Consider the following 71,720-nt stretch of genomic DNA (forward strand, 5'->3'; position numbering starts at 1 on the left):
CCCATCTCCTGCTCCTCTGCAGAAAAGAGCCCTGTTCAGGGGGGACTGGGGAGACGGCTCGGTGGCTGAAAGCCCTTGTTGCGCAGGTGTGATGACCCGGGTTGGGGTCCCCCAGGATCCGTGTACACCAGACACAGCAGCATGCGTCTGTCATTCTAACGTCCTCATGGCGAGACGGCAGGTGGAGGCAGGAGAATTCTTGGAAGCTCACAGCTAGCTAGCCAGGCATATGCAGCAGTGACATGAGACCCTGCCTTGACCAAGGCAGAAGATAAGAGCTCACACTCAGGTTTGTTCTTACACACACACACACACACACACACACACACACACACACACAGATTTTTAAAAAAATGCTGATCCAAGGCTGACTATAGAGGAAAGGAAAAAGCCTGGAGGTAAAAGCTGAGAACTTTGTCCCCTTTCTAGTGAGGTGATTTTTAGGCACCTGGACATCTTATTGCTATGGGACCCTGTGGTGATTTGATTCAGGTGTCTCCCATAAACTTAGGTGTTCCCAGCTGATGGAGATTTGGGAGTTAACACCTCCAGGAGGCAGTGTATTGTTGGGGGCAGGCTTATGGGTATTCTAGCCAGTGTCCCCTTGTCAGTGTTTGGCACACTCTCCTGTGGCTGTTGTCTACCTGATGTTGGCCAGGAGATAATGTCCACCTTCTGCTCATGCCGTTGTTTTCGCTGCCATCATGGAGCTTTCCCTCGAGCCTATTAGCCTAATTAAATGCTTCCCCCACCACCAACCTGAAATAGTTGGATGATTTCTGTCAGCAATGTGAACCTGACTGCACCAGACCCCAAAGAGCACCAGATGCCCTTCTAGATACCACCAGATCCTTCAAGAATAGCAGAGACCACCTGAGAAGCTTATATCTAAAGGATCATTGGGGTCACGTTTGAGTTCTGTCTCATATGGATCCAGTGGGCCAAAGTGGGGAGGATCAGGTTCCTATTAAAAGTAGATCAAGGGCTGGAGAGATGGCTTAGTGGTTAAGCGCTTGCCTGTGAAGCCTAAGGACCCTAGTTTGAGGCTCGATTCCCCAGGACCCACGTTAGTCAGATGCACAAGGGGGCACATGTGTCTGGAGTTCATCTGCAGTGGCTGGAGGCCCTGGTGCACTCATTGTCTCTCTCTCTCTATCTGCCTCTTTCTCTGTCAGTCTCAAATAAATAAATAAATAAATAAACAAAAAATTTTTTTAAAAAAGTAGACCAAAACCTTGGGCTCCCAGCAAAGACTTGACTCCTATTAGCCCCTCCACTTTAGGTATCTGCTGGTTCCTTTTACCCGGCCTGTCTGGGCTCTGGACCCTGGGATGGAATCAAGTATGACTCAGTCTGAGATGCAGGCTCTCAGCTGCCCTTGGCCAAATGGCTGAAGAGTGAGCCAGGTCTGTCTTAAGGCTGAAATCTTTATATGTCTCTGCTGTTGTGAAGCCATTTAGGAGGGTGAAACTTGTCACAAAGGGTCTATGTCCTTCTTCTGCTCCATGTGGCAGAAGCTGGGACCGACTCCAGATACCTGCCATTTTCAAGCAGCCTCTGTGGACTTGGGTCACTCTGGCCTTTCCGGTTGTCTGAGATCATGGGGGTGGGATGGAAGAGAGGCTTGGGATGTTGTCATCTCCCTTGGGCTGTATTGATCTTTGATGCATTTGCATTGGATATGGGGACAGAAGGATAGGTCATGCTTACTTCCATGAGGCCTCATGTATACCAGGCAAGTGTTCCACCACTTAGCTATATCCCTGACATAGAACCTTCTTGCCATATGTCATAGAGAGGAAAAACAGGAGAGAGAATGTCGTAAGCCAGCCACGTGCCTTAAAATAAAAACAAGCCTCTTGTGGTTGCTTCAACCTCCTGAACATGCAGGAATGACTAGCCTGTCACCTTCCACACGGCCGCCAGCCCTGAAGTGGCCTACCTCCTCCAGTGCTTACCCTGCGGCCAAGTGTGTTCACCAACCTGTGGGTGACTCCCAACCTCCTGTGTTGTATAATAACTTAACCCCTTGACTAACTGGAAAATAACTAAATCAGATTTTCCATGGCTTCCCCAAACATTTTGTCATAATGTCTTCTTGGAATGCCCTTCTTTGGTGTGACAGCTGATTATTATTTTCCGAGGACACTAATGACAAGTCAGAAGGGATGTCTACTCAGCCCCACATTAAGGCAGCTTGCGTGGCAAACCTGCCATTCGGGTAATGACCCCCGCCCGCTGGAAAAACAAGCCAAGTCTTGCTCTAGCCCGGTGGCGAAGCTTGGGTGCTTGAGAAGGGGGTTGGTGGTGAGGCTGGTCACAGCAGCTGGCATGGTGGAACTGGGCCTAGGGTCCCAGCTGGCAGAAGGCAGTTTCTGCTGAATGTGGGAGAGAAGTGCCAGAGTTTTATTGAACAGACATGCTATCTGTTTTTCCTTCTAGCTCAAATCAATTTCCTTATCATCATGACAAGTGAAGGCAGTAATTATCAGGATTAAGCTCTGTGATGATGGGTGACCTGGGACTGCCAAGGGACTGCTTTGTGTGCTTTAATTTCCTTCTCTTAAACTTTAAGAGTCTCCTTCTTGTGTCTTCTTAATGATGGCTGACTCCGCAGTAGGCCCAAGGTGGGGGTTTAATAATGGCTTCTCGCCTCTGCTGCTTCCATATGAACTTGCAAACAAAGCGACACCGGTGACAGCCATGAATGCAGCCAGCCCAGGCTGACACACCTTAATGTGGACTGCGACACGAGTCACAGCCTCTTCACGTCTTACTTTTTAAGTTGTTTTGTGTGTGTGTTGGCCAAAGGATGGCTTCATGTATAATTCCTCATCAATTCCATTAAATTATAAGCATATGTCACCATTTCAGCATTTTCATTTCTTCTTTTTTAAGTTAAAGTTTTATTTTATTTTTTAATTATTTTATTTATTTATTTGAGAGAGACAGAGGATGAGGAAGAGGAAGAGAGAAAGAGAGAGTGAGAGAATGGGTGTACCAGGGCTTCCAGCCACTGCAAACAAACTCCAGACACATGCGCCCCCTTGGGCATCAGGCTTATGTGAGTTATGGGGAATCAAACCGGGGTCCTTAGGCCTCACAGGCAAACACTTTAACTGCTAAGCCACTTTCCCCAGCCCCTTACTTTATTTTTCAAATTTCATTTATTTATTTGCAGGGATGGTGGGGGGGGGGAGAAAATAAGCATGAGACAGAGGAAGTGCCCATGCCAGGGCATCGTGCCATTGAAAATAAACTGATGCATGAACCTCTTTGTGCCTCCAGCTTTACATGGGCATTGGGGAATTGAAACCGGGTCTTTAGGCTTTGCTAGCAAGTGCCTTTATCCACTGAGCCATCTCTCCAGCCAAGCTTTTCTTTTAAAAATATTTTATTTATTGATTTATTTCTGTATGTGGGGCACATCACAGCTTCTAGCTGCTGCAAACAAACTCTACATATAACACACCACTTTGTGCATCTGGCTTTATGTGAGTACTGGGGAATCAAACTTGACTTATCAAGCCTTGTAAGCAAGCAACGTAACCACTGAGCCAAGTCTCCAGCCCCTTTCTTTTCATTTTTGTGTGTGGCATGGGGTGTGTGTGTATCATGCGTGCGTGTGGAGGGCAGAACAAAGTGTCCCCCTCGATCAATCTTATTCCCTTGAGTTTCTAAGTAAACCTGGGGTTTGGCATTTTTCAGTCAGAGTGGCTAACTAGCGATCCCCATCAATCATCTTGTCTCTCCCCACCTCAGGACTGGAGTTATAGGCATGCATGACCAAACAGAGCTTTTTATTTTTTCTCAAGGTATGACCTAGCCTCAAATTCACAGCGATCCTCCTACCTCTGTCTCTTGAGTACTGGGATTAAAGGTGTGTGCCACCACATCCGGCCAAACCCAGATTTTTACTTGGATGATGGGGATCTAATTCAGACCCTCAACCTTACGCAGTAAGTGCTCTTCCCTGCTTGATCATCTCCCGAGCACCCATGCTCAATGGTTTTACATGGGGGCTCGAACTTGGGTCCTCATGTTTGTAAGGCAAACACTTAATTGAGCTATCTTCTCCGCCTAATTTTACAGTTAAAAATAAAAAGAGTCCCCTTAAAAAACTTCAGCTGGGGACTGGAGAAATGGCTTAGTGGTTTAGTGCTTGCCTGTGAAGCCTAAGGATCCCAGTTTGATTCTCCAGGACCCACATAAGCCAGATGCACAAGGGGACGCATGCATCTGGAGTTTGTTTGCAGTGGCTGGAGGCCTTGGTGCACCCGTTCTCCCTCCCACTCTCTGCCTCTTTCTCTCTCTCTGTCTCTTGCTCTCAACTAAATAAATAAAAATAAACAACCAAAAAATTAAAGTAAAAAAAAGCTTCAGCTATTATTTGGCTCTGTGGATAAAGAACTTCTTCTTAAAGAGAACGTGGGATTCTTTTTTGTGAGTGAGCACTCCCCTGGATGACCATAGAGGCATACTATTTTGTACTGGACGTACTGGCCAATGCAGTAGACAACCACTGACAGATGTTTCTCATCATCTGTACTAGATCTAAGTGTGGCTTGTGCTATGCACCAAGTCCATGAGTAAATGGAGCAGGTTGATTGATCTTACAAGGCCATTCTGCCTTCTACTCTTGGTTAGGATCTCAGAAGTCATGTCCTTCGAGGCCTCCCTTAACCAGAGCACTTGTAGGTCTAGCCAGCCTTGAGCAAGACCATGTTAATGGCATTCTAATGATGCCACCTTTCCTGCCATGCTGTGGGCCCAGCCCAATCTAGACTGGCTCAGAGATATGTGGAGGTGACCTGTGCAATGTCTGATGGATCCAAATCATCAATAACCATCACTTTGTTTCTCCACGTGTGGTCTGTGGTCAGCAACATCAGCCTCTTCTGGGAGTTCGTTAGAAATGCAGACTATCAGGCCCCAAGCCGGAGCGAGAGGTCCTAACCTGTGTTTGAACAAGTTTTCCAGGTTGTAGGAATGTCCACGAGGTTTTGAGACACGCTGGTTTACAAGACTTGTGACTGGGTGGTGACTCGAAACCATCACGTACTAAGGTGTTAAGATGATGGATGGAGATTTTTGAAATAAAGTTTTATGATGATAAGACTGAGTTAAGAGCTAGTGAAAAATATTTGGAACAAAAGTGCTGTGTGCATTATTACTTCCTTCTTTTGGTCCTCCTTGCCCCTTCATGTTCTTTTAAAAAAATTATATATATATATATATATATATATATGTATGTATATATGTATGCAATTTTTATTTATCTATTTATGAGGGAAAGAGAGAAAGAGAGAGAATGGGCAGGCCAGGGCCTCCTGCCATTGTAAACAAACTCCAGAGGCATGCACCTCTTTGTGCATCTGGCTTTGTGTGGGTACTGGGGAATCAAACCTGGACCATCAGGCTTTGCAAACAAACTCCTTTAGTCTCTGGGCCATCTCTCCAGCCCTTAAAATATTTTTATTTATTTGTGATGAGAAAGAGAGAGAGAGAAGAGAGAATAGGTGCATCAGGGCCTCCTGCCTCCGGAACAAACTCTAGATGTATGTGTCACTTTGTGCGTCTGACTTTATGAGGGTACTGGGGAATTGAACCCTGGGCTGGCAGGCTTCTCAAGCAAGCATCTTTAACCACTGAGCAATCTTCCCAGGCCCCTTCATGTTCTTTTGAGTGTGTGGGAGAGAGAAACTAGGAGGGAGTGTATGGTTCCCCTGGGCAGGCATTCAAGGTGACATCCTCTGGACTTGAAACATGCCATGCTCTCATGGAAGGACTGTTTCCTTTGTTCAAACTAGAACAGTTTTAGAGCTATGGTGAGTTAAGAGAGTATGTTTGTTTACAGAGCACAGAAGGCCTGTTTTGAGTTTTTTGTGATGAGGTCATAGGATCCTATTCCTCTCTGGTCCTGAGTGTCTGTTTCTGACTCATATGTATCATTCTGGTACCATATAAATTAAGTCAAATCTAATTACCTCACCATCTCTGAAAAATACAAGTTCTGCTTTCAAAATGAAGACTCAGATTTCTCATCCCTGGGTTTATACCTTACATTAAAAATTCAGTAAGTGTTCATTGAAATGTACATGATTTGATTTTCCATAAGTCTTTGGGAGCCATTTTTTACTCATGTGACATTAGGCACAAATATATTGGGTACAAATTCTGGTCCCATCGTTTATAGCTATAAGATCACAAGCAAGTCGATGCACTCCATTTGTGTCTGAGTTTTCCTCAGTTGTAAAATGAAGATAATACTGCTTGCAGGGCGATGACAAATGCTAAATGAGATCATGCATGTAAAGCTCAGACAAAAGTAGTTATTATAAAATTTTCTTCTAGCACGTGTGTGCATGTATGCCATGTGCATGAGTGTTGTGTACAAGGACCTTGAAATTATCAGATGGCTCATGCTTCTGCCAGGTAACTCCTCATTTAAATTTCGAAGTGAAATTTTGTTGAGTGGTCCATGTACTAAGGTGAACACACACACACACACACACACACAGAGTTTTTTTTTATTTGGGGGAAAAAAGAGAGAGAGAAAGAGGGAGAGAGAGACAGACAGACAGAGAGAGAGAGAGACAGACAGACAGAGAGAGACAGAGAGAGAAAGAGAGAGAGAGATAGAGACAGAGAGAGAGAGAGAGACAGAGAGAGAATGGGCACACCGGGGCCTTCAGCTGCTGTGAACAAATTCCAGATGCCTGCAACCCCTTGTGCGACATTGTGTGCTTGCGTCATTGTGCATCTGGCTTACGTGGGACCTGGAGATTTAAAATGAGTCCTTAGGCTTTGCAGGCAAGTGCCTTAACTGTTAAGCCATCTCTCCAGACCCGCGCACCGACTTTTAAAGTAAAACTCGCGAGCATTAGGTCATTGCCTTTTGTCAGAGGTACTGTCTTCTATTTGCATGACTTCACTGGAAAGTTCTACCAACTTCCTCCTCCTCCTCAGAACGATTGTGACAGGTGGATGTTGTGAGACAACAAACAAGATGGGGATGAGTCACCCTCCGGGATGCACGCACGCATGTAGTTAAGTCAGAAAGCCAACATGGTTGGAATATACAAATACTTCAGAGGATATGCCAACACCAAAGATCTTAACAGCATATATTGATTAAAGACCAAATAAGAATAACATAACATTTGAAGTATAAAATTGTATAAAATCATGCCTGAATGAATGGCTTTTTTTTTTTTTTTTTAACCCAAGGTCTTAACTTACTAAGTGTTATAACTGGGAACTCTTTTTTTTTTTTTTTTTTTGTAAAAAAGATTTGTTTTTATTTTTATTTATTTATTTATTAGAGACAGAGAGAGGGACAGAGAGTGAGAATGGGCACGCTGGGGCCTCTAGCCACTGCAAATGAACCCTAGACGCATGTGCCACCATGTGCATTTAGCTTACGTGGGACCTGGAGAACTGAACCAGGGTTCTTAGACTTCGCAGGCATGTGCCTTAACTGCTAAGCCACCTCTCCAGCCCTGTAACTGGGAACTCTTGATGATCATGATTATCTTAACCTTGAAAGGTCTTACTCTCTTGGTGAAGGAGGACCTATGCTGAAACCAGATCATGTCTCAGTGAAACCCAATCTCTGCTATATTGTAAGCAGAAATATTTATAAGGGAAATTGCTAATGGCTCTGGAATGAGGAAGTTAAAGACAGTCAGTAGGAATTGAAACTCATAGATAAGAATTGACTTTGTCATCCCAGGAGAGGAGTGGGTGGGGGGAGGACAGTGTCCTGCCTGTTCAGGAAGGAGCCGGCACTGCTTAATCCCCTCTTGTGGCCAAGCAGAAAGGGGAGTTGGTAGCCCACACAGGCAATGGCTTATTATTATTGCATCAGGACTTTCTGGCAAGTTCTATTTGAGTGTTGAAATGATTAAAATTCCTGGTCGGTTGGATGGAGATGCAAATGAATCTTTTAGTTTTTAAGTCAGCCATTGGCAATGGGCAAATAATACTCTAGTATTTAAAATACTCTCTCTTACCAACTTCTACCTACAAAATGACCTTTAAACAACCACCATTTTATTTGTGCACATTTAAATTTCAGACTCAGAATTGTACGAATGGCTTGTCTCTGCTTTATGGTGACTGGGGACCCAGCTGGTTGGCTTAGATGGCTGAGAGCTAGTTGGAAGGGGCGGGGAGGGGGCAGGCCATGACTCATGTCATGTGTCCCAAGCTCCAAGGCTTCCCGATGACTGTAGGCTGGCTTTTCAGCATCCTCTGTGCCATCTCTCTAAGAGGCCAGCTTAGCTCTCTTCATGGTCTGGTGATCTCAAGGCCACTGCACTTCTTGCGTGGTTGGTAGCGGGCTTTGAACTGGGAGCTTTCTAGGAGGAGAACCTGTAGCTCATAATTTTTACCAGACCTCTGCTCATGTTGTGCTTGTTGAAGTTTCATTGCCCAAATGCACAGAAAATATAAGAGGGGCTATGGAGAGGCACGAGAACCTTAATCTCTATATTATATTCTGAAAAATAATTCCTTTATGCCCTTTTGCACATACGAAAGGCTAGCCATATTGTAATTATGGTACAACACTGGTTAATGACACAATGGGTATTGTTGAAATTATGCTATTTTTGTCCCAAAGAAATTAGACATGCTGCATTATTTAACATGAAATAGGTTTCTTAAGTCTTTATGCAAAACATAGTATGTACCAAATAGTTTGTTCATCTGTAAAGAAAATAAAAAAATCCATTTTTAGTATCTACCCCAGGCTTTTCTTGCAACTATTGTTGTTTTTACATACTGGTTTCAGATTAAAAGTACAAACCTTATTTTGACTTTTCAATAGGGTCATACATTTAGAATATTTAATTTGCTATGAATTTTTAAGAGTATAGGCTGCATTCTTTAATTTATTGGGGATGCTAGAATAGAGGAGGACTTAGGATTTAGTTTCCCAATCTCTTAAACAGTAGGTTCAATCCATTGATTTCCATATTTTTTTCTAATGCTTTTTTAAAAAATTGAATTTAATATTCAGTGTTTTAACTATTACAGAAATATAAGATCTGCATTAGGAAAACACTAAAACAATAATGCTTTTCTAAAGAAAGAAATGTTTATATGTTCCCTGAATTAAATTTTTTACTTACTTAGCCTAAAGCTGTTTACTCTTGAGTCTTTTATCTGCATCTGTCATATTTCACTTTATTATGAAAAAAATCTAAGCTATATGGAATGAGAAGGATAAAATAACAGCAGATTTTCATCATAGAAACTCAAAGCCTAAGGCCTTGGCAAAATATGCACTTTGCGACATTTTTACTAGAAGCAGGTGGAAGGGTGTTTGCAGACTTTTGTGAAGTACTTTTTGAAAAAAGTATTTGCCACACTTCTAAGTTTTTACTTGTTCTATTTCCTGGAGACACTTCTCTAGAAATCTGAAGCTCTACTCACAATCTTTCCTTTAAAAAGCTATTTATTTTCAAGAAGAGAGAGAGAGAGAGACAGAGAGAGAAAAGAGGCAGACAGAATGGGCACACCAGGGTCTCTTCCATGATGTGAAGGAACTCCAGGTGTATGCACCACCTCAATCACAAGCTTTTGAAAGTGACATGAAGGAGTGTTTTCTTAAAAATTATATTTATTTATTTATTTATTGAGAGAGAGACAGAGCCAGTGAGAGCGAGAATGGGTGCGCCAGAGCCTCCAGCCACTGCAAACGAATTCCAGACACATGCACCACCTTGTGCGTCTGGCTTACGTGGGTCCTGGGGAATTGAACCTACGTCCTTCGGCTTTGCAAGCACCTTAACCGCTAAGACATCCCCCCAGACCAAGGAGGTCTTTTTTAAAAAAATTTTTCTGTTAGTTGCTATTTAGTCCTATGGGAGTATTAAAAATTCATTGTATGGGAAGCATACAAATACACAACAAAGCACTTACCTGAAGTTACTAAGGTAGAAGGTTCTAAGTACATTGTAATTACTTGGGAATTTAAACAATATATTGATGCCTGGTCCCAGCCATTGATAATCTTGGTTTAGTTGAGATAGACTGTTAGCATCAGAATTTTCAAATTTTCTCAGGTGATCCCTGTTTGAGAACCCCTGAGTTAAAGAAATTTCCCTGGACTTGTCTCTTATCTACTTTTTGTGACCATAACTTGGGTTCTCACTTCCCTCTTGACTTTATGACTTCTTCCTGGAAAACATAGCCACTATATCTCTTCATAATGAATTTGTATAAAGTTTTTTTAAAAATAATATGGTCTCACTATGTAGCCCAGGCTGGCCCTGAACTTATGGTCGTCTTGCGTCAGCTCCGAGTGCTGAGATTCTAGGCATGTGCTACCATACCCTACTTAAGTTTTGTAAGATTAATTTCCAGTTTCACACATCAACAGGGTATAAATAGAAGTGGAAAATGAACCTACAAAGGCATCTATTTTATTGGTTTGAACAATACCAGATCCATCTATGTCCTCATTTTATGATACTGTAGGCAAAATATGTTGCCATAAATCTTGAATTCCAAAATAATACTGCATGCTTCTCGGGATTCGCCAGCTCTCTGTCTAGTTGGGCTTGGGGCTCTAGCATGGCCAGAGCTGTTTGTTCAAAGTGTTTCCAGCATGAATACAGGAGAGTTGAGTGCCTCCTCCTTTCTGTGGGTTGGGTGTCTGTTTGTCAAAACCAAATGTAAATAGAAACTCCTTTAGCTGGTAACTCTTCTGAATACACAAGTATTAATTGATTTGTAATGGGTATTTTGAAAGACTTTGGGGGCTGATTTAAATGCAGGAAGATTTTTCTATTGGTTTAGAGACAAAACTCACACAGTTGCCTGTTTGTTCAAATAATTTAATTTCTCCTTATTTGCCTCGCATTGAAAGAGAAGCAATTCTTTTTTTTTTTTTTTTTTTTTTTCGAGGTAGGGTCTTACTCTGGCTCAGGCTGACCTGGAATTCACTATGTAGTCTCAGGGTGGCCTCGAACTCTCGGCGATCTTCCTACCTCTGCCTCCCGAGTGCTGGGATTAAAGGTGTGTGTCACCACGCCCAGCTCCAAAGAAGCAATTCTTTATGATAGAGTGACCATCACTTCTGTTTGCTTGGACCTGACAAGTTTTCTGGGAAAATTGTGATGCCCTGGTCATCTTAATTGATACAGTGAAAATTAATAAGTCATTAAGGGTATTTCAGATCATTATATAAACATTTTTTACAATGACCAAGTCATATAAATGGTATGATTGTAAGGTTAGAACTTATCTTTTGTTTGGTTACTTTTTAAATCATATTTATTTAAAACACATACACACACACACACACACAAACATACAGAGAGAGAGAGAGAGAGAGAGAGAGAGAGAGAGAGAGAGAGAGAGAGAGCGCCAGAGAGAGCCAGACAGAAGGGGAGAGAGAGATTGAGTATGGGCATGCCAGGCCTCCTGCCACTGCAAATGAACTCCAGATGCATGCTTCATTTTGTGCATTTGGCTTTACATTGGCCTTGGGAAATTGAACCGGGAAGTCAGGCTTTGCAAACAAGTACCTTTAACTATTGAGTCATTTCTACAGTTCTTTTTTTTTTAAAATAAAACCTTTTCTTTTAGCTTGATAATATTCTTATTTACTGATTTATTTATTTGCAAGCAGAGAGCAATAGAGAGAAGATAGATAGAGTGACAGAGAGGATGGATGTGCCAAGGCCTCCAGCCACTGCAAATGAACTCCGATGCATATGCCACTTTGAGCATCTGGCTTTATGTAGGTGCTGGGGAATCAAACCTGGGTTGTTAGGCTTTGAAGGCAAGAGCCTTAACTGCTGAGCCATCTCAAGCCCAATGTAGTCTTTTTAGAATATTCTTTCAGCGACTTTCCCCCCTTTGGTAAAGGAAGGGCTTTATAAGAGAAGCATTCTATTACTTAGCTATATCTCCAATTCCTTCCAGGAATTTTTCTAGCAACGCTCTGACTTATTCTTGAGAAGGATGTGCATAGTCGTTGTGGTGGTTTGATTCAGGTGTCCCCCATAAACTTAGGTGTTCTGAATGCTAGGTTCCCAGCTGATGGATATTTGGGAATTAATGCCTCCTGTTGTTGGGGGCGGGCTTATGGGCTTTATAGCCAGTTTTCCATTGCCAGTGTTTGGCACACCCTCCTGTTGCTATGGTCCACCTTATGTTGGCCAGGGGGTGATGTCCACCCTCTGCTCATGCCATCATTTTCCCCTGCCATCGTGAAGCTTCCCCTTGAGCCTGTAAGCCAAAATAAATCTCTTTTTCCCAGAAGCAGCTCTTTGTTGGGTGATTTCTACCAGCAATGCGAACCGGACTGCAACAGTCGTGCATTGGTGTTTGAAGGGATTAGTTCCAGGAAGAAAATAGAAATCTGTGGCTGCTCAGATCCCATATATAAATTGTCATAGTATTTGCATGTAACCTACACACTTTAAGTTATCATATTACAGTGTAAGCTTTTGTTATGGCATGTTGTTCAAGGAATTATGACAAAAATTTAAAAGTCTATACATGTTCACTTTAGATCTAGTTTCTTTCCAAATAGTTTTGATATGTGGTTGGTTGGATTTGTGGATGCAGATTCCAATGGAATAAGGAGGGGTGACTATATGTTTTATAAACATTTTATAGATTGCAGAATGAAATGTCTAAAATAGCAGAATGGGTGGATGCTCAAATAGACAGAAAAAAATTCTTAGATCTCCTTGGAGATCTGCGCCCTAGTGGCATAAAATGATTCTCTTAGCAGAATGAAGTGGAAAAATAGAAGTAATGCACTCTAATTTAGATTCATTCTTACCCCAAGTAATGTCAAATTCCCTATAGACAAGCACAGCACAAAGTCATTGAAGAGGTATGTGTATTTGTTATCCTTGAACCTCTTTGAAAATAGTCACACACTATAGAAAAACTTCTGTTATAAAATTTAAATCAATGAAACAATTTTGCAGTGATGTAGCTATCCTATCCTGGGTTCTTTTTGTTTAGAGTATTAAGGGTTGGTTTTCTATGATTTGTGCATTAAGGTTCAGAAACCACACTTGTTGACTTCAAGGGATGGGAAGTCAGGTTTACTAGGTGCACATTTCAGAAAATATCAAAAGGAATTTTTGGGCTAGAGAGATGGCTTAGTGGGTAAGGTGCTTGCTTGTGAAGCACAAGGACCCATGTTCAACGCTCCAGGTCCCACATAAACCAGATGCACAAAGGTGAGGCAAGCACAAGGTCGCACATGCCCACTTGGTGGCGCACGTGTCTGGAGTTTGATTGTAGTAGCTGAGACCCTGGGGCACCAGTTCTTTCTCTCACCCTCATAAAAAAATTACAAAAAGTAATTCTTTCTAAAAGAGTATTAAGACAATGATAAAAAAATATGGGGCATTGTACAGGGCATTGTATATGACAGGTGATCAACTCCATTTTATTCACATTTCGCTTTGTTTTTATTAGAGAAGCCATGATCCCTGGATCTGTATGTGACCTGGGCCATGGATTCAGTGAATATTTGGGTAAATGTCTCCACTGTTCTAGCATAAGTTTACTTATTTGTCAAATGGACATTTGTAAAATGCCTGTTTTACTATCCCATATGGGTGGTCTGTTAAACTGTTAATGTCCTGTAATTCCATGTACCATATTCGGATGCTTTCTTAGTGGGTTTCTGCCTTCTTCTAACAGTGGTACTCTGAATCTGCCCCAGAATGATGACATTGTCTCAGAGACCAAAGGTCATTGTCCCCAATGCTCTAGCCACTGACCACAGCTCAGTGTAATTCTCTAGATCCTAATATTTGCAATTTGGGTCTTGAATGAGTCACTTTCCCTTTAGAGTCCTAGTATCTCTGTGTAATGAAGACCCCCCCACTCCCCTCAGTTTCCATTCTAAGCTTTAACTTTCACTTAGGCCCATCAGTGACCCTTCCTTCCTTTCTTCTTTTTGAGAAAGAATCTCATGTATCTCAGTGTTGGGCCCTGAAAGGCCCAGGCGTGAGGCCTAGTGGAACTTCCTGAGCCTAGCTAAAGTTTGGCGACCTGTCTCTGGCCAGCTAGGACTCAGCAAGACGCCTAATGGCTTCTTGCCTGCCACCTCTGCATGGGAGTTGGAATTATCATTTCAATAGTCACAGTTTACTATTGGCCCTTACCTCTTCCCCCACCCTCCCGTCCTAAAATCCCCGCCTTCGCCCCCAACATTTTATAGACAACTGCTTGTAACAATAAAGCGAGTTCCTGCTTTGACAAGACTCCCGACTCAATGTGGTTTTTCTCCGGTGGCTAGGAGAGGGTCTGGGTAGTCCGATGCTTCACCCTGTTCCTCAACCTCTTGGGAGGAACCAGCAGGTCTGGTCCTTCCTCAGCACTACCTGCCTGCCAGCATCCCAGGTTAGCCTTGAACTCCATATGTATCTGAAGATGACCCTGAACTTCTGATTCTCCTGCGTCCATCTCCTCCTCAGTGAAGTGCCGTGATCACAGGTACTACCACACCTAGCAGGGCTGGGGACTGAACCCAGGGCTTCCTTCCGTGCTAGGTAATTCCTCTACCAACCGAGTTCCATCCACAGCCCTCAGCTACTTCTCTTTCTAAGAAAGTGAGCTAGGGTAATGTTTGGTGGTCTCCAATTCTCAGCGAAGCTTCCAGAGAGTCCCAATCTGTATTTCTCCCACACTCCTTTCTGCGGACAGACAGGGTGCAGAGTCCCATGAACCTCACCTCATCCCTGGACTGCCTAGTTTCTGGGTTAGGCTTCTGGAGACACATTTGAAGAAGATCCCTCTGGATCTTTCCTGGAAATACTGTCCTTAGAAAGACCCAAGGCCCCTTATGATAGAAGAAGAGAACATGATGTAGAACGTGTGTTTTATTGGTTGCAAACCAGATGTGCATTGGTGGGAAAGTTGATTGAAACAGGAAAGCAGTGGTTCAAGTTCAAAACCTTCTACTTTGACTCAAAAAAAAAAAAAAAAAGAAAGAAAGAAAGCTCAGCAATATATTAACAGCATTATGAGAGGTCTGGTGAGATCATTACACAGGAGAAAAAAAAAGTTTTAGAATTTGATAATTCCAAGGTACCTTTAGGACTCACCCATTAGTGTCTAGGAAAGGGCTTTCCATTGGGGGAAATAGTTTTTACAACAGATGGAGACTTTCACTGGCTTCCTGCATGCTTTTGAATCTCATTCACTTGAGACAGAACTATTCTTCCATTGACGCTCTCCTGGGTGATAGTCTTGATCTTGGCAGCTTCAGGTGCTGAAGGAAAGAGAACGGAAGTGGTCACTACCAGACCCCCTGCCCTACAGGTTCTCTGCACCTTTCAAAATGCACACTAAGCAGTGGGACTGGCTCTGGGCCAGGCAGCCAGGATGTCACCATGGAGGAGAGCCCCTTCCTTCCAGAAGACCAGCGTCTTGGAACAGTGTCACCTTTGGAGATCTGACCCTTGTCTTTTTTTTTTTTTTCCTTTTTGTTTTCTCAAAGTAAGGTCTTGCTCTAGTTCAGGCTGAACCTGAAATTCACTATGTAGTCTCAGGGTGGCCTCAAACTCATGATGATCCTCTCACCTCTGCCTCCTGGGTGCTGGGATTAAAGGCATGCACCACCACATCTGGCTATACGCTTATCTTACAAAAGCTGATCTTTGACCACCAGTCCTTGAGGAATACTCTCTGCTCATAAAGACTCTCTGACTCTTACATCATGGGTTCTGTGGGTTTGCAGAGCACTTGATGCCATTTGGGGCATCTTTTAAGATACAGAAAGAATGTTTTATGGTGGATGGCATTGAAGCCAGGGGTGTTTATTATGGTCACTGTTTCCCCAGGTATTCCTTATTTGAGCAAGTGCCTCTCACATATCAGTAAACTGGCTCTAGACCATTAGGAAGAGTTGAAACCTTCAGTAAAGATGGAAGGGAGAACCATACAACCAAGCACACAGGAGTGGGCCATCTCTGTAAGTAATGGCTTTGTATCCCCAGACATGGCTAAGGAGAGGCTTGAAGGGTCATCTGACCCATCTTGCAGAAAGGGGGCTGTTACTCCAGCTCTTCTGAAATGGCTTGCCCCACTCAGATTCTCAGAATCTCTAATGCCTCAGAAGAGTTTTATCAGAAAACCAATCAGAAATTGAGGTTTGATCCAGACTTGACTGTCCTAGAATTTTTCGGTGAGATATCAGTGGTAATCTGTTGAAATATGGTTCTCAGGGCAAAGGTGTTTGGGAATGCTGGGTTAAACAAAGTGTGGCTGTTGTTTCTTTCTCTTTCCTTCCACACAGCAGTACTTGTTCCATTTTTTTAGCATGTGACATGACTGCTCAGGAGAAGGATAATGGTGTATAACATCCCTAACCTTATCTGGTCAAAGAACATATCTTCCATAATGTTCATCAGAATCAGGTTTGGGAAATGATGTGATTTAATTTCCTAAAAGTTTAATTAACAGACTCCATTATTTGTTTATTTCTGAGGCAAGCCCAACAGACTGGCCTTTCTCTATGAGAGAGAGAGAGAGAGAGGGAGAGAATTGGCACACTAGGGCTTCCAGCCATTGCAGTTGAACTCCAGACATGTACGCCCCCTTGTGTACATGTGCAGCCTTGTGTGTTTGTGTTACTTTGTGTGTCCGGCTTTTGTGGGACCTGGAGAGACAAACATGAGTCCTTAGGCTTCATAGGCAAGTGCCTTAACCACTAAGCCATCTCTCCAGCCTCAGACTCCATTATTTTAAAGAGACACAATATAATCTGCTACCACTTTAATCTACTTTACTGATTGCAAACAGCTTTCATGTACAGGTTGAGTATTCCTTATCCAAAATTCCAAACTCAAAATAGCTCCAAAATCTGAAACCTTTGAACACTGACATGATGCTCTAAGTGGAATAATCCATACTTTAAAACTCTATTTCATGTAAGGAAATTATTCAAAAATTATCCCAGGCCATGTGCAATATAGTACATATGAAACCTAACTGAGTTTTGTGTATAGTTTCTTGTTTCATGTAAGAAATTATTTAAAAATTATCTTCAGGCCACATGTAATAAGGTATAGATAAAACCTAACTGAATTGTGTCTAGTCTTTTTGAGTTTTTATTTATTTGAGAGGGAGGGAGGGAAGAAGGGAGGGAGGGAGAGAGAGAGAGAGAGAGAGAGAGAGAGAGAGAGAGAGAGAGAGAATTGCTGCTTTAGGGCTTCTTGCCACTGCAAAGGAACTCCAGATGCATGTGCTGCTTTGTACATCTGGCTTACATGGGTACTGGGGAGTTAAACCTAGGCCAGCAGGCTTTGCAAGCAATCACCTTTAGCTGCTGAGCCATCTCCCCAGCCCCCTTTTATGTAGTCTTGAGTCCCATCATCAAGATATATACTTCATGACGCATATGCAAATACTTTAAATTAACAAAACTCTGAAACTCAAAGCTCACCTGGTCCCAAGCATTTTGAATAAGGGATATTCAACCAATATGCTGTGGAAAGCAATAGTGAGAGCTCATGTGGTCCTGTCATACCTAATTTGTTTAATTAATTCAAATTCCTGACCACCTTGGAGCAAAATAAAAATTGAATGCAGGGTATTTGAGAACACAATAGGGATGATGATAAGTCCAGAATAGAGGCACATGCAGATTCATTAAAAACAGAGTCAAACAATGAAAGAGAGTCTTTCTTTACCTTTCATACTCGACTTAGATTCTTCCCCGGTCCTAGAAAAGTGAGAAAGGTCAAAGCTTGCTTTAGTGATCACTGTAACTTCTCAGCATGAGTCACCTTCCTTTGTCTGCTTACACATTTTCAGCTCGTTAATGAAGATAATTGTCTGAGTTCCCGCAGAGTCAAGATCTTGAGCTCACAGGGAACCTTCTGGATCCTGAGGCAATAAGGACTGTCTCTCAGAAGTATCCTTAGGGATTGGAGAAATCTCCCAAGCCACTTGCCCTTCCTTGCAGCTTGCTGGAGGCTTGGCCTCCACATGCATCCCTTCCAGGATGGGGCTTTCTAGCATAGAGCCTCTGGGTTTCTCAGTTTGGTTCAATAATAATGTATTTATGTCTTTTAAAAATGCTCTAGGGCTGGAGAGATTGCTCAGTGGTTAAGGCACTTGCCTGCAAAGCCTAATGACCTGGGTTTGATTCCCTAGTACCTATGTAAAGCCACATGCAGATGCTAGAGTCCCTGGAACACCTATTCTCTCCCTCCCTCTCTTTCTCCAACTCTCTCTGCTTGCAAATAAAATAACATAAAATAAATAAAATGTTCTAACTATCTCTCTTGGGTTACAGAATGTGTGGCTAGCCCTTATTTCCTTAGATGGTCAGACATGATGGAAAATCGCGACAACTTTCTTTAGGAATCTTTTTCTGCTGTTGGGCTAAAATATTTCTTTGCCTTTTATTTTTTAAACTCAAATAGTATGCACTCCCACTGAGAAACACTCATTAATACCCACCTCCACTCCCTCCCAACCCATTAATATATCCAGTTTTTTACACAAATAGGCAGAGAAGAGAGAGAGAAAGAGAGAGAGAGAGAGAGAGAGAGAGAGAGAGAGAGAGAGAGAGAGAGAGAGAATGGGCACACCAGGGCCTCCAGCCACTGCAAACCAACTTCAGATGTGTGCGCCCCTTTGTGCATCTGGCTAACAAGGGTTATGAGGAGTCAAACCTGGGTCCTTAGACTTCACAGGCATGTGCCTTAACCGCTAAGCCATCCCTTCAGTCCCAATATATCCATTTTAACTGTTCTGAATGCAAAACTTAGCACCCAGGGAGTATTAGCTGATTAGCTCACACAGCTTTATGAAATAGACCTCATATAAGAATTTTCCAGGACCGGAGAGATGGCTTATTGGATAAGACACATGACTGTGAAGTCTAAGGACCCAGGTTTGATTCTCCAGGTCCCACGTAAGCCAGATGCACATGGTGGCACACGCATCTGGAGTTCGTTTGCAGTGGCTGGAGGCCCTGACATGCCCCTTCTCTCTCTTTCTCTCCCTCCTTCTCCCTCTATCTGTCTCTAATAAATATATTAATAAATAAAACTAAAATCTTAAAATAGGTAAAGAGAAGAATCTTCCAGAGCAAATCAACGTTAGCCTTTCCTTCTCTAGAGCCACTATTGCTAGAGACCCTTGAGGGCGCACACACATCTGTCCAGCAGGGACTGAACTCCTCGCATGTCCTCAGCACCGTTGCCTCACCCTTCGCTGTCTCCCTCCAGGAGCTGGCGGTAGGTGGCGATTTCCTTCTCCAGGTGGGCTTTGATGCCCAGGAGCACCCTGTATTCCTTGTTCTGCCGTTCCAGGTCGCGCCGTAGCCGTGTGAGCTCCTCCTCGTAGCGGGCAATGATGTGCTGCATGTCCCTGAGCTGGCCTGAGTACCTGGACTTGGTTTCTGACAACACATTTTCCAGAACGGATTTCTGAAAGAGGAAACAAGAGTGCTTTCACCCGTTCACCCGAGGCTCGGCTGCTCGGCAGTATGGGCTTGTTCAGTACTTGGGTTTGTACCAACTGTTCTGCTAGGTGTCCTGGCAGCTGCTGGGGAAGTGGCGATAGGCTGACTTAAAGGCCTGGGGTAAGGGCTGGGTCTCCTGTCGCCACGTTCTGGGCCATAAGGCCGTTGTATCAGGGAACCCTTGGGAACACCGCTGAACGCTCTTGGTGTTGCTGGTCTATGCTCTGCGTTGAGAACTGGCCACACACTCTGTTGCTCTGAAGTTGACTGTTATGTTCCTAATTTATTGCTGCCAGATGGACAACTCCTGGAGGGAGACAGCCATGAGGACTGCCACCTCTGTGACCTCACAGAGGGTCCGATGTAAGGACACCCCTATACTGTAGAGGGCGCATAGTTAAACTTGAATTTCAGATGAACAACACATACATTTTTTTAGGACAAATAGGCTCCAAATATTATCTGCGTATTACATTGGACGCGCTTATACTTAAAACAAACTGCGATGTTTATTTCAAGTTCAGGCTAAGCAGAATGTCCTGTCATGTCAGTAAATCTAGAAGTCTTGGTTTCAAGTGATGCCTTTTTTTATGACAACGTAACCAATGGTCATTTTGGGGAGAAATTCTGAAGTTCCTCAGCTAGGGCTGACTTCATGTCCTTGCTCTGCTTTGATTTAATACCCACAGTTCTGTTCCCTAGGACTTTAATCTTAAAGAGATGATTTATTATTGCATTGACTTCACACTTGAATGGCTGATAATTTTTAGGGGGCTTTTAAATATTTCTGGTCATTAAACTACATTTGGGTAGTGTAATCACCCTCTTCATCTCCCAGAGGCTGTTCCATTCCTTTTTTCTAAACATTTTTTTCTCTATTTTTATTTATTTATTTGAGAACAACACACAAAAAGAGAGAGAAAGAAGCAGATAGATAGAGAATGAGCATGCCAGGGCCTCCAGCCACTGCAAATGAACTCCAGAAGCATCTGTCCCCTTGTGCATCTGGCTTACTTGGAACCTGGGGAATTGAGCCTAGAACCAGGGTCCTTAGGCTTCACAGGCAAGCGCTTAACCACTAAGCCATCTCTCCAGCCCCCATTCCTTCTTTTGTCTTCAGACCCTCATCCTCTGTGTCCTTCCTTTCAGCCCATTGTCTTACTTACTTTTCAAGGTTCTTAAGGAACTCACAGCAGTCGGGAGAGAACAGTCACAGGCTTCCACATCTCCTTCCACTCACGAACCTGAATGTGTCTACGTTCTCATGGCCTCCTGTTACAGCGCATTAACTGTCTGTTCCTGCCACCTCAACTAGTGCTTGCCTTCTTCATTGCTGTCCTCTTCTATACTGGATCCCTCCTTCCTTCCTTCCTTCCTTCCTTCCTTCCTTCCTTCCTTCCTTCCTTCCTTCCTTCTTCCCTCCCTCCCTCCCTTCCTTCCTCCCTTCTTTCCTTCTCTCCTACCTTCCTCCCTCCCTCTTTCTCTTCCTCCCTCCTTTCCTTCCTTTCTTACATGAAAAGCAACCATATACTGGAACCAATACAGGAGTAAAAGAAGTATAGAAGAAGTGGGGAGAAAATAAAGTCTGACTTGGATGCCAGTTGTGGAAACATACACTTACTTTTTAAGTACATCTATACTTAAAAGACCACTTATCCTTTAAAGAAATGGTAAATATGTGAATATATTCAACAGACTGTTTTCCCCACATAATTTTTTTTTGAAGCAGGTTCTCACTCTAGCCAAGGCTGACCTGGAACTTTGTGGCCCAGGCTAGCTTTGAACTAGTGATCCTCCTGCCTCTGCTTCCTAAGTTCTAGAATTAAAGATGCCTCCATGTTCCATGGACAGTGAACACTTTAACATCTGTCTGTTAATGATTACTAATTCATCAGACATGCCATCATTCAACATGTGTATTTGCAATACAAATAAACTGAAAATGCCCTCTCAAGACTGATATTTGTGCTAATGAGGCAAGTAGTTTTTTTTTTTTTAATACTGATGCATAACCAGAAAATTTAACAGGCTATGAAAGGATACAAATAATAGATTATATATAATGACTTTCCAAAGCATATGTCACTCCTATAAAGCATTTTTCCAAATCATGATGATGACAGAAATGACTTAGGCCTAAGAACATCCGGTCCTCTGAGTGACGAGACACAAACATGCCTGTGAATGGACCAGTACTGGGAGTGAACCCAGACTTGCCACCTGCCCATATTGGTACCAGCATTTCTCTCTAGTGTTTGGGGAACAGCCTGCTTCTAAGTGGAGTGAACACTGGGAGAGTTTTGGGCGTTTAGAATCCCCCACTCCTCAGTATCACAGGGTCTAGTCTCTGGTGGCTTACTAGTTGCGTGACCTTTGCTAACTTAATTAACTGTCTGGGGAGATGGTTTCCTCATCTCTAAACGGGGGAGATTAAGACCTACCCTGAAGATCATGTGAAGGGTACCAGCATCGAATACACAGAGCTACCCGGCAAATGTCGCTCTACCCACCACGCAGGAAAGGCTCTGTGGAGGAGGCAACACAACATCTGACATTCTTAGTTCCAACTCACCCTGCTGTGCTGCGCCTGCAGGTCAATCTCCAGGGCCTGGAATGTGCGCTTCAGCTCGTGGACGTCACTTTGGCTGTCCTGCACGGCCGCTGGGCTGGCCGCCTCCTGGGACACAGTTGCTGACTGTGAACCAAGCACAGGCGGACACATAAGCACTGGGACCAGATGTCCATGGGCCCTCGAGAGGTGGTCACCTTCCTCTTACCTGCTCTTTAAACCAAGTGTCCAGGTCTCGATGTTTCTTCTTTATGATGGACTCATATTCCTTCCTCATATCCTCCAAGACCTTGATGAGATCTTCCCCTGGAGTTGCGTCCACCTTCACATTGACCTTGAAGTCACCGGGCACATGATGCTCCTTCATTTCCTGTGAGAAATTGAATGGGTTGTGACTGCTGTGTGGACGGGCGCAGGTAAATGGGTCTGAAAAAGCTCAGCTTCTGTGGTTGCTACCCTTTCACTGGTGTGGTGGTTTCCTAGTTATTACTTATTGACCAAACAACATACATATTTTTATCTAAAAATTTTATAAAATAAAGAACAACACAGGGGATGTGTTATGGTTTGATATAAACTGTTATCTCAAAAGGCTTATGTGTTGGGGCTTGATCCCCAGCTGATGGTGTTTGTTGGGGCGGCTCTGGAAACCTCAGGAGGTGGGACTTAGTTGAAGGAAGTGGGTCATTGTGGGCAGGTCCTCGGTGACCTCTTGTCCTTGGCCCCTTCCGTCTGTCTCTCTGTTTCCTGTATACTATGATGTGAAGAAGCTCTTTGGTTACACATGATGAACTACCCAAGTGCTCGGGGCCATGTAATCATGGATGTGAGCCCCTGAGTCTATAAGCTACAGGGCTTGAAATATCTCTAAGGACCCACCCCTAGTGTTCCACGTTTCCCAGGTAAAGTCCCACCCCCCAAAGTCTCCGGCAGCTCCTAAAATAGCCATGGGGAGCACTCATTCAAAACATGAACCTGTGGAGGAGCTTTCATATTCAAACCATGACAGCAGCTAATCACATGGCTTCTATGCATTCTGACCTACTCCTTAGTTGAGAACATTTCAGGAACAACGATGCTTCTAGACAGAATCGATTCCTCTCCAGCACATGCTCACAGGTAAAAGTGGCTACATAATTAAGCAATTGAACATTTCCAGTTTTATGCCAAGGGTTTTGGGAAAGCAGCTCCTTAGCCAAAAACCAAACATTGTACAGGCTTTTTATAATCTCCTGCCTTATGCCTCTGTAGGAAGCCAAGTGGCTACAGGAAAGGTTTAATCAGCCATCACTGTCTAACCAGCTATTCAGAAACTGAGCTCTTTGATGTTCAGAAGCAATTGTGCTTGCCTAAAAAAGGTTTTCTATCATATGTCAGTCTCCAGGACTTAAGATGAATGGTAATGCTTTCAAAGTTAGTCAAATGCTTCTGTAAATTAGAATTTCTTCATTTTTGCCACTAGTGATATTTACCTTGATATTGATAGTGATATTTACCACATTGTCTTTGTTCTATTCTCCTGAGTTTGTTGCATTGGACCAATGATGGAAGTCTGGTCCCATGCATTTTTTCTTATAGTATAATATTAACAAGTCAACCAAGTAAACAGTATGTGTGTGTGTGTGTGTGTGTGTGTGGGTGTGTGTTTTGCCAATTCATTGCTAATTATGGCTGCATTTTGGTGGTTGTGTTTGACATCTGAATAGATTATCTTAAACATGAAAAGTTAGTTACTTGTATGATTCCTTTCTTTTTGTAATTTTTTGTGAGAGAGGGAGGGGGCGCGAGAGAGAACTGGCATGCCAGGGCCTCTAGTCACTGCAGTCAAACTCCAGACACATGTGCCATCTCATGTGCACGTGTGACCTCACGTGCTTGCCTCACCTTGTGCATCTGGTTTATGTGGAATCTGGAGAGTAGAACATAGGTCCTTAGGCTTCACAGGCAAGTGCCTTAACCACTAAGCCAGCTCTCCAACCCTATTTCTATGATTCTTTTGGGAGGCCAGTGGGGCTGGCTTTCAGGAGGTGATTCTCTCTGTAGCTGTTGGAATAGTCTGGACTGAGCTAATTCCTGGTGGTCGCTGGGGTGGCCCCACCTGCTCATGGTGCTTCTTCATGAGGATGAGCTCTTTCCGCATTCCCTCCACCTCCTGTTCCAGGTCTGTTGTGATGATGGTCAGATCATCCAAGGTCTTTCGGAGGCTCTCCACTTCAATTTCCAAGTCTTTCTTAAAGGAATGTTCATTTTCATACCTTTGGTTAGAAGGGAGGGAAGAGCATGCCTGCTGTTGGAAGGTCATGGGTTTTGTTTATGAGGGTTCACCTTACTTTACTTGTCAGGATTTAATTGGATCCAATGATACCTGCAGGACCTTCTTTGTACATCTGTTCCATGCTATGTGTTTCTGTGGTAGTGACCCAATGTAGATTTAACTGAGTCCAGAACAGAAGAATAGACAGCTGCACACCTAGCTTTAGCGCTTGTGGGCATCTTATTATATTTGCACCAGATTCAGGCTGAAGTTTTTTTTAAAGAATTATTTTTATCATCATATAAGGTCTCCCTGTGCATTCATGGGTTGCCTTCAAAATCATGTTTTTCCTACCCCTTCCTCCCAAGAGATGGGATTACATGCATGTATCAACACATATGACTGATTTCTGTAGTTTTTCAAAGCAGATTATAGACCCTATGAAATTTGAACCCTAGACATTTTAAGGTGCAAATTTTAAGAGAGAAGACATGTTTTTCAATATGCCTAACAAAATCACCATACTAAAGTGGAAAATTCCCTAATGCCATCTCATTCTTAATTCGAATTCCCCCATGCTATTACATGTGTTTCATATCTGTTTTTTTTTTTTTTAACTAGGGTCTGTTCAAGTACTGCACGTGGCATTTTGGTTGTACCCTTTAATTATAATTAAGATTCTGGATCTGGGTAATGACAAGGTGAGCTTGCCCTTTGTAGAGCTTTCCTTTGGGATAGCACTCTGAAGAAGGGACTTACTTGAGGTTGAAGTCATCCACTGCCATCCTAGCATTGTCTATAAGAACCACGATCTGAGCATTGGTCATCTTGCTGTCCACTATCTGGAAAACATGTTTCAGGAGTTCTTTCAGTTGGACGGACCCACACATGACAGTTACATTTCTACCTTACAGTCTCTTGGGCAGATGCCCTTCAGCACAGGCATTTTCTGCAGTAGAACAGTGAGAATCAAATCATTGCATGTTTATTGACATACTGTGTGAAATGCATAGTTAGGATATGATTTATAGTCAGTTTTGCTGCTTTTTTAAAAATTTTTTTCGAGGTAGGGTCTTGCTCTAGCTCAGGCTGACCTGGGATTCACTATGTAGTCTCAGGGTGGCCTTGGACCCACAGTGAGCCTCCTACCTCTGCCTCCTGAGTGCTGGGATTAAAAGCATGCGCCACCATGCTCAGCCTAGTTTCACTGCCTTTTGTTTTTGCTTGGGTAGTGGTGTGTGTGTGTGTGTGTGTGTGTGTGTGTGTGTGTGTGTGCATGTGCAGATTCTCTTGTAATTGTGTGGAGGCCACTGAACATTGAATATCCATTCTCTATCACTCATTCCCATGTTTCTTTGAAATGGATCCTCTCTCTGAATGCAGAGCTTTTTAAAAAATTATTATTAACAGCATGTTTAGTATGGGTACATCATGTGTTGATACCCTCTTTTCCCTCATTTCTGCCCCATTCCATTGGGAGCTGCTTTTCTTTTTCTTTTTTTTTTTTTTTTATTAGCTCCAGTGATTCTCCTGTCTCTTTCCCCACAGGACTGTGGTTACAGCCATATTCGTGGGCATGCTCAGCTGACAGCATGGGTCCTGAGGACTTAGAAGTCAAGTGTTCTCAGGCCCTTCTAAGTCCTCATGTTTGTGGTAGGCACTCTTACCCACTGAGCAAGCCCCCCTTTTTTAGAGTTGAGCTTTGGCAGGCTAGGATTGCTGCAACTGTTTAAAGGAATGACGCAGGGAAAGGAAAGAGAGTTCTTGTGGGAAGTACCTTCTACTATTCTAGTACTGTGCATATGTCTGAGTGTTTTGTTTAAGTTCCCAGTCTGACAATGTTAAAAGAAGTTTGGGTTGTGAGCTTTTTCTTACTGTGATTATTAAGTTAGCTTTCCTAAAGTACAGTTGTTATTTTAAATTAACATAGTTCTTGCTTGTGGTACATTCATATTTCTAGTGTTATTGAGCAAAATGGATATCTCATTTGAAGCCTGTAATAGTATTCATCACATAATTCAGTTGTTTTTATTATTATTAATTTTGCCCAAAGTAGCTTGTAGGTATATATATGTATTTGTAATGTACTCATGTATTCTATGATGAGAATGCCCCGATTGTTGCAATTAGAACATGAACTGAGTGAATGCTTTACCATCTAATGAAGCTGCTTTCAACTGTATTAAAGTGTCAGAAGACTAATCAATTTTGTTTACTTTAAAATGAAAAGTGTTGGAAATGTTTACTTGAGTGATTGTGTAAATTGGATGTAATCAGAGAAATAGTGCACATTTGATATACGTTACTGTCTTGGTGGGGATAGGCTAGATTTCTCCTTGTTTAAATGTGTAACACTTGGGGCTAGAGAAATGGCTTAGCAGTTAAGGTCCTTGCCTGCAAAGGCTAAGGATCCAAGTTCGATTCCCTCATACCTACCTAAGCCAGATGCACAAAGTGGTACATGTGTCTATAGTTTGTTTGCAGTGGCTAGAGGCCCTGACATGCCCATTCTTTCTCTCTCTCTCTCTCTCTCTCAAATAAGTAAGTAAATAAATAAATATATTTTAAAAAATTGTAACACTTTTGTACCAATAATTGCACCAATGTAGATTGTGGAGGGTTTCTTTAGTCTGGCTCTCTTCCTGTCCCGTCCTCATGGTGTGCGGCCAGTCAGTCCATCCTGGGCTCCAGTTCCATCATTTGTTAAATAGGAAGTTTGTACTAGAAACAGGTGACCTTAGAGTTCCTCACTGGAAACTCCTATAACTTAGTTGGAGCCAGAGAATCCTATGGCATTCCCATCGTGTTGATACAGCTCGTTTATTTAGAATTTATTTCAGGTTTATCTAGAGAGGACTTTTTTTTATTGTTTTAGGACAAAGCCACTCCATAATACAAAGGTGCCTTTAAAAAATCTAGTCTTACTTAAAGCTTCACTGATTTCTTGGAATTTGGCCTCATGAATGCACAATAGCCTTCAGAAGTGGCAGGAACAGCAGGCCTGGAGCTCAAGAAGCTGGGCCGGGGTCCTGCTCTGGCACCCCTAGCTGTGGGTGCTCAGCTGCAGCTTGTCCCCCCCCCATAAAATATCAATAACAATAGTAATAGTAGTACTAAATAATAACCATTTCCCCAATGAGCTATGAGAATGAAGACATTAAACTAAGTAACGCTGCCAATAGTATGTTCTTGACATGCTGGAGACACTCTGAAAACTTACTTGAAATGGAATTAGTTCAGGACAATGACAATTGTACAGTGACTTTTGTAATGAGAACCAATTCTTGCGTTAGATAAAAGACCCAAGTTTTATATGTTGAGCTGCCTCCTCCAACTCTTACTGTTTGTGGTGGGAGATAGCCACCAGCTCCCCCCTTCCAATGTCTTTCTTCTTTTTTTGTGGGATTCCAAATGAGCCTAAAACTTCTGCCTTTACCCCAAAGGGGAAACTACAGGTATTTCCTTGCCTCTTGTCTACAGTGCAGCTTCAGGACATTCTTACCAGTGCTTTTCCTTCCGGGCACCTTATTCTTTGTATTATTTGCGCAACAAAATTTAAAAGCAACTCCATTCCCAAAGCTCGGGATGCGGAGGAAAGTCTTACTTCCTGGTGCATTGAGTTACTGTATTTCCATGTACCATGTGGCTGATTGACACCCACCCCATGGTAGCCTTACGCTGTACACACCAAAATCAGCAAAGCAGAAATACCGTCAGTAGCTTATTCAGCTTTTCCAAGTTAAACCAATCATTTATCCTTTGTGATGCCACATCAAGTGTCTCATTTCTTCAGTTAGTATTCCTGTGGCTGTCAAGTGGGAGGCCTGGCATGTACTTGACACAAAGCACATTTGGAGACTGAGATGAAGCTCCACTGATAGGTTGATTATCTAATATTTACCAGGCCCTGGGTTTGATTCCCCAACACCACATAAACCAGGTATGGTGGCACATGCCTACAATCTTAGCACCCTACAGGCAGTGGCAGGAGGATCAGGAGGTCACTCTTGGCTATATAGTGAGCTCAAAGCCAGCCTGGATGCTCTCTTTCTCATTCTCTTAAAACTTTTTTCCCACGATTTGTGTTTGGTTGGTAACCTATTATGATGTGGCTGCAATTTCTGAGACATCCTTCATGGTTCTAAATGGATGGAGATAGATTGAGAAATATATGAGGCAGAAGTTTCTATATTATATGTTGTAATAATCACCTAGATTTTCCCCAAGGCCCTGAGTTAATTTTGAACATTTAGTTGGTGTGTTAACACAGCATTGTTGCTCCAGGGCATGTGATCTCTTACCTTTGAAAGGAAAATGGTTCCTTTTACCACAATCCAGAGTGACACATATATTATTATTGAGAACCATTCAAGAAATTTGATGTGTGATATTCCTATTATTATGTCTAATTCTATGTTTCAAAAGAACTAGATTCATTTTTAATTCAATTTTATAGAGCATTTGAGTAACATTTAACATTCCTAAAGTGAGGGTGCAATGTTGCATCTACCCAGGCTGTGCCATCAAGATCCAGCACGAGGCCAGCTCCAGGTAATGTCTGCAAATAGATGAGTTAAGGAAAGACAGACAGACTCAGTCTCAGACTTTCTTTCTTCTAAGCCATAGAAAATACACCATCGGCAGTAAAGGTCTGGAAAAAGATTGGACCTCTGAGTGCAGAAGCTTTCTTTCGTCAGAGCCCTGGTCATCAACGTGGCGGGGGGGTGGTGGCTACTTGTTCCTCCTCATAAGTACACTCACTCCATTTTTCTCCATTCTGCTCTAAAGAATTTAGACAATTCTTCTGTCTCAGTCTCCTCACCAGCAAGTTAGGAATCGAAATCCTTGCTTCACAGAGCTGTGAGAGTCAAATGGTATGCACATGGAATATGCCTTTTGTAAACAGCCTTGTAAACTTGGTGCATATGCATTATCCTTATGAATAATGCATGACCTTATGAATAATGTATCACCTGCCTGGGAGGTGGATTAATGGGCCCAGGGCTGAAGTAGAAATCAGGAGGCCGTTGGAAGCACATCCGAACAGGAATCTCCCCTTTTGCGGGTGACTTTGGTTCTTATTTCACTTTTTCAGAACTTTTCTTAACAGAGATGTCATGAGAATGAAATCAGATGATACAAAACATTTCATCACTGCCCAGAACCCTTAGCACTGACACGGAGGTTAAAGAAGTGTTCAGTGACAGTTTCTGTCCCTTTACTCCCTCCTCCGTCCCTCTTCTGTTAGTGACCACGAGCCGGGCCCTCTGCCCTCCATCGGCAGTGTCTTCTTTTCCCTCCGTTCTCAAACCAAAGCAACTTCGTAAAGTGAAAAACATGGGGAGGGTGTTGAGTCACCTTGTTGTTTTCACAAAGACGAGCGTGCACTGTGTAGTTAAGGCAATTACACTCTGCTATTAGGCTGATTATTCAATAATTAGGGTTCATTACAAGGACAGATTTATACTATCTTGATTGGTTCTTCCTACACTCAAGCAAGGATGACTGGGTGTTGTGAAAGAATACGGTAAAAAATATTGGAAGCCTATGATGGTCTTTCTAGGGTAAGTTAATCCCTCACAAGGATTTCCTTTCTTTTGGGCAACTGTTCTATGTAACAGGGAAATTATTTAGTTTTTTTTTTATAAAAAAATAACTGTGAAATGGCTGTGTTCTCTCTACTTGCAGCAAAGTATCCTACAAGGTTTGAATTTAGGTTTTTAGATGCTTGGTTGCCAAAAAAATTTACTTTTTTCAAAGCGTGACTCCATAACGCCTCCCAACTATCAGATTTTAAACCAATGTTCATTTTAAAATTTTTTATTAATTTTGTTTTTTAAATATATTTTATTTGTGTGTGTGGGGGGGGGGAATGGGCAGCACGCCAGGGCCTCTAGCCACTGCAAACGAACTCCAGATGCATGTGCCCCCTTGTGCATCTGGCTTACATGAAAACTGAACCAGGGTCCCTAGGCCTACACAAGCAAATGCCTTAACTGCTAAGCCATTTCCCCAGCCTCAGCCTATGTTCATTTTATTATTTCTCTAGCAATGTTCCAGCCCCAGAACCGTGAGCAACTTTCTCTTTTAGCAGCCCCCAGCCCCCGCCCTGAAAAATATCTAAAGATATCATAATGACATATTTGCTTGTGGAGTGACAGCTTTTAGGCGTGATTTCCACAATAGTATAACTTGGCCTTTTGTTTCTGGAGAACCACCCTGTCGCCAAGACGTTGAGGTGGAGCAGAACTGATATTAATAAGAGAGTAAATACTCTCTCCACCTTGTGTACCAAGTTTGCAACCTGCACACCAGCCCTTATCATTCTGGTGACACTGTTGGATCGTAAGTGATATTGCACAGTGACTGGCTGCCTTCCTTATATTTTTACATGTATTTATTCAGCTTGTGGAACATCAATTTCACTTTAAAAATAGTCTATAATACTTCTAAAATTTTTGCTCCCTTCATTTTCTACATCATTTATGCCTAGCAGATGAATTAGCCAAAACACAGGCACATCCAAATCCATCTTTAAGGTAAAATAATAATATATCCTCAAATATCTGTGGGCAATACTTTAAGCTCTTTGACTGTTTTCTTGGGAATTGTCCTTTGTACTGTTTTTTCCTCCCCAGGGCCTCCTGGCAAGGCCACACCAGGCCATCTCCAGCTGAGTTTCAGGGTCACCACATCATGCAGCCGTCTTACCTGCTCTTGCAGGTGGCTGATATTTTCCTCATATTGAGAATAATCTTTCTTGCTGCTGGGATTTCTCTCCTGATGCCACTGGAGGATGCGACTTTCCAGCTTCATGTTGGCCTCCTCCAGGGCGCGCACCTTCTCCAGGTAGACGGCCAGTCGGTCGTTGAGGTTCTGCATGGTGGCCTTTCCATTTCCGCCTAGAAGGGGCCTGCCTCTGTCAGACCCCCAAGACCCCCCAGAGGGCCAGCAGCTTGGCCTGGTGAAGGACAGAGAGATGCGGAGGCCCCCTGCTCCTCCGTGGACGCTGGGGGGTCTGGGGAAGCTCCTGGGTTGACCCCAGCTGCCATGGTGGGAGGTCGAGTGGCTCTGGCTGAAGCTGTGGCTGGAGCTCATGGTGCCATCGGTGTCTGGAGCAGGGCTGGACTGGGCTCTGCTCCGCTCCCTGGCACCACAGCAGTGACCCACCCCAGCCTGCCCGGGATGGTTTTATGCCCTTTGCTGTGGGAGTTGCCTTCTCTGACAACTGTACCGACAAGATTCTATCATTGAGCAACGTGTGTTTCCTCTTGGTCAATCCTGAAGCGCCGCTGGGCCAACAAGCTCTGTTGTTGTTTAAAACCACAGCAAGATGCCAGCTTGCTTCCTCCCTTCCAGTGGCAATCTGGAGGTGTAGCCCGCCACGTCAGGTGGGCAGCAGTCTCAGGTGTTTGTTTAATCTTTCTGTGGAATTTTTCCATTGTCCATTTATGTGGAGAAAGGTCAGATTAAAACCTCACACTAAGGCTATTTGGTATAACACAGGGTTTCTTTTTTAAAAACAGACATGAAACACACACACACACACACACACACACACACACACACACACACACCCATAAATAAATCCAATTTAGGCCAAGGGTGGGAGAGACTTCTCAGGGTAAGCTAGATCAGCACAGAACCTGGTCCTGACGAACACTGGGGTGGACAGGCAGGAATAGAGAGTAAACTCAGACTGTGTGCTGCCTCGATAGCAGTCCCTGCTTAATGGAAAGTAATTTCAAAGGAATCGCTCTTCAGAACAAACCCTCAATTACAGTTGCAATTAATTAATGAATGACAGGCCTTCCATTTCCAGGGTGCCTTTCATCCCAGCACAGCACCTCCAAACCAAACAACCCAGCCTGAGCTCAGGACTTCCCTCTGCCCTGGGGAGAACTGCAGCTTTGTTAACTGCCCAGCAGCTCTGAGCCTGGCTGAGCCTTGGACCACTGGCGTCTGCGTGTCCTGTGGGACCTGCCGCAGGGACACAGCAGAAGACAGGAAGCACGTCACACGGGCGGTTTAACATGCGTGATGAGTCCTATACTCCATCTGCCAGGGTAAGGTTAGGAATACATAAAGATGCATGTGGGCCAGGGGGCACGTGCTGGGTACTGGTGACTTGGATTGAAGGGGATGGAGAATTAGAACGTCACTATGGTGTTCTAATTTGGGGTTCCTAGCACAACTAATTTTACAGATTAAGAAAAACAGAAGCCGGAGCATGGGTGGGGTGGGGAGGAGGGGAGGATGACCTATGAGTTGGGGAAGCCATAGCAGGATTCTCTCCACCATGTTGCAGATCTCAGTGAGCTGGGTGGCGGGTGTGGGTGTGGGTGTGGGTGTGGAGTGGGGTCCTGTGCATTACATCTCTCCTAACGGCAATGGCGTGTCCCAGTTTATTAGTCTTTAATACTCACAACTCTTGGTTGTTCCCAGGCAAAGGTTATTGTCTCTTGTCTCCCTGTCGGTACGTGTGCGGAGCTGGGGATGGAACCCAGGGCCTCTGCATGGCAGACACGTACTTTGTCACTGATCTGCGGCCACAGCTCAGGGCTTGACTTTACCCACTCTGCAGATAAAGGGGCCGGGGTTCATTGAGTTGGAAGACCCAGAGCTGATTTGCATGTGTGGTATAACTGAGTGTGTGGTCTTAGAAGTGTGACTGTCATGATCGGGATTGCACTTCAAGTTTGGAAAATCACTCATCCTTTCTTTCCCTTGTAGTTCAAGGATTAACTTAAAAAAAAAGTTATCGGGCTGGAGAGATGGCATAGTGGTTAAGCGCTTGCCTGTGAAGCCTAAGGACCCTGGTTCGAGGCTCGATTCCCCAGGACCCACGTAGGCCAGATGTACAAGGGAGCGCACGCATCTGGAATTTGTCTGCATGGCTGGAGGCCCTGGAACGCCCATTCTCTCTCTTTCTGCCTCTTTCTCTGTCACTCTTAAATAAATAAATAAAAATAAACCAACAAAATTAAAAAAATAGATGAGTACAATTCTATTAAAAAAAAAAAAGTTATCGACAATCTCCATGCACATTCTCAGTGCACTCTGATCATAATTCCCCCACACCATATTCCTTTTCCCCCTTCCCTATCCACCATCTACTGAACCCCTTCTTTCCAAATAGCCCTTCTTCTCTTTTGATGTCATCATTTTTTTTTTTTGCCTTTATATTAAGTATGTCTCGTGTAGGTAGTGTGAGCCACTGTGAGGTCATGAACGTAACGATCACTGTGTGTGTCTGGAAGAAAGCATTCCAAAGCATTCCTCGCATCCTCTGGCTCTAACATGCTTTCCACAACGTGTTCTGCAATGGTTCCCAGTCCTTGGAACGTTTGATAGAGATGGTCTCTCAGTGCTGACCACTCCACTGTCCCTTCTCTTCAGCCTATTTAATGAGTTTGTGTCTTCCCAGTAGTTAGCACCATCTGAAAAGAGAAGCTCCTGTAACCAAAAGCAAGAGTAGCATTAACATATGGGCATAAACAAAAATATTTAGAGGGCAATTTAGTGGGCATGATTAAATCCATTTAGGTGAACTCTCAGGGTAATCTTCTTCCACAATCATTTTTCTGAATTCACATTCATGAATTGGACACTGTTACCAAGAACATATTGTATCACCTGGGTCCTAGAGGAACAAACCGCTTGGCATTCCTACCTGTCCATGGGAGCTGGGAGCCCTCACTAGTCCCTGTTGTCTCCTGTGATGATGGGACCTGTCCCTAGTCTTTATTAACTATATTGCACACCACGTTTGCTACACGCCTCTGAGACAGCAGTCTTCTGGAACATAAGCGTGATACCTTCCACCTTCCAAGTACCACAGCCTGGTTTCCTGTAGTCTTTTCATCAGTGGGTGTTATTCAGTAATGAACATTCTGGAATTCAGATTTTAATTCAGGTCATCTGATTCCATCACTTCCCAGTCCTATGAGGAGAGGGATTCATAGGACCAGAGAGTCAGGCAAAAGGCCATACTGAAAGGGGACTGTGGATTAACAGAGGCTAATGCATTTCCGATTTCAGATACGACTATCAGAGCGTGCCAGCTTTGCTCCTCCTGCCCCTTCAACAAAACCTGAGCATGGCAAGACCCTGGTGTTCCTCAGTTCACTCTGAAAAATTTAGCCATGACTAAAGGAACTTTGGCAGTGTTTAGAAGGAGTGTCTGTGGTCACTTACGCCTTTAATATGAACAAAAGAGCAAAGGGAGGTTTCGGTTTGAATGTCTCTTCCAAAACTCAAGCTGACATTTAATCCCCACTGTGAACTATGGGGAGGTGAGACTAGACTATGATTAGGTAATGAGGGCTCTGCACGAATGGATTAATCCATGAATTAATGGATTGGTTGATTGGCAGGTTGTCCAGTCTAATTCTGTCTCTTGTATGAGACCCTCCCCCCCACTCATCATGAGATACCCAGTGTCGTGTCTGGCTCTGTCTCTTGTATGAACCCCCCCCCACTTATTGTGAGATACCCCATGTCCCGTCTGGCTCAGTCTTTTGTATGAAGCCTTCACTCATCAGGAGATGCCCTTGTCCAGCCTGTGTCTGCATCTCCTATGTGCCCAGCATTCACCACGTCATACCCTGTGCTATACTGGGACTCTGCAGACAGGCCCCATGGACAAGAAGGTCCTTATCAATGTGTTCTCTCACACTTGGACTTCTCATCCTTAGAACTGTAAGAAGTCAACTTCTCATTATTATGCTATAGCAACAGAAAAAGGACTAAGAGAAGGAGAGGTGTTCAAAGTAAGCTGTTATGGTATGAACCTGAAACACCCCTCACAGGCTCATGTTTTGAATGTTTGCCAACAGGAGGCACTAGTTTGGGAGGCTGGGGAATGTTTACGTGCCAGGATCCAGGTGATGGAAATAGGACATGTGAGGAGGCTTTTTTTTTTTTTAAATTATTTATTTATTTGAGAGCAACAGACACAGAGAGAAAGACAGATAGAGGGAGAGAGAGAGAATGGGCGCGCCAGGGCTTCCAGCCTCTGCAAACAAACTCCAGACGCGTGCGCCCCCTTGTGCATCTGGCTAATGTGGGACCTGGGGAACCGAGCCTTGAACCGGGGTCCTTAGGCTTCACAGGCAAGCGCTTAACTGCTAAGCCATCTCTCCAGCCCGTGAGGAGGCTTTTGAAGGCTGTTATACTCAGTCCCTAATTCTGGGGTTGCATTATTTGTTTGCTGGTCCACAATCATGTAAGGAGTCTGTAATGAGTTCCTGACACAATGAACTCCTCTATACTCTCCCCACCATGATAGCTCCTTTAACTACTACACCATCTCTCCAGCCCTATTTATCCCTTTAAAAAATCAAATTGAGGGCTGGAGAGATGGCTTAGTGGTTAAGCACTTGGCCTGTGAAGCCTAAGGACCCTGGTTTGAGGCTCGATTCCCCAGAACCCACATTAGCCAGATGCACAAGGGGGCACATGCATCTGGAGTTCGTTTGCAGTGGCTGGAGGCCCTGGTGTGCCCATTCTCTCCCTCTCTCTCTATCTGCCTTTTTCTCTCTCTGTCTGTCATTCTCAAATTAATAAATAAAAATAAGCAAAAAAATTTTAAAAAATTTCAAATTGAGATGGGCGGGTGGTACTTGGGAGGCAGAGGTAGGAGGATCACTGAAAGTTCAAGCCCACCATGAGAGTACAGCGTGAATTCCAGGTCGACCTGAACTAGAGTGAGACCCTACCTTGAAAAACCAAAATAAAATAAAATACAGTGAAATAAAATAAACATTGTTCAGAATGAAAATCACCTTTCTTGGCATGACTTTCTAGCTAAAATTACTTGTAATTTTCATATTTTGTTCACCGAGATACTGTTATGAAAAGGAACTGGGTCTTTTTGCAGGAGAGGTTAGCTGTTGAGAAAATGAATGGGGTGTATGGTCCTTTGAATGTGGACTGTCCCTGTGGTAGTCTGAATCTGTTGTCCCCCAGATTCATGTGTTTTGAATGCTTGGTCCCCAGCTGGTGGCAAGTTGGGAGGAGGAGCCTTGCTGGAGGGGTGTTGTTGGGCAGCGGGCTTAGGGATGAGATAGCCAGTACCCCCTTGCCAGAGCTCAGCTCACTCTCTCCCTGCTTTCTGCCAGCTGCTGAGACAAGATGCGAGTCCCAGCTTCTGCTCCACCATCCCTTTCCAGCCATGCTGACATTGCCTCTTGAGACTGTGATGAAATAAACCTGTTCCTCTCATCAGCTGCTTTCAGTTGGGTGTTTTGTCTCAGCAGCGAGACGCTAATCACAGCACAGCGTCTCCGGAGCCCTGTTGACAGTTAGCTGTCTTAACCTGGAGCACAGCTTGTTTGTGCCTTTTAAAGACAATTGCTCAAACCCTGAAGAATTTTATGGGCACCCTCCTCTTTATAGTGACAGAAGAATGTCTACAATGACTCTCCAAGTATATATATTTTTTACCATGCATAACGTTTTAGAGCAGAGGAGTAGTAGATGGCTAGGTTACAAAAAAGATAAAATAGTTATAGAAATAAAACACAAAACCTGCACTGATTGTGTTTATTGAACTTTGACCAAATGTAAAAAAATAATAACCCATTTCCTTTTATGTTCATCTACCTAAAAGGGGACAACAGGTAGAAGATTTAAATGTTCAGTCTAATATTTTGGAGTAGGAGGAAAAATGAAAGTTAATTTAAAGTTACTTCTGGACAGTATTGTTATAGAGTTTTGATCATGTGAGGAAAAAGCATCAGAAGAGACCTCACGCAGCCGCAAACACTTCTTTAAAGATCACAACAAGAAATTTTCTTGAATGTAAAAGTAATGTGACAACTATGGTAGAGTTTTCTTTTTTATTTTCTTTACGTGCATGTGGCCATGCGTGAGCAGTATGTGTGGTGTGGTGTGCATGCGCAGCGTGGGCAGATGTGTGTGCAAGTGCAAGAGTCCTGAGTGCACGCAGGTAGGGTTAGCAGAGAGCATCTTCCTCTATGACTTTTCCATGGTATTTCCTTGAGACAGAATCTCTCACTCAACCGGGAGCTGCCACTTTTTTTTTTTAAATTTTTTGGTTTTTCGAGGTAGGGTCTCACTCTAGCCCAGGCTGACCTGGAATTCACTATGGAGTCTCAGGGTGGCCTCGAACTCAAGGCAATCCTCCCACCTCTGCCTCCCAAGTGCTGGGAATAAAGGCGTGCACCACCACGCCTGGCGGAGCTGTCACTTTTTCGGTCAGATTTGATGATCACTGGGGTCCTGGCTCCCCACAGGACCACGGTCATTGGCATGTGTGTGGACATCCTGCCTTTAAAAATTCGTGAGTGCTGGGGTTGAGTTTACGTCCTTTCAGAGGCCCTTGTGTGCAGTGCTCTCCTCTGCTGAGCCATCCCCCTAGCCCTCTTAATTTGAGGTTTTTTTTTTCTTTGAGGTAAGTTCTCACTCTAGCTCAGGTTGACCTGAAACTCACTATGTAGTCTCAGGGTGGCCTCGAACTCATGGTGATCCTCCTACCTCTGCCTCCTGAGTGCTGGGATTAAACTCATGCACCACCATGCCTAGCTTAATTTGATTTTTTAATGTGAGAAGTAGGGTTGGAGAGATGGCTTAGTAGTTAAAGGTGCTTACTTGCAAAGCCTGCTTGAGCTCAGTTTGAGTCCCCAGTACCTAGACAAAGCCAGATCAAAGTGGCTTATGTACATCTGGAGTTACTTTGCAGCATCAAGAGACCCTGGCATGCCTGCACTCCCTTTCTCTGATTGTAAATGACTATAAGAATAAAAGCGAGAAGTGATTTTTTTTAACTTTTTTTTTCATTTTTATTTATTTACTTATTTGAGAGTGTCAGACACAGAGAGAAAGACAGATAGAGGGAGAGAGAGAGAATGGGCACGCCAGGGCTTCCAGCCTCTGCAAACGAACTCCAGACGTGTGCGCCCCCTTGTGCATCTGGCTAACGTGGGACCTGGGGAACTGAGCCTCGAACCGGGGTCCTTAGGCTTCACAGGCAAGCGCTTAACCGCTAAGCCATCTCTCCAGACCACAGAAGTGATTTTAAAAAGATGCAGAGGTGGTCTGACAAATGACCACGTACAAAGAGCAACTGGGATCTTGAGAGAAGAGTAAGGAAACTGGAAGAGGCAAAGATATTGGAATGAAGATTGGAATGAAGAAAGGAAACATAGATCTCAATCTGATGGCATCTGTGTACAGAATCCCGGTCAACAAGTATTAAGGCTCAAATCTATGTCAGTAGAGTTCTAGGTGACTTGGACATGTGACCATGCGTACAACACTGCAAAACTGTCTGGTGACCCTGGTACTTAGTTGGCATGAAAGCAAAGGTGCTGCCTGATTTGCCTTTTAATTCTGCAATATTTCCAGCTCGTGGCAAGAATGTCTGCTGAGACTGGTCTTGGGAAGAGTGTAAAACAATACTGGAATGTGTGGGGCAGTCTTCATGAGATGACCATCAGCAGAAAAGGAAGCTCATTTGTGGGCAGGCGTGTGAAAGGGAAAAGCTCTCCAATGGCGTCGAGAGCCGATGGCTGCGATGTAGCTGTGGAGGAGCAACAGTGCCAGAAAGAGTAGCTGGAAAGGAAAGACAAATTCTGTAGCATCACCCAAACTCTGGAATTTGCAAATTATATCCCCAGGTTATTGTCAGAAGCATGTTTCTCTGACCTCCATGTTTCTTGCTTCCTCCCTCCTCTCTTTCTTTCTTCCTTTTCTTTCCTTTGTTGAAGCAAGGTCTCATTCTAGCCAAGGCTTGCCTTGAAATCATGGCGATCCTCAGCCTACTGAGTTCTGGGATATAGGCAAGACCCTCCATGCATGGCTTGACTCCTGTATTTCCTGTAAGCTAGTAAGCAGATCTCAAGGCTGTATGAGATCTAGGTTTGACTTTTCTGGCAAGAAAGCCTCAGGGAGAGTACTGCATCTTTCCTGTTGTGCATGCTGGGACAAAATGCCTTATATCACTTCTATGTGATCATTGATCCTTTGCTTCTTGTAGTAGCATCCTATCTTCTGGGGCAAAAGCTTCCCAATTGCAAAATACAGTCCTGTCACTTTAGCTGAGGTTTTAACTTGTATTGTAGTAAATCGACTATGAGATAGGCTAGAAAATCTCTAAAATTGTGTAGGTTTTTTTCTTCCCATGTTTATAAGCTCTTTTTTCTTTTCCCTAAGGAAGAGTGTTCTTTGGCTTCTATTTATTTTTTCTTTTTGAGACAGAGTCTCACTATGTAGTCAAAGATGTCCATGAAATCATAGCCTTCCTGCCTCAGCCTTCCAAGTGTTGGGGTCACAGACATGGCCATGTAAAGCTTTGAAGCTGCCTTCCCTCTGCAAATCTTTGGTTGACAATTAAGCATTTAGAATCTTTTAGGATTCTCATGTTTATATAAACATGACATTAGGCTTTGAAATAAATTGTATTCATCATTTATTAGTGATAAGTAGCAGGGCTGGGACACTTGCCATTAAGTTGCTATTGAATTCCTAATGCCCTGTACCTATTTTTGTGTGTGTGCATTTGTGATGTTTGCATGTGAGTTCCCCATGTCCCCATGCGTGTGCCAGAGGAAGACATCAGTGTATCCCTTTATTGCTCATCTGTCTTATTGCCCTGAGACAGTCTTTAATTGAACCTCGAGTTCCCTGGTTTTTTTTTTTTTTTGGTAGACTCGCTGTCCAGGGAGTTTCTGTCCTCAGTGCTGGAGTTACATGCATATTCAGCCATGCCTGGCTTTTTATGTGGGTGCTGAGGATTGAGCTCAGGTCCTCATGCTTGTGCAACAAGTGCTCTTACCCTCTGAGTCATTGCCCTCACCCTACACCTATCATTTTTTAAAAAAAATAGCACAGTGTTCTACTAATCTGTGATGTGAGGATCTGTAATGTCTGGAGTGCTTAGCAGGAGTCCACAGATCTTTATTAGTTTACATACCTCCCTTTTGGGACTGTCAGCTTGCAGTAACACACATTAATTTAGTATCACCATCAACAGAAAAAAAAAAAAAGCATCCTTTTCCTGGTTGTCAAGGTCTTTTCAGCTGATGGGGATGAGGTCACTATCATCATAGTGACATAGCTTCCTGGAAAGAATGCTGCAGCCTATCCCACGATACTGGGAGCTGTACCTCATTCGTCATTGTCACCATCACTAAAGAACAGTCTCTTTCCTGCTCCAGCTTCCTCCCCAGCTGACACCTAAGCTTTCTGAGGAGGCAGGAGAAGTTGTGGCTTGTGTACCTTCTTTGAAAGGAGTGCCAGGGCACTCTGCCTTAAGCCTGGCTTTAGAAAAATCCTTTGGGTCTTTTGATGCTACTTTGGCACGCCAGCAGGACCATTGGGATGATGGTATTCATTTGAGGCCACAGGGGAAAAAAAAACAGATCCCTACTGGTGAGTGTGGAATGCTTAAGCAAGACTGAAGTGATTTCAGTCATCTCTTTTCCCCTTATTATCTTCCTAATCCAATGAACATGATTGGTGATTCAACAAATCCCTTCTACAAATGCTGTTGTCATTAATAATCCTTCAATTATCCCGTATGTTAGCTTTCCACTGGGCATTCCTTTCTTTTGCTATGCCAACTCAGGAGACGTTCTGAGCATCGGTGATGGTGCTGGCTTGCTGAAGAATCATCTCATCCAATTTGCTGAAAATCTTGTTCTACCTTTAGTCTAGTGGCTCATATTGTAGCAGGGCCAGTGTGAGCTGGGGGGGGGCCCTTGCTCCCTCCCTATACCAGAATTCTCCCCCCAGCTGAGAGTTGTTTCTGCCTGGAATGCAACAGTTCAATTGTTTGGCTGACCAAAATATAGACCTTATTACATCATTCTGTCATTCTTCATTTATTCATTCGTTCATCCGTCCTACAAATATTCATTGAATTCCCATTCTGAGTTACTGGAGTAGAACAAGGAAGAAAACAGATGAAACTGGTGGTGCATATCAATGCTGGGTGGTTCCAGGCTATCTTAGCTGATCATCAGCATAAGAGTCATGGAAAATCACAGAAAGCTTTCAGGAAGGAGTGCTGAACCATGGTCACATTGACAAGCGTGCTGCATTGTGGAAGATGAATGAAAGTGGGAGTAATAGCAGTAACCATTCAGGTAGGAGGGTCGTTGGTGGTTTACTTATGATCTTTGGTAGAGGAATGATTTAGGGAAATATGCAGAGATGTCAGGGTAGTAGCAAAACATCAACTACTTTCCTACTCTGAAAAAAATTGAAAACATTATAATAATATAACATAGTTCAACTTATTACTTGTTTTTAGGGCACCCATAAACTGTGCATGATGAATTTTCTAATTCAGCAATGTCATATGGTAAACAGAAATTTATTATGCTGTCTTAAATTATGCAGTTGGATATATATCCCAGTCAGCATGTTTTTTGATGGCAAATAACCATGTATTTAGCTAAAGTGTTCTTTTGTTCAAGGTTCTGAACCTGCTTTATAGATCAGTAACTACTAACATGGACTCTTTTTTTTTTTTAATAGATGAAAGAATTAAAACAGTGAAAGGAGAAAGACTTGCCCCGGATTGACCCTTGAGTCAGTGGTAGAGGTCTTATGGAGCCCACATGACCTTTGTACTCCATCCATGTGTTTGCTGAGGCCTCAAGTGTATTTACAGAGTCTTTACACACTTGTTTCTAGGCATCTCCCTTCTCTGTTTGTGGTGATGTTCTCACTGAATACAGCTTATAAGTTGTTAACTACAATGCGACTTTTAAGTTTATTCTTCTCCTTTTGTCTTCTTTTGGTTAAGAATGTTTACCTTTCTGTTCTTCCATTCTCGGTTTCTTCTCTTTTACAAAAGATCACTTTGATAACAACCTTTCCTACACCTTGTTTTCATACAGACTACAGGGAATGAATAATAGAGTTAAAATTTCTGTTCTTCTGTTAGTCTACCTGGTTACCATGACCTCTCTGGTCTTAATTTTCTTTCATGAAAATAGGACTATTAATAATATTCACTATAATTTATGGGATTGTTGTGGGGAGTGAGTCAATTATTGTCTGTACAGGAGCTTTGCCATCCACATGTAAGAGACATGCAGGAACTATGTAATAGGCATGTAATGTACATATACAAGCTTTGTAGACTGCTGTGTACAGATTTAGGCAGAGGATGATGGTAGTGATGGTGATGTGAAGGTGATGGTTGTAAATACCTCTGCTCTACCCTGCAGTCATGATTGTACAGATCACAGCAGAAAGGAGAATAATGACTGTGGTGGTTTGATTCAGGTGTCCCTCATAAACTTAGGTGTTCTAAATGCTAGTTTCCCAGCTGATGGAGATTTGGGAATTAATGCCTCCTGGAGGGAGTGTATTGTTGGGGGCGGGCTTATGGGTCTTATAGCAAGTATCCCCTTGTCAGTGTTTGGCACACTCTCCTGTTGCTATTGTCCACCTTATGTTGGCCAGGGGGTGATGTCCACCCTCTGCTCATGCCATTGTTTTCCCCTGCAATCGTGGAGCTTCCTCTCGAGTCTGTAAGCCAAAATAAGCCTTTTTTCCACAAGCTGCTCTTGGGCGGATATTTTCTGGCAACAATGCGAACCTGACTGCAACAGTAATGTTGGTACCAAGGAGTGGTGTCATTTGCTGCTAGACACCTGACTGTGTGGCTTTGGCTTTTTGGAGCTTATTTTCAAGAGGAATGTGGATGAATTTGAAACCTTTGCCTAAGAGACACCTTGTAGTGCTGTAAGTACAGCTTGATGGATTATTCTTTTTTTAATTTATTTTTTATTGACAGTTTCCATAATTGTAAACAATATCCCATGGTAATTCCCTCCCACCCCCACTTTCCCCTTTGAAACTCCATTTTCCATCACATCCCCTCCCCCTCTCAATCAGTCTCTCATTTAAAAAGATTTTTTATTTATTTATTTGAGAGCAACAGACAGAGAGAGAAAGAGGCAGATATAGAGAGAATGGGCATGCTATGGCCTCCAGCCACTGCAAACGAACTCCAGATGAATGTGCCCCTTGTGCATCTGACTAACATGGGTCCCGGGGAATCCAGCCTTGAACTGGGGTCCTTAGGCTTCACAGGCAAGAGCTTAACCACTAAGCCATCTCTTGATGGATTATTCTGGTCAGAGTTGCAAGACCTGAGTGCAGTAAGAACTATGGACTGTGAGGTTTGGCTTATGAGGATGAGAATGAGCTTTGCCTGGACTGGGCTTGAAGCAGTTTGTTATGCTTGTGTCCTGAGAACTTGTGCAGGGTTGCTCTGTGTAGAAACATACAGGTTTGTGCAGAGGGATATGGCACAAAAAGTGAAATCTTTGGGCTGAAACCTATGCCATTCAGCTGCAATTGAGAGATTATAACCGTTGAGATTGGGCCAGCTGACCTGCACTGGGCAATAGGAAGAATGTACTCTTTTGATTTTTTTAGATTTATTTATTTTAGAGTGACAGACACAGAGAGAAAGACAGATAGAGGAAGAGAGAGAGAATGGGCGTGCCAGGGCTTCCAGCCTCTGCAAATGAACTCCAGACACGTGCACCCCCTTGTGCATCTGGCTAACGTGGGACCTGGGGAACTGGAGCCTTGAACTGGGGTCCTTAGACTTCACAGGCAAGCGCTTAACCACTAAGCCATCTCTCCGGCCGAATGTACTCTTTTGAAGGGGCCTGAGTGCTCAGAGAGTGTCCTGTTTTTCAAAGTCTGCTTTATTCCCCCCTGGATGAACAAATTGGCACCCCAACTGGTATTGTGGAGTAAAAGAAATGCAGGAAAGAGAGGGTCATTGAAGTTGCAACATGGTCTTATGGTTTGGAAACGGCCATGGGCAATGTGAAGCACATTTGCTGGATGCCTGAATGAAGACCCAATGGAGGTGTGAGGATGAACCATGGACTGCAGTGGAGACCCAATGGAGATATCAGGACCACGAGATGGCTGCTAAGGAAAGCTACTGGCCCCAGATGAAGTTTTCCAGGACTGTGAGTAGCATAGCTGGAGGGACAGAATTAGAACTCAGCGCTTGTTGCTGGTTAGAATTATTTGACTTGGAGATTTGTCACTGACTAGAGTTGTTGGTCTTGGAGCTACAGAGTTTGATTTTGCCCTGTTGAAATCTTGTATTGGTTGAATATTTCTTTGCTATGCCCAATGCAATGTGAGTGTTTATTCTGTGCCATTATCAGTATTTTTTTTTGGGGGGATGTTTTTGTAGTATGGCTCTGTTAAAAGATCTTGGATAATGGGAATGCTTTTGAACATTATTAGAATTGAAAGAAACTCTGGGGACTTTTAACATTGGATGAATGCATTGCATTTTGCATCATGGATGATTATCAGTTTATAGGGGCTAGGGGCAGAAAGTTGTGGTTTGATTCAGGTGTCCCCCCAAAACTTAGGTGTTCTGAATGCCAGGTTCCCAGCTAATGAAGATTTTGGAATTAATGCCTCCTGGAGGCAGTGTTTTGTTAGGGCACATGCTCAGGACATCGTTTCCCCCTGACGTCATGGAGCTCCCCCTCAAGTCTGTGAGCCAAAATACACCTTCCTTCCCACAAGCTGCTTTTGGTTGGGTGAATTCTGCCAGCAATGTGATCATGACTGCAACAATGATATTACCAGAAAGTCACTAGAGCTAGGTTAGAAATCCTAACCTAAAGACAAACATTCATTTCAGGAGTTTACATTTTATAAACACAGTCATATCAAGGCCCGCCTAGATCTATACAGATGATCTATACAGATGGCTACCAGCATTAAATTCAGATATTAACTCTGCTGCCTATATTTTAACCCTTAGTGACCAATTTTTACATTTGTCAACTGAACTAAACTCACACCTCTTATGTGGGAGTTAAAGCAAATAATCTTTGCATTATCTACAAAAGTGTACATGGAAGTGTTATAAAACGTCTGTGTGTGTGTTTTAGAGCACTGTGTTTTGGTCAGGTAAAATAGTATATATCTGAAAAAAACTCAAAGACAAGAGCTGTAAGGTTCCAAACATAAAGAAATTATGGGGAGATGAATATGTTAATTACTATTTTGATCATTACTTATTATATACATATACTGAAATATCATATTGTACCTCATAAATCTGCATAATTATTATGTGTTGACTAAGCCAGAGTCAAAACCTATATCTTTGTTCTATGTTGAATACAGTTTAATGCAAAATTGTATATTTTTCATTGACTGCTTTTTTAAACATACAGAATTTATTTTAGTAACCCTGGTTCTCATTTTTATGCAAATAGCCCAATTATAGTACCACATGTCTTTATTTTGGTGTATTTTATTCTCACTCTTATTACATTATCTGTTCAGAGTTATTCGTATTTTGGTATGTCCATCATTTCCCTAGGAAGGCTTGGATTTGTCTTACGTCTTCTGAGCATGTAATGGCCATTCCCACACTCTCTATAGCAGGACCCCCTTCATTCTTTGTCTCTCACCCCTCAGTCCTCATTTCCCCATGGACATGGCCTTCCCTTTTTCTCCCCACATGTTCCTTCTTTCTCCCTCAGGACTGCAGAGTGATCCAGGGAGAGCAGCTAGAATTGACCACGGGGACAGAATCATATCGGCTGCTGTCCTTTTTCTTTTGCTCAGATTGTAGCTAGTCCACTAGGTAATAGCTTCTTGCAAAATGTATGTACTGGGAAAAAATAGAAGGGGTCAGTGCACCAAGTACAAAGCCTAGAGTACTGTAGTTCTGAGTTGATTCCTGGCTCTTCCATTATTCAGATGACCCTGGGAAGTGATAACCTCTACTATGACACATCCCTTGTCTGTCAAGTAAGTAGTATAAAAATGCTGAACCTTTTGGCATATTTAAGTATTCAATCAATGTTACATTTAATCTTTTTTAAATTTGTTTTTTTATTAGTTATGTACACAGTGTGTATACAGTCATGTTGGTACCATCATTAGCCTCCTCCCTGTCCTGCCCGCTCCGCAGGTACCCTCCTCGTTAGTCGATTATGGAGAAGGCTGAAATTAAATAGAATTTGGCTGTTCTTGACAATCGAAGACACCTGGGAGCCATTAGGACCTCCTTGAGTGTCTTTTTGTTAGGACCCACACCCGTCTCCCCCTACCCATTCTTTGTCCACAGGTCCTGAACCCTTCCTCTCAGACAGAGCCCCAGAGCCCCGAGTGTCTTTATCACTAATTGCTGTTTACCACAAGGGCTTCACAACGACGGTGCTGTCACTGGGCCATTGAACATGATCTCTCTGACCTACCACCGCTGGCCATTCTGATCCATTTGGGTGAGCACCAAATGACTTCCTGGCTCTCCTCATGCTGTGACCACAAGACCGCATGGATTTTGCCGTTTCCTCTTCATTAGCCTGTCTGTTTTTCTGAGACCTCACCTGAATCCACACACCACATCTTCTACTATCTAAACTGAAAACATTTCATTTCATTTTGGATAACCGCACCCCTCCTCTGCCCACAATCTGTACCTTTATAAAAGGGCTCATAGGTGTGGGCTTTGGATAGCCTACTCTACCATCTTGTGGCCTGTGAATTGTAAAACAGATTAGGACCAGAAAATTCCCTGCAGTTTTGGCAACCCACGCTTGCTAATGAAACAAGTTGTCTGTTGGAAATAGCGATGTCCGGAAACTGTTGTTTTAACCCTCAGTTCACCATGAATGGGGTTAGAAATGAGACCTGTCTTTTCTTGATGCTTCTCCAGGTAAGATACCCTGGTTTTGCATCTAGTGGAGTAGAGCTAATGGCTACCAACGTTCAAGCAATAAACCCCCTGCGAACCCAGCCACCTGACTCCTTCAGTCAGACCAAGGACAGACGGGTGTTGTCTAATGAGGTCTGCTGGTCTCCAGGACTCAGTTTCATAGCTGACCTCTCTATGTTCTCAGAGAGTTCAGAGTATTATTTTTATTAATGCCCCAGAATGGAAGGGGTTCTCACAAGCTGGTTCACTGTAACCTACCTAAAGGGTTACCTATCTTTGTAACCTACTTAAAAAAAGTGCCAGAGGACTGAGCTAGCACTGAATCTTATTAGCATGGAGAGGTGAGCCCATGCTTCAACTAACTACTCATACACAACTCAGAGCTTCTTCATTATATCTCAGAACTCGAGAAATTGATTAATTGGCAAAAATGGAATGCAAAGAAATGTGGAAGTCTGAGGAAGGGCCTGAAGCACCGTCCTGACTCAACATGTATTTATTTCTTTTTGTTAAAAAATCTTTTTATTAGTGAGGAGAGAGTGTGTGTGCATATGTATGCCAGAGCCTCTTGCTGCTGCAACCAAACTCCAGATGCATGTGCCACTGCACATCTGGATTTATGTGGGTGATAGGGAACCGAACCCCAGGTAGACAGGTTTTGCAAGAAAGCACTTTTAAACACTGTGCCACATCTTCAGACATTCCCATGTATTTCTATATGACTGTGTTCAGCACTGATGAGTTGGGTGCTTATTTTGACAATTTCATATGTGTAAATACTGAACACTGATCATTGTCACCTCCCATTATCATCTCTTATTCAACTCCTATTCCCACCAAATCATTTCTTTCTTCCAGTTAGTCCCCTACTACACTTGTCTTTTTTTAACCCCACGATTCCACTTTCTATTAAAAAGAAGGGTCCATCCCTAATCCAATACTTGTATTGGTTAATAAGATGGCCTTGCAGACTGATATTGTCAATTGGCTTGAATGAAAGAATTCATTAGCTCTAGTGTTATTGTTTGCCAATGGAATGCCAGTTTCTCAAAGCAGCATTATGGCACCTTATGAGCAATGTTACAGGGTGCCAGGCATGCTCTAAGGGCTTGGAATGTATCAATTAATGTCATCATCTCAATACTATGAAATAGAAACTATTAATAGTGACATTTTACAGATGAGGAAGTGGAGCTGGAGAGGTGAAGTAACTTGCCCATGAGCCCACAGAAAGAGTCAGATTTAGCTGGTCTAGGTTCCCGTATTTGCTTTATTATTTTTTTTCAGATTTTTTTTTTATTAACAACTTCCATGATTATAAACAATATCCCATTGTAATACCCTCCCTTTCTCCACTTTCTCCTTTGAAACTCCATTCTCCATCATATCCCCTCCCCATCTCAATCAGTCTCTCTTTTATTTTGATGTCATGATCTTTTCCTCCTCTTATGATGGTCTTGTGTAGGTAGTGTCAAGCACTGTAAGGTCATGGATATCCAGGCCATTTTATGTCTGGAGGGAGCACGTTGTAAGGAGTCCTACCCTTCCTTTGGTTCTTAGATTCTTTCCGCCACCTCTTCTGCAATGGACCCTGAGCCTTGGAAGATGTGATGGAAATATTGCAGTGCTGAGCACTTCTCAGTACCATGGTGCCTTCTGCATCATCCCAAGGTCACTGCCATCTGAAACAAGAAGATTTTCTACCAAAAGTGAGAGTAGCATTAATATAAGGATATGAACATTAAGAACTGCTCACTGGGCAGTTTGATAAGCATAGTATATACATTTAGCCAGACAGTAGTAGATGTTACACCCCTAGGGCTCATGACTACCCTGTTTTAAGTTTTCAGTATCAAGAATGTATTCTCTCCCATGGAGCATGCCTCTAGTCCAATTAGAGGGCAGTTGGTTTCCACCATGACAGACGTGCCACTATTGCACCCATTGGCTCATTTGGCCTGGGTGGCCAAATATAAGGCTTGCAGTGTCCACTGTTGAATATCTTCACTGCTGATTTCTCTCTCTCCCATTGAACTGCATGCTGGATTCTTCTAGCTGTCAGCTGGTCTACATGGAGAAGGTTATCAGCTCAGTTCTAGCAGGATTTCTCAGTGGCCTTGTAGCCCAAGTATGTGAAATCTTCAGCAATAAGGCCTTACCATCTATACTTGGTGGGAAACCAAGGGCCTTGGAAATGGCCTATAATGTTTTGGGGCATCAGGGACTTCCCTGGCCAACAACTCACTGGAAGGTATCCCATCCCTGGTACTGAAAATTTTCTATCAACAATCTATGGCTCCTGAGTGTTCCATTGTCCAAAAAAGAAGGTTTCCATATGATTTATTTATATCTTCTTAGATTTTGATTAGCCCTCCCTCCACCTTTCCTTTACTCAATCTCTTCTCCTGACTTCACTTGGGCCTTTTCAACCCCATTAATCTATTCTTCTACTTACATATATACAATAGCATCTTATTAACTCCCCCTCCATTCCTTTCTCTTCCCTTTATTTCTCTTTTCTAGTTTACTGGTCTTTGCCACTGTATTTTCTTCCTACTCACACAGAAGTCCATTCATCTGTAGCTAGGATCCACATATGAGAGAGAACATGCAATGTTTGGCTTTCTGGGCCTGAGTTACCTCACTTAGTATAATCCTTCCCAGATCCATCTATTTTTCCTGCAAATTTCATAACTTCGTTTTTCTTTACTGCTAAGTAGAACTCCATTGTATAAATGTGCCATATCTTCCTTATCCACTCATCAGTTGAGGGACATCTAGGCTGGTTCCATTTCCCAGCTATTGTGAATTGAGTGGCAATAAACAAGGTTGAGCAAGTATCTCTAAAGTAATGAGATGAGTCCTTAGAATATATGCCTAGGAGTGCTATAGCTGGGTCATATGGGAGATCTATTTTTAGCTGTCTTAGGAATCTCCACACTGATTTCCACAATGGCTGGACCAGATTGTATTCCCACCCACAGTGTAGAAGGGTTCCTCTTTTTCCGCATCCTCACCAGCATTTATGGTCATTTGTTTTCATGATGGTGGCCAATCTGACAGGAGTGAGATGGAATCTCAATGTAGTTTAATTTTGCATTTCCCTGATGACTAGGGATGTAGAACATTTTTTTAGATGCTTATATGCCATTTGTTATTTTTTTGAGAACTTTCTATTTAGTTCCATAGTCCATTTTTAATTGGCTGTTTGAGCTCTTATTATTTAATTTTTTGAGTTTTTTGTATATCCTAGATATTAATCCTCTATCAGATATATAGCTGGCAAAGATTTTTTCCCATTCTGTAGGCTGCGTCTTTGCTTTATTCACAGTGTCCTTTACTGTACAAAATCTTTGTAATTTCATGAGGTCCCAGTGGTTAATCTGTGGTTTTATTGCCTGAACAATTGGGGTTATATTCAGGAAGTCTTTGCCAAGACCAATATGTTGAAGGGTTTCCCCTACTTTTTCCTCTAGCAGTTTCAGAGCTTCAGGTCTGATGTTAAGGTCTTTAATCCATCTGGATTTAATTCTTGTACGTGGAGAGAGAGAAGAAACTATTTTTATCCTTCTACAGATACATATCCAGTTTTCCTAGCACCATTTGATGAAGAGGCTGTCTTTTCTCCAATGAGCATTTTTTTGCATTTTTATCAGATATCAGGTGGCTATAGCTACCCAGACTTACATTTGGGTCCTCTATTCTGTTCCATTGATCTACTTTTGTAGATCTGCTTTTGTGCCAGTACCATGCTGTTTTTGTTACTATGGCTCTGTAGTATAGGTTAAAATCAGGTATGGTGATACCACCAGCCTTATTTTTGTTGCTAAGTATTGTTTTAGATATTTGAGATTTTTTTGTGATTCAAAATGAATTTTTGGATTTTTTTTTTCTATTTTTGAGAAGAATGCCATTGGAATTTTGATAGGAATTGTGTAGAATGTGTAGATTGCTTTTGGTAAGATAGACATTTTCACAATATTGATTCTTCTGATCCAGGAACAAGGATTGTTTTAACATTTCCTAGTGTCTTCTGCAATTTCTCGCTTGAGTGTTTTTAAAATTTTCATTGTAGGGCTGGAGAGATGGCTTAGCGGTTGAGCGCTTGCCTGTGAAGCCTAAGGACCCCAGTTCGAGGCTCGGTTCCCCAGGTCCCACGTTAGCCAGATGCACAAGGGGGCGCACGCGTCTGGAGTTCGTTTGCAGAGGCTGGAAGCCCTGGCGCGCCCATTCTCTCTCTCTCCCTCTATCTGTCTTTCTCTCTGTGTCTGTCGCTCTCAAATAAATAAATAATAAAAAAAAAATTAAAACACAAATTTACCTCTTAAAAAAAAAATTTCATTGTAGAGATCCTTTACTTCCTTGGTTAGAATTATTCCAAGGTACTTTATTATTATTATTATTTGATGTAATTGTGAATGGGAGTGATTCTCTGATTTCATCCTCTGTGTTTGTTTTTTAGCATATAGGAAGGCTACTGATTTCTGTGTATTTATTTTGTATCCTGCTACATGGCTCCAGTATTTGTTATTCATTACTATTTATGTTTGTGTATGGAGGTGTGAATATGTATGAGGTATGTGTGTGTGGATACACCACACTGCATAGGTGGAGGTCAGAGGACAATATTGGGGTGTTTGTTCTCTTTCTTCCACTTTTTTTAAGACAGTGTTTCCCCATCTTTATTGTTCATTTTGCTGCTGCTGTGTGTAACACCAGTCTAGCTGGCCTGTGAGCTTGCAGACTCTCCTGGCTCCTCCTTCTATTGATATAGGCTCATTGGGATCACAGATACATGCGTCACTTTGTGTCCAGCTTTAATGGGAGCTGGAGAGCTGAACTTGAGCTGGCGGACTTGCAAGCAAGCACCTTCTTAATGAGTATGTAGATCTGCTTCTTGGCCAGAGATGACCAAAGTGCTTTCTCTCTAGTCCCTCCCTTCCTCCCTTCTTCTCTTCCTCCCTCCCTTCTTCCCCTCCCTTCTTTTCTTGCATGTGTGCATGTATACCTATCTGTGTGTGGGTACACATGTGCATGTAAATGCAGAAATCTGAAGACAACCTCAGTTGTTATCCTTAGGAACATATTCACCTCTTTTTGAGACAGGTCTCTTATTGGCCATACTAGTTAACCCGTGAGCCCCAAGGATTCATCTCCATCTCCCCAGTGCTGGGATTTCAAGCACTCACTACAATGCTGGACATTTATGTGGATCCTGGGGAACCAAATTCAGGTTCTCATGCTTACAAAACAAACACCTTACCCACTGAGTCATCTCCCTAGCCCCCTCCCCACTTCTAGCATTTTCTAACATCTTAGCTCTGGATGATGTTGGATCTCCGTCCCAGTCTCCTTTTCCCTCACAGGTCACAGAGGAATAGCCTCTAGTTTTATTTGCCTTCCACTCTGAGACTGCTCTTTGCAGCAAGAGACTGTGCTAGTAGGTGCAGGTGGGTGGTTCTTTTACAGTGATGGTGAATAAGAGGGAACAGTTTTTTTTTTTTTTTTTTCAGATGGGTCAGTGACACACATATCCCCACTAACATGCAGAGAGGATCTTTGTATTTGTATGTATTGTTTGTCAATCAAAAGTTCTCCACAGGGCTAGAGAGATGGCTTAGCAGTTAAGTGCTTGCCTGTGAAGCCTAAGGACCCTGGCTCAAGGCTAGATTCCCCAGGACCCACGTTAGCCAGATGCACAAGGGGGGCACATGTGTCTGGGTTTGTTTGCAGTGGCTGGAGGCCCTGGTGTGCCTATTCTCTCTCTTTCTCTCCATCTGCCTCTTTCTCTCTCTACCACTCTCAAATAAATAAATAAATAAATAAACAACAACAACAACAAAAGAGTTCTCTACAGCCAACCACACAGATGAAGAGAAATGCAATCTCTTCTCAGATCTTCAGCTCCAGTAGATTAAGTGGTTTCTCCAAGAGTCACAGATACTGAATGGCTAGTACTCTCTTCTCTGGGCTTACTACCAAGCACCTGCTAGATCCAGTCCCACTGGGCCACTATAAGGAACTGTGATGTGAGAGATTTTTGCTTCTAGCTTAGAAGCAAGACCTTTTTGATTATTTTGTCCTTCTGAGTAGGACACAGAGAAGAAAGCCTGAAATGTACTTTCTCCTTAGGAACTATTTCTTTTTTGCTTTTATTTTGTAGTAGTGTCTCATCCTAGCCCAGGCTGGCCTGGAATTTACTCCGTAATCTCAGGTTGGCTTTGAACTCACAGCAACTCTCCTCCTACCTCTGCCTCCTGAGTGCTAGGAGTAAATGTGTGTGTGCCAGCATGCCCAGCTACCCTAAAAACCATGAAGAGAGCCAATAGTTTTGTATATTTTCTTCAGGTAACACCAGGTTGTGCATCTGATTGTTAGATAAGACAGAAAAGGAGGAGAAGGAGAGGGAGAAGGGAAGATAGAGGGAAAGGAAAAGGGGAAGTGATAAAATGAGAAGGGAAGATTAAAAAAAAAACATATTCAGGGCTAGAAAGATGGTTCAGTAGTTAAGGCAGTTACCTGAAAAGCCTAAGGACCCCAAAACCTCCAGTACCCACAAGGTGGTTCATGAGTTTGGAGTTAATTTGCAGTTGCTAGAGGCCTTGGCTCCCCATTCTCTCTCTCTCTTTTCTATTTTACTTTATTTTAGAGAAAGAGAGAGAGATAAAGAGGGAGAATTGATGTGCTAGGACCTCAGCCACTGAAATCAAACTCCAGGCACTTGTGCCACCTAGTGGGGATGTGTGACCTTGCACTTACCTCACCTTCATGCATCTGGCTTACGTGGGATCTGGAGAGGCGAACATGGGTCCTTAGGCTTTGCAAGCAAGTGCCTTAACTGCTAAGTCATCTCTCCAGCTCTCATTCTCTCTCTCTTTTTATCTGCTTCTTTCTCTCTTAAATAAATAATGTTTTTTAAAGGAAGAAAACATATTCAGACCTGGGGAGAGGGCTCAGTGGCTTGAACGCTTGCTGCAGAAGTATGAGGACCCGAACTAGGCTTGCCAGAACTGATGTCCAGCCAGACGTAACAGTGCGCTAGTGATCCTAGAGTGCCCACAGCGAGCTGGGAAGAGGAGATAGAATTCCTGGAAGCTCGTAGGCCAGTTAGCCCGGTGTCACAGCACTGAGCAGCAAAGGCTCTTTGCCTCAAACAAAATAAAGGCAAGCACTGACGCTGGAGGTTGTCCTCTGACCTCCACACCTACCCCATGACACGTGCACATCACATTATCGAGATGTTTACAAATACTGGCTTTTACATATTCTTATGTGCATTCGAAGTGGTGACATATGGCCTTCAAGCATTGCCTAAGGAAACCCTCCAAACATGATGCCCAGCCTGAAAGGATCATTCCGATTCAAATAAACCTCTCCGATGTTGCTCAACAGGGCTGTTCCCGTTTGAACTGGGTGCGTGGGATGGTTCCGTGAAGCTCGTGAATCATGTGTGAACACCACTGACCAGATATTTCCAGCCAGCCAAACAGCCAAAGGATTCATGTCCTATAAAAGACAGTTGATGACAGTGTTGAGACAAGGAATGCATGCCAGGCTTGCCTGTGCTCTCTGGATGCTGGTGGCCTCAGCCTGTGAATCCTTCCTAGCGTGGATGGTTCTAGTCCTTTCTCCAGGGCAAACTTTCCTTTCCTTATGGATTTTAATTTCTTTCTCCTTCCCTTTCATCTAGAGAAAACATTTGCCTTTAAAATATTTTTCTTATAAGTACTTTTATAAGTCAAAATGGGCAGAATTAAGATAAGCTTACTTGAGAAATAGGCTCATTTCTGCCTAGAGTAAGATGTATTTCTCCATTGTGTGACAGATTGGAATTATGGGAGTTAATGAAACAGTAGTTGCCTCTAAAAATCATAAAGATCTCACTGACACCATTTATTGCCTTTAAGAACCACCTGGGGGAGGGGTTGGAGGATGTTATTTCAGACATCATTTCCTATTTACAGATGTAGAAGGCTAGATACAGTGAGTCATACAACATCAGAGCTTGTAAGAGAAACTCGAGATATTAGATGGAAAGAGGTTGGAGTGAGCACCCAAGGCCACAGCACAGGGAAGCCAAATGTTCTTTCCAAGAACCAGAACTCAAGGTCACTTAATACTAGCAATGGTATTAAAAGGAGTCAACATGAAGAAAGACAAAATCTAGGATAAATTGTCTAAAACACCTTAGTGATTATGAGCCCTCCTGGTGAAGCAGAGACTGCTGTTTCATGATTAATGGTCGTATTTTAATCTGCATTAAAGTTGTAGCTGTATGTAATTCTTTTTTTCTCCTCCAGGAACCCCCTTTCATTTTTGTTTGTGTGTATGTCTGTTTGTACATGTATGGGTACATGTTTGTGTGTGTATAGGTACACATATGTGTGTGTGTGTGTGTGTGTGTGTGTGTGTGTGTGTGTGTGTGTGTGTAAGCCAGAGGTTGGGTGTCTTCCTTAATTTCTCTCTACCCTTTTAACTTATTTTTGAGACAGGGTGAACCTGGGATTCAGTGATTTGGTTGGACTAGCTTAGTGGGTCAGTCCTGGGGATCTCTTTACTCTGTCTCCTCAGTACTAGAATTACAGGGAATGCCATCATGCCTGGCTTTTACATGGGTACTGGGAATCCAGATTCAGGGCCTCATGTTTACATGACAAGCACTTTACTTACTGAACCATCTCCCCAGTCCCATAAGACCCCTTTCTATTCAAGCTGCTGACCTATGCTGAACTGTGAGGAAAAACAAAACAAACAAAACCCTTTACTTCCCCCCTGTGGTGCCTGGGGTACTTGTTTAGTGGCCTTGTAAAACCCATGCTTCTTTTTGCCTTCATAAGGTTTGACCATGTGTACACAAAGTCACACAATGGTTTTTCATCCTTTTATGCAAAAAAGACAATTATAAAAAATATCTACAGTCCTTTGGGGTGCCCAATTCCCTCTTTATGGTGCAGTTTAGCATGAAAGGTACTATGCTCTGAGTGGAAGGAAGAGGTTTTCTTTCTGGGATACATTAAGAATGACATTGCTGCACCAGCCCAAGCTTACTGAAGTTCTTAAACCCTGAATCTGTTTATAACCAGAGGCCCAAAGCAGGCAGAGTGGCTCAGAACTCTTGCCAAACGGTTTTCCGCTTAATGTGGATGAAAAGAACCGGGTAGGAGCCACCTGACCCAGTGCTGAATCCGACAGAAAGGAGAAAGGTATGGGTAGAAATGACACGTCTGACTTTTTCATGCAGGGGCTCAGTATTCTTATTTACCTAGCCCCTCAACACTGTTTACAGAACCTTGTTACCATCGTTATCCCATTGACTCCTCCCAAGCGTGTGTTGGTCAGGACCAATGCTGTTAAATCACTTATACTCAAGGTCACATGTAGAGTGGGTTGAGATTCTGTCCCAAGGTTCCTGAGCCTACATTCTCTGCTCCTCTTCTGTTCCCACCTGGCAGGCTGAGGTAGCATGTGGTGAGGTACTGACACCAGGAGTCTGCCGATTGCGATGGGAGAAGTTGTCCATGGAAAAGAGATCATTCTGGGAGGTCTGCATTCCACTTGCCGTGTGTACGTCACTGCTTGTCTAGAGAAGTCAGTTGCTAAGTTGGGAGTTAAATTGACACAAGAGTCTTTGATGCGGGCTGTCAGGCATCAACTGACGCCTGACCCACACTCGAGGAAATCAAAATGTTTTGTTGGGTAGAATTGTGGGTGCAGTCATTGGAGTCTTGTTTTTGTTTTCAATTTCCCCAAAGCTAGAGCTATTAGAATTCCCATGTCATGACTGCATAGCTAAATTCATGGAGGAAGAATTTTAAAATGAAATAGGAATAGCAAAATTGGGTCTAAATTTAGCTAAAAGCACAACTTTTACAAGGTTGTTTTTGTAGTGTTTTCCATTGTACAAAAGAGGATGATACAAATAGTTTCACTGGATCTTCACAACAGCCCTGTGAAGTAGGTGTGATCCTCCTTTAACAAACCAGGAAATGAGTGTGAAGGCTGAGTGTTTCGGGGAGAATATCATAAATGGGAAGTTGCAAGTTTAAGACTTCAGGCCTTCAGAATGTAGAACCCATATATATATATATATATATATATATATATATATATATATATATATATATATATATACACATACATACATACATATATATTTAGCATCTCTAGAAAGTGTTTTCTCTCTCTCTCTCTCTCTCTCTCTCTCTCTCTCTCTCTCTCTCTCTCTCTCTCTTTTTTGAGGTAGGGTCTTACTCTAGCCCAGGTGGACCTGGAATTCACTCTGTAGTCCCAGGCTGGCCTCAAATTCATAGTGATCCTCCTACTTTTGCCTCCCGAGTGCTGGTATTAAAGACGTGCCCTGCCACACCTGGATGGGTCCAATAATTTTTGTAGCAAGTATCTTGCCTACTCCTGGCCCTACTGTAAGCTATGTGCTACTAACTAGTGGCTGGTATATAAATGATGATAAATGGTGACTTCTTACACTGAGATGGTCTCCTGCTTTCAAGAATCAATTATTCACTACTGCTCTTTTTTCCTCCTCCCTTTTGTTTTCAGAGTTTATGGTATTAAATCCATTTATGTTAGATGTCCCTTGTCAAACAAGCAGATCAAACTCCCAGACCCTAAGCAATAGAAAGACAAATAGTAAACATTTCATCAAAGGACCCAGGCTATTGCTTCAAAATGACTTTGAAGAGATAGCTCTAGATTCATTCCTCATGACTATCCCTGGTGGCCAGGAGAAATATTTGAAGAGGAGTCTGATGGTTCCTAAAGTTTTAGAGAAGGTGGTGTGGCAGTACAGGACTGTGACCCCAGTGTTACGGAGGCTTAGGGAGGAGGATCACAAGGTCAAACCAGCCCCAGATACAGAGGTCAGGAACAGCCTGGGTAAGTTAGTAAGATCCTATTTCTAAAAGAAAAGAAGGGTTAAGGATACAGTTCAGTGGTAGGGGGTTTACCTAGCCTGTGTAAAGCCCTAGCTTCTATCATCAGCACCCCACCCAAGAAAAAGTCTTGGACAAGATTAAGTATGTTTGAATAGATAAACCATAACTGAGAAAGCAGGGGTCAGTAGGATCCAGACATGGGATTGTCTAATTCCAGGGAACTAAACTTTAGAGATCTTCCTTCCCTTCTGCTCCTGGGTTGGCTCCACTCCATGTTTTAAGATGGAATTTAGAAGAGAAGGCTGTAGTTTTTCACCTTCATGTGCTGGTGGCCAAAAACAATCTCAGAACTTGTCTGACTTGCTCAAAGGAGGCAGATAGGTAAACAAGGCCTGAATAAACAAAAGAAAATCCTGTCTGGCTATCACATGGGGAGTCAAGCAATATAGGCCATTTTCCTGGGCACTAACTAATCAGGTCCTATCCCTTGAACAAATGCAAAATGTCCTTCCAGGGAAATGAAATTTAATTTCATTGATAGCAACAATCTGGGGAAGAAGGACAATAAAATATATACTTTATCTGGCTGGAGTTGTAAGAAGCTAAGTACCTTAAGGGACTGGGCGGTGCTTAAACCTTTCTGGAAGGAGCCTGTACTGGCCTCTCTTTCGTGAATGTGGGTCATTCTCATCACCTTGGGATGTTGTTAGACTTTGGTAGATCTGGGGATGTAGCAAGGTTGCACGTGCTCGTAAGAAGAAATGACCTTCCCGTCCTTGATCTCCTTGGTGATGGTGTGAATTTTAACCAGTATCTGGGACGGGAGTCCCGAAGCACTGCAGGGCTCATGAGTCGCAGGGAGCACGGAGGAGGAGTGCCCTGCGACTGCGTGTTCCATGGCTCCGGCCGTACAGGGTGTACCTGCGGACAGCCCACATCTGGTGGCACATGGATTACACGGAAGCCTGAAGGGAACAGAGAAAAACAACGAGAATTTTACCTGTGATGGTTTTAGAGAAAACGGAGGTAGCTGTTTTCAATACTCATCCTTCAAGCACTGCCAAATGGCTCGTTCATTCATTTTGAACTGCAGGTAGTCAGAACAAGTCCACTGGGAAGCAGCCTTGTAGGTGGACACGTGTGAAACAGTGTGTACCTCCCCCAGCAGTGAGAGAGAGGGGCAGAGCCCAGCTCTGTCATTTGCCCGCCAGCCACCTCAGGGGAGTCAGTTAGCCACCTCTGAGTGTTAGCTTCGAATTTACACCATGGACATAAGGGGAACTAAGCTCACAGATCAACAAGGATAGGAAGCGGGTTGAGGGGCTTACAATCTGAGGAATGGAGATGAGTCCGATATGCTTCTTGCTAGTCCTAGTAATAAACCAGTGGGGGTCAGACCCCACACATGGAAGAGTCTTCAACCAAATGCCTTTTGGGTATCTATAAATGGATGATTTTTAGAGAATTGGAGCAGTCAGCCGTTAACAGTGAATACTCATTTTGTGATACCTGACCATCCCTTGATAACTGGAGGTCCTCTGGTGCACTGCCCTCTTTCTAAAGCTTCAGTTAGCATGGCGCTGGTACAGGGACGAGCATGCTGTGAGCAGAGGTCACTCATGACTTAGGAGTGGTTGGTATTCCTTGCAATTGTTAACTAAGTCTAGCTTTGTGGGGCTGGTTTGGTCTGAGTTACTTTAAAGAGCTCAAACTCTAGCTGAGTTCATTTTTATTTTTATTTATTTGTTTACATGTGTGTGTGTGTGGGGGGGGGCAGGGCCTTTTGTCACTGCAAACAAATGCCCGTCTGGCTTTTATGGTGGCTGAGGAATTGAACCCAGGCTGTCAGACTTTGCCAGCAAGTGCCTTTACCCACCCAGCCATCTCCCTAGCCTCCCAGGTGAGTTCCTTATGAGCTGGTCAGCTTATTATCATTAAGATACACCTTTTTTTGTTTGTTTGTTTCTTTGTTTTTTCAAGGTAGGGTCTCACTGTAGCCCAGGCTGACCTGGAATTCACTATGTAGTCTCAGGGTGGCCTCGAACTCATGGCGATCCTCCTACCTCTGCCTCCCGAGTGCTGGGATTAAAGGCGTGTGCCACCAAGCCAGGCTAAGATACACCTTTTTGTTTTTGAAAAAGGATGCTGAAACTCACATGTGACCGTGCTGCTATTGAAATGGAGAACTGCCTAGTGGTTGGACAGGGCTGGGGGTTTCAGCCTGAACACAATGTTTCCCGAAAGGGTTGAGGGTTCCTTTCCCTCTTGGGAAAGTCATCGAGGAAAAAACTCAGTAACTGTGTTTGGTTAAATCTATCTTAGGGAAAAACTTTTTTTTTTTTTTTTTGTTGTTCTGCAGTAATTTTTGAAACTCTAAGATACTAAGCAACATATAAGGAATTAATTGGTTACACTGTGTTTCTAAACAATTCAGCTCTGTTTGGAGTAGGCTATAGTTGTAGATCTCCAAGGAGACAACATACAGTCACCTGCATCTGGAGTGCCCCGTCACTGACAAGCTCACAGCTGTCCCTGATGCCAGCACACACACGTGTACGTTTCAGTGTTCTCCTACAAGCAGTTCTGATCTTACATACGTGTCGTCTGAGCTCTCCAGAAGGCCTCGGTATGTGGCAATTTCACACTCCAGCCTGGACTTGAGGTCCAGTAGGACCTCATACTCCTGGTTCTGCTTTTGCAGGGCGCTGCGGATCTCTGCCAGCTGAGCTTCCAGGTTGTGGATCAGGCTCTGGGTCTGGGCCAGCAGGGTGGCGTAGCGCGCCTCCGTCTCTGTCAGGATGCTTTCCTGGGAATCTCTCTACCGAGGAGACATAAAATAAATTTCTAATGATGACTCCTTCAAGCCCAGCTCATTGTTTCAGTCATTTGAAACAATAGTTTCTTTGTGTCAGTTTGAGTGGCTCTCTAAGCCCGTTTATTCCTTCCTGACTAAATAAAATCCAACCAACACAACATACTTATGCTTTCCTTTATCCTCTCTGTGGTTGTTGTTATTATTATTACATGTGTGTGTGTGTGTGTGTGTGTGTGTGTGTGGTGTATGCACATGTATATGCCCTTGTGGTGCCCCAGGCACTTGCCTGTGGTGTGTGGGGCACTGGACTGCTGCGGCCAGAGCAGAATGTTGGGTGTCCTGCTCCTTAACTCTAGTGCTTTATTATTTTAAGATGTAGTTATTTTTATTTATTTATTTTTACTGATACCAGTGCTTGCTGTCCACTCCCTCCACCACCAGCCCAGGTGATTCCCTGGTCTTTGCTCTTCCTTGCCCAGCTGTTTGCGGAGGATCTGGACATTCAGACTTGGGCAGATTCAGGCTCCCTTCAGATCCTCTTGCTTAGGTGCATTTAACCACTGAGCAATCTTTCTAGTTCTCCCCTCTTTTTACCTCTGTTGATTTCTCTTTGTCTTTTTTGACCACTTGTTAAGTTCCCAACCATACTCTCCAGCTTAAGGCTGGGGGGGGGGGAACGACTCAATTCATTGCATGCCCAGGCATTAAAATCACATCACCAAGACACCTCATTCAATGAGTGTTTAAACCTTGAAGCAGAAGTGAGTAATGTTTAACCATAAACATTTCCCTCACTGGATCAATACCTTTATATGTAAAATGCTTTGGTGTGATCTGTAACAACTTTGATGAGCCAAGTTCTTTCTTGTCCTATCATTTCTGTAAGTGTACAGGTAATGGTGGGATTTTAGGTTTTAGGAGCCCAGTGTTCACATGATTGTCCCAATTTTTGTAGATGAGAAAACTGAGGTTCAATGAATTATCTGTGGTCACATGACTATCTAGTAGAAACCAGTTCAGGGCAAGATTTTCTTGGGCCCCTTCACAACAGGGCATTTGAGTGACTTCCTGTTTCAGAAAGGCGGAAGTGGTGGTGGCTGTGGAATGTGAGTTCTGACTCAGACTCATTTCTTCTGTGACTTTGGGCAGGTTGACTTTCTGCTGTTGGGTCTCAGCACCTCCATCTACACACAGGTAGGTGTGTGTAGGTGAGGTGATCCTTTGGAGTTTGCTTGGGAAACAATTTGATCTCTTGAATCTCATCGGTAAAATTGATTAGTGATTAGCTCAGTGCCCTCAGAAGACTGGCTCAAAATTCTAATATGATAGCATATGAAACATCCTGTCTATAATCAAATGTTCTCCTAAGGGTACTCCATTTAACACAATGACCATGAAGTGCTCTAAAATATTAGGATCCAGGGGGCTGGAGAGGTGACTTAGCAGTTAAGGTGCTTGCCTGCAAAGCCTATGGACCCAGGTTCAATTCTCCAGTACCCATGTAAGCCAGACGCAAAGGTGGCACATACATTTGGAGTTTGTTTGCAGTGTCTAGAGACCTTGGTGTGCCCATCCTCTCTCTCTCTCTCTCTACTACATAAATAAAAAATAAAATATTTAAAATATTAGGGTCCATAGTCAAATAAGTTTTGGAATGCTGAAAACCACAATGTTCGTGGTCAAAATTATCTTGCTAAAGGCTTGCAGGAAGGCATCCTGGTGAGCCTTGGTTTAATCCAACATTTCTCAGACTTATTTGACCATGAAGTCCTTTTCAAGCCATGGACCCTTTCACAAACAGAAGAACCGCACGGCTCAGGAAACACTTGTGACACACGGGTGTCAGGGGCCGAGGCCATTAGCGCGGCGCTAGATTTGCTCAGCCTGTTGGGTACCATTCGATGCTGGGCCTGCAGTTCGACCTCCAGGGCGCTCATGGTGCGTCTCAGTCCTACGACTTCCTCCTGGCAGCACTGCTGCTGCCGAGAGCTGGTCACCACTTGTTCATTCAGCTCCTCCATCTGCAACACAAAGATCCCGGGCATTTTGCAAGGGAGACGGGACTTACTGGAGGACCTCTAGAAGTCCATCAGTGCATTGTTTTCTAACTTTTCTGCTCTCCCTACCTGTGTGTTGAACCACTGTTCCACGTCTTTACGATTTGTTTCCATGATGGACTCATACTGACATCTCATTTGCTGTAGAGTCTCATTTAGGTCAACAGCAGGGGCAGCAGTTACTTCGATGTTGATTCGGTCCCCCAGCTGGCCCTGTAAGGAGTTGGTTTCCTATGGGAAGAAAGAGAATGCAGAGTGACCTGGTGAGCAGATGACTCCCCATCCCTCGTGCTCTTGTCTCATTCTAATTGCCATCATTCAGCTTAACTGGGCCTGAAATCCAGCCCACAACAAAGGGACGCGTGACCTACAGGTGTCGTCGAGATGCTGTAAAATGACCTAGAGTTACTTCGAGTGTGACTCTGTGTTCAAATATGAGCAGAAATCAGTAAAGTTAATGATTAGGTCACCTCCCTCAGAAGACTGGTTCAAACTTCTAATATGATAGCTTATAAAACGTCTTGCATAAAATCAAATGCTCTCCTAGTGTTTTCCAAAGCCAGAATCCCAGAAATTTGATAGTTTCTAGGGACAAATGATGGGAGGAGGTGGAACTGGTAACGAGAGACTGTAGTTTCTGTGATGTCAGTTTGTACCAATAGGAGAATGTGTATGAAGATAGTGAAGACAAGAAAGTATGGACAATGAGGTATGAGTGCTGCGGTCATGGCTAGCCAGAGAACCTCCCCCAAGGGGGATGGTGGTAGACACTGAGGAGACTCAAAAGTCATCAAAGCTGAAAATCAGAGGATACAGAGAGGTCAGCACCAAAGCAGACTTCCAACATGCCTTTAAGGTTCAGAGAACATTGCAGAAAAGGGGCAGAAAAATATGTAAGTGCCACAGGATAAGAAGGAGTACTATGAGGCATTTTCCTCCCCACGTGGACTGACTGGTGCCATCATGACACCCCAGTGGTATAAAAAGAGCCCTCAGTGAAATGGAGACAGGAGAGAGGGACGTAAAAAATATAACACGATCGGAATATAACCAATCTGTAATGAGTTCATATATGAAGGTTACCAATCAAAATTTGAAAACAAAGTTATTTGAAAAGTACAATAAAAGTACTATGAAATAAAAAATAGAAATGAAAATCCAAACAATGGAGGATTTTCTACCCATGTGGCTTCAAAATCTGTGCAATAGCCAACAGTAATAGTATTAACATAGATACAAACAGGAGTTATGTCCATGTAACCGATGCTCGTTTCAGAGGCTTACCTTGTGTTGTTTCTCTGTGTCTTTCTCTCACCTGTTCATGGTTGGTTTTGAGGCAGAGGAGCTCCTCCTTCAGAGACTGGACTCGCGCCTCCAGGTCAGCCTTGCTCAGGGTCAGTACATCCAGAATCTGCTGCAGGCCATTGGCATCGGCCTCCACCAGCTGGCGCAGGGACACCTCAGCTTCATAACTTTAAAAGACAGACATGAAAAGAAAGGCCTTAAAAAGTACATGGTACACCTCCAGCCAAACAGAACTTCCTTCTACATGTTTTGTCTGGGCCTCTCCTTTCGTGTATTTTTTTTATGGAAGGTTTAGGTGGTGAGATCATTTGATCCATGTCATGACTTAGTTATATGTTTAAATCAATCTGGCAGAGTGATTCCACATTGCTGTCCTTTGAAATGAGGGAATGTACCTTCCATCCTGTGCCCCTGAAGGCAAATGAAGTGTAAGACCATTGGCTTGGGGCTCAGGAAGCTTGGGTCTACATTTTGGCTCTGTCTTGCATAAGTTATTTCCTCGTGAAATCATAAGTAGCTTGCCTTAAGTGGAGTAACAAGATAGATATCAGCTATACTTATGTCACAATCCTCTTGGTCCATATATGCCAGCAACTTCAGTGCTATCTGCATGTGGGGGTTACTAATGTTAATCAGTTATTGAGTCTGAAGCTCTTTTCTGGTTTAGTGTCAACATGCTATGGAGCAGGAATCTTAGTAGACATGGGGATAACCTCAGTGGGAATGTTAATGTCAGACTGGGGGTAAATTCTTTCACCAGTGACAAATGCTGGGTGGGCTTACTTGGCTCTCAAGTCATCTGCAGCCAGTTTGGTGTTGTCAATTTGTGAGACCAGTCTGGAATTCTCAGCCTTGGTACACAAGATCTAGAATTAAGAGATTGTACACATAGATGAGATGAACACTAGGATCTCCACTTTTAAGAACCAAGTGGCTGGTGTGGGCTTCGGGTAACAGGGGGACAGGCATTAGTTGGGATTTTACTGAATCCTCAGAGCCGTGTTCCAGACGTGTGGGAAACTTTGGGAAATCAGAGTTATTGTTATTTCCCTAAGAGACTGGAAAACATTATGCAAGTAAACACTTTATACATGCTTTTCTGTAAAGATACCAGATCTTTCCTAAATTTGCCTGACATATCATGACCTACTAGAAAGTAAACCTTGAGGGAAAGAATATTTTTAGTTCCCCAACATTTTCCCAGAGCCCAGAACCATGACTGGAACCTTTTGGTTGGTGCTCAGTAAATATTTGTCAAACAAAACTGAATAAATCCAGGTGTGCATTAGCATATCACTCTGAGTAGGAGGTTTGGTGTAGGAACAAACTATTTAATGGTGTGAGGATGGTCAAATGAGCATAGAAGGGGCAAAAGGTAGTGCTAGTTGTAATATGTATTAAAAACTCAACTATTTAGAGACTTATTGAAGCAAAACTTATTTTCTCAGAGCCGTGTATTCTTATTTTCATTAAAGACATGGTAACAACTTGTTATGCTTCAATACTAAGTTATCTGGTTATCACAGTAGATCATATTTCTGGGGAAATAGTATAGAAAATACATAATATGTGTTATATAATATATAACAATACATATATTATAATACATATAGAGAAAATATATATAGAAAACTATGAAGTTTTGCATGTTATCTCAAGATGACAATTTTACTTGAGTTTTTTTATTCTTCTATTTTTTTTTTTTTTTTTTAGCATGAAAGATATCAGAAATAGTAAAGTTTATCAAAGAATCACTGATTCACTACTTGGTCCAACAGCTGCTGAGAATCTTACCTTCTGCTGTAGTTGTTCGACGGTGGCATAGTAGGACTGATAGTCAGGACACGGGTCAGGGGGCTCCTTGCTGCACTCCTCCTGGATTCTCCTTTCCAGCTCGCCATTCTCTCGTTCCAGCATTCGTACCTTTTCCAAGTAGTTGGCAAGGCGGTCGTTCAAGATCCGCATGGTCTCCTTCTCATGACTGTTGATGCTGCAGTCATCCAGTGAGGGGCCGCCACTGTGGTTCCTTATCAGGTAGATAGGAATGTGACCAAGGCAAGGAGTAGGTGGACAGCCCCGGCCAAGGGGATTTCTCACAACACCACTGGGTGTTTGGCGACGGTTGGCTTCAGGACCACTATGGTGACAGCTCTTCTTTAGAGAGATAATCTTAAAATTAGTATTCCCAGAGCAGTTTGGGGGTGACGTTGAAGAAGAAGTAGTGGCTGTGCATCCTTCAGTATCCATCGTGTGTGCCCAGCTTCAGTGTGCTTCAGTCTGCGGTCACCCACACAAGTACCCTCTGCTGAGTCCAGATTCCAAGCCTATTGCTTTTTCCCCTTTGAAGTTCTTATATAGCCTTCCCTCTAACGTGGTGTCACAAGAGGTGGGATGTTTTCCTTTCTGGTGTTTATATCAAATCCCATAGCAACATCTCATTAGTTTGCTTTTTACTCGCCTGAGAAGAGTTACTTGTCCCATAAAAATGTGCATTTAGGCGGTTACTAAGTTATTACCCATCACAACTGCTACTTGTCATTGGGCAGAGCTTCACATTATGTCTTCAAAAGGAGCTGTCGTCACTGGGCTAACAGCATCCGTGATTAAGCAGGTGTGAGTATGTTACGTCCACTAAATTCTCATTGACCTCTCTACCTGTCAACTTGACCAGGAAGTTAGTTGTCTGTCCTTCTTTTCCTTTCTTCTCTAGAAAAGGGAAACTGGTCATATCTAATAAGTATTGGCGAGCTTAGAAATCAGGATTCTATTTTGCTTTGCCAAACTCTTCCTATTTTCAAATATGGATTAAAATGTTCGTCTCAAATAAGGCTGGATTTGCATTTGAATGGTAACCAGATATTTCTTATAATAGAAGTTGGTTATTTTTTTTAGTTGTCCAAAGCCCATGTTTTATAGTAATTTTAGTACTCAGTGTTTGCTTGTGACATCATATGAACCTATAGTTTATCATGATGGTGGCTTCTTTTCATTAGGTAACTTTGATCCATTGAAATGCATGCATTTTTCTTTTTCTTTACATTCTTTTCTTTTTTTTTGTAAATTTTTTTTAACTTTTTTTTTTAAAATTTTTTATTTATTTATTTGAGAGCGACAGACACAGAGAGAAAGACAGATAGAGGGAGAGAGAGAGATGGGTGCGCCAGGGCTTCCAGCCTCTGCAAATGAACTCCAGACGCGTGTGCCTCTTGTGCATCTGGCTAACGTGGGACCTGGGGAACCGAGCCTCGAACCGGGGTCCTTAGGCTTCACAGGCAAGCGCTTAACCGCTAAGCCATCTCTCCAGCCCTCTTTACATTCTTTTCTATCTCATCTTTCTTCTTTCCTCTCTCCCTCCCTCTTCTTTCCTTCCTTACCTCTCTCTCCTTACCATTTTTCTTTCTTTCTCTTTTTCTCCTTCCTTCTTTTCTTTCTTTCATTCATTTGTTCATTCTTTCTTTTGCTCTTTCTTTCTTCTTTTTCATAACAGTCTTGTGTATGCCATACTGGACACAAACTAACTTTGTAGCTGAGGATGACCTTGAACTCTCGAATTTCCTGCCTCTACCTCCTAAGTGCTGGGATTAGAAGTGTGTGTGACCACTTTTAGTTCTATGTGGTGCTGAAGATCAAACTCAGGGCTTTGTGCATGCTGAGCAGTTATGCTACCTTTAACTACATCAGCAGCCCTTATATGTGTTCCTTCTGAGGAAAGCTCAGCATTTCAGCATTAAAAGAGAAAAAAAAAAAAAACTCATTTGATTCTTGATTCAGTATGGAGGCTCTAGGGGAGAAGGACTTCCTTGCCTTTCCTAGCTTCTGGAAGTGGTCCACATCTGCTATGTGTAGATAAATGCCCCTCAGAGGCTCATGTGTTAGAGGTTTGGTTGCCAGATATAATGCCATGGGGAAGAGGAGATGTGTTGAAGAGGTGAGGCCTAGTGGGAAGAAGTTAGGTCACTAGGAGTTCGTCCTCAAGGAAGTATTGACCTCTGCATATGTGTGTGTGTGTGTGTGTGTGTGTGAGTGTGGGCACACATGTGTCACATAGTGTGTATTTGGAGTGCCAGTCTTTGCTTTTTGCCTTGCTTGAGACTGGGTATCATCACTGCACATGCAAGGCTAGCCGGTCCACGGGCTTCTGAGGGTTCTTCTGTCTCATCTCCTGTGTTGTTGCAAGAACACAGAACCATGACTGTGGATATCTCCAGACATTCTATCACATACAGCTTTGCATTGGATCGGGGGTTCTGAACTCAGGTGTTCATGTCTGTGTAGTAGACACTTCCACTCACTGAGCTATCTCTCCAGCCTCTAAAACAGATTTTAAAACACCTGTAGATAAAGTGCTATGTATGTACAACTAGTGAGATGGACTACAATAGACCAAGGAGCCTATAAAAAGGTTCTCAACCTGATTTGGATTTAGTATATGATATGATTTAAACAATGGGGAAAAATATAGGGCAGCAGATACACTATGGCAACTCAGCCTCGCTGTGTAGAGATGTGTGAGTCCCAGAATCTCTCCTAGAGAGCCTTGAAACCCATACACGAGGAAAGATGGAGGGAAGCCCTGGTGATAAAAGAGCAGTGGAGGGACAAGACAGGGAAAGTTGGGGAGTGGCTAAGCATGCATTTTGGCCAGGATGTCCACAGCAGGTTTGGGAGCCACAGGATAACAGGTGGTGAAGTCATCTAAATCAAGGCTGTGTGCAGGCAATCCTTTCCAGGCACACAAGAATTAGAACTTGCTCCATAGAAACTGTTGAGCATTTTCTATTAAAATCACGCAACGTTTCTGTAGGTAAAGAAACTCATCAAGATAGGCTGTGGAGAATAATTGCAGGCTCATCAGATAGCTGAAAGTAAACAACTGAGCTGGCGGGAACCTGGAGGTGGCGAGACAAAGAGCGGCGTAGTCAAAAGAAGGCCGGAGCTGCTTCGTGGAAGAAACGCACCATGTTCATAGGTAAGGGGCAAGGAAAGGCCAAGAAGCAAATGTGTGCAGGGAAAGAAAGGCTGACTGAGCCGTCAAGAAGGTATGGAGGAGCTAAGAACGGGAGAAGGTGACTGACGGGTTGTGCCCGAGGGGAGCTAAAGGGAAGTCAGTTTCATAATGCAAACAAGGAGGGGAATCAAGAGAGGAGCCACTGTACCCGAGATGAGAAAGGAGGGCGGAAGGAGAGTCAGATGAAGAGGAACTTTAATCTTCAGACTTTTTTTTTCTGACTCTAAATGTGATTCAATCAATTTGTGAAATTCATGTGAAAACATAGGGGGAAAACAAACACCCATAGTTAAAGACCAAAAAATATAAAACGATTTCTACTGTGGATATTGTTCGGTATTTCATTCCCTACAGTATTCTTTTTTTTGAAATTTTATTAATTTATTTATTTGCAAGGACACACATACACACACACACACACACACACACACACACACACACACACAGAGAGAGAGAGAGAGAGAGAGAGAGAGAGAGAGAGAGAGAGAGAGAGAAAGAGAGGACAAGAGATAATGGATGCATCAGGACCTCCAGCCACTACGAATGAACTCCAGATGCATGCACTACCTTGTGCATCTGGATTTACATGGCTATTGGGGAATCGAATCCAAGTTATTAGGCTTTGCAGGCAATTGCCTTAACCACAGCAATCTCTCCAGTCCCTAAAGTATTGAGTATATAGCTGTAAGGTTATGAAATATTTTAAATAACCACAGCCTTAAAGCTTTCTTCATGTTCTTTGCAGACAACTCACCTCCTTCATCGTGGGCACCACTTTTCTGACCTTCAACGCTGTAGATGAGTCTTGCTTGCTCTTGAATTTCATGTACATGTAGCCATAATGCTTGAACTCTTGTGCCTGACTTCTCCAGCTAAGAAAGCTCAAGGTCCTCCAGTGTTGTGATTATCAGTAGATTGTTCTTCTTTTCCTCCTCTTCTTCCCCTTCCTCTTCCTTCTTCTCTTTCATCCTTTTTTTTTTGTACCAGTAGGTATATCTTGTCTTGCTGGTCAGTTGTATAGCTTGCAAGGTCTACTGATGGGTAACACTGTTGACAGTTTTTCTTCCCTAGCACCCTGTATAAACACTTCCCAGCAACATGACAGATAGTGGCTTGCTTATTGTTGTGGAGTATTATTCCATTACATAAATATGCCACAGTTTGTTGATATACTGTCCTGTTTAAGTGCAATTGGATTATTTTCATTTTTGGTGCTCTTAAAAATATAGCCATTGGGGGCATTCTTGCACAAGTCCTTTAAACAATTCTCCACGTGTATGTGTGTGTTCATGTGTTTGAGTGCAGGCATGTTCATGCCATGGCATGAGTATGGAGTCAAAGGACCATCGTGGCTGTTGATTCTCACCGTCCGTCTTGTTTGAGGTAGGGTCTCTTGTTCGTGATTGTGTGTGCTGGACTAGCTGGTCGGTGAGCTTCCAAGGATTCTCCTGCTTGAGCGTCCCTTCTTACTGTAGGTTTGCTGGGATTGCAGACACTTGCTACTATGCCTGGGCTTCTGAGGGTTCTGGGAACCTGAACTCAGGCCATCACCCTTGTGTAGCAAGTGCTTTTACCCACTAAGCCGCCTCCCCATTTCTGTATACATCTTTTGGGGTATGTGTACGGTCATTTATTTTTAGAATATAACAGTGTAAACTGTTGAGTCCTAGTAGAGATCCTTTGCTAGATATACACATACTCAGGCACACACATGTACAAATATGTGTGTATTTGTATATTACTGCTTATATATTTATATATTTGTTTATTTATATATATATTTCCCTGATTTCACTTCTAAAGAGAATAAAAATCCCAGTAGAAATACACAAAAGGTGAGGCTCAGAAAAAATATGTATTATATATTATGTGTGGTTATATATTATATATAATATGTTTTAAGTGTAATTCATTATACTTTACATTAATAACACATGTACATAGAGAAAATATGTTCACGCAGTCTATGACTTGCCTTTTTGCTTTCTTAACTATTTATTTTCATCCACAAAATGTTTTAATTTTCATGAAGTCTAAATCCATTTTAAACAGGGTCCTCAGTGTGCTAAGCAGTTTTGGCTTCACGTAAGGTTATAAATAGTCTTCTATATTTTTTATTAAAGCTGTAGACTTTTAACTTTCATATTTAAATGTTTGACATATCTTGAATTAATATCTATGGTTCTCCTCTCCCATGGCACACATGGGAGGATGAATGCTCTGGTTCCATTGCAATTAGGCATGGTGTCACCATGCCTGTCATTTCTGGTTGGAGATCCTGGGTAAAGGAAAGTGTCTGAAGCACTGGGGAAGCATGTTCCAGGTTCTGTTGTTCCATGTGCTTTTTTTCCCCCCCATTTTTTTTCTGTTATCATTTTGAAGTTTCTGTTCTGTGAAGACTTAAGTTCACACTCTCACCTGGAAGAGCAAACATGGCAGGAATAACAGGTGCTCTCTTTAAAGATTTGTTCTGGACAGAACCTTCTGGGAGATGGAGCTGTGTGCGACAGGTGAAGGTGGCCTTGGGATTAGACCGTGATGAGTAGCTGAGGGACAGGAGAGAAGCTGTACAACTAGCAAGGATTTCACGTGCTATATAAAGACATTTCAGCCAACAGTGGACTGCACATAAAGGGTAGTACCATACTAT

General features: G+C 43.0%; 2 protein-coding genes across 2 annotated transcripts; both read right to left on the reverse strand.

The window, feature by feature from the left end:
- Window positions 1-15,027: 15,027 nt before the first annotated feature.
- On the reverse strand, window positions 15,028-31,435 carry Krt23 (keratin 23). Its single transcript, XM_004655767.2, has 8 exons — window positions 31,003-31,435; window positions 25,051-25,133; window positions 24,136-24,292; window positions 22,246-22,407; window positions 22,041-22,163; window positions 19,213-19,433; window positions 17,685-17,716; window positions 15,028-15,262 (listed from the first exon to the last, which is right to left on the reverse strand). Exons 1-8 carry the CDS (start codon window positions 31,387-31,389, stop codon window positions 15,159-15,161), a joined length of 1,269 nt encoding a protein of 422 aa, XP_004655824.2. The 5' UTR covers window positions 31,390-31,435; the 3' UTR covers window positions 15,028-15,158.
- A 27,156-nt stretch (window positions 31,436-58,591) lies between these two features.
- On the reverse strand, window positions 58,592-66,309 carry Krt39 (keratin 39). The gene is made up of 7 exons (XM_004655424.2): window positions 65,857-66,309; window positions 64,846-64,928; window positions 64,073-64,229; window positions 62,827-62,988; window positions 62,596-62,721; window positions 60,483-60,703; window positions 58,592-58,850 (listed from the first exon to the last, which is right to left on the reverse strand). Exons 1-7 carry the CDS (start codon window positions 66,307-66,309, stop codon window positions 58,592-58,594), a joined length of 1,461 nt encoding a protein of 486 aa, XP_004655481.2.
- Window positions 66,310-71,720: the final 5,411 nt, after the last annotated feature.

This window comes from Jaculus jaculus, chromosome 9 (assembly GCF_020740685.1).
Source record: "Jaculus jaculus isolate mJacJac1 chromosome 9, mJacJac1.mat.Y.cur, whole genome shotgun sequence".
Taxonomy (NCBI): domain Eukaryota; kingdom Metazoa; phylum Chordata; class Mammalia; order Rodentia; family Dipodidae; genus Jaculus; species Jaculus jaculus.

Coding starts and splice junctions, on each gene's coding strand:
- Krt23 (XM_004655767.2), bottom strand. CDS start 31,389: ATGAGCTCCAGCCACAGCTTCAGCCAGAGCCACTCGACCTCCCACCAT. Junction 24,293..25,050: donor GTGGATGACTTCAACCTCAA/GTAAGTCCCTTC, acceptor TTCTAACCAAAG/GTATGAAAATGAACATTCCT. Junction 15,263..17,684: donor ATCTAAGTCGAGTATGAAAG/GTAAAGAAAGAC, acceptor TCTTTCCTTCAG/CACCTGAAGCTGCCAAGATC.
- Krt39 (XM_004655424.2), bottom strand. CDS start 66,309: ATGGATACTGAAGGATGCACAGCCACTACTTCTTCTTCAACGTCACCC. Junction 62,722..62,826: donor AACAGTGGTTCAACACACAG/GTAGGGAGAGCA, acceptor TTTGTGTTGCAG/ATGGAGGAGCTGAATGAACA. Junction 58,851..60,482: donor CTGGAGAGCTCAGACGACAC/GTATGTAAGATC, acceptor TGTTCCCTTCAG/GCTTCCGTGTAATCCATGTG.